The sequence below is a fragment of the Anser brachyrhynchus genome (genome assembly GCF_964034855.1).
Source record: "Anser brachyrhynchus genome assembly, chromosome: 1".
Classification (NCBI taxonomy): Eukaryota; Metazoa; Chordata; class Aves; order Anseriformes; family Anatidae; genus Anser; species Anser brachyrhynchus.
This window is the reverse complement of record NC_137694.1, coordinates 181,037,208-181,105,541: the sequence shown is the minus strand read 5'-3', so window position 1 is coordinate 181,105,541 and position 68,334 is coordinate 181,037,208. Positions and strand designations below refer to the sequence as shown.

The 68,334-nt window shown below is 45.9% G+C and overlaps 2 long non-coding RNA genes across 2 annotated transcripts; one reads left to right on the top strand and one right to left on the bottom strand.

The window, feature by feature from the left end:
- Window positions 1–16,499: 16,499 nt before the first annotated feature.
- Window positions 16,500–24,965, top strand: LOC308181752. Its single transcript, XR_013941564.1, has 3 exons — window positions 16,500–17,401; window positions 17,849–18,173; window positions 24,830–24,965. It is a non-coding gene; the product is annotated as an uncharacterized lncRNA (long non-coding RNA).
- Window positions 20,652–42,576, bottom strand: LOC308181745. The gene is made up of 2 exons (XR_013941563.1): window positions 28,874–42,576; window positions 20,652–25,810 (listed from the first exon to the last, which is right to left on the bottom strand). It is a non-coding gene; the product is annotated as an uncharacterized lncRNA (long non-coding RNA).
- Between the last annotated feature and the right edge of the window lie 25,758 nt (window positions 42,577–68,334).

Below are 68,334 nucleotides of genomic sequence, written 5' to 3'. Positions count from 1 at the left end.
TTTTCTGGAGCTTTTTGCTAAGCAACTAGCACAGGTTTCGGGGTCGCTATGTTAGGCTGGTGGTTGCTCTCCCCTCCCTGCCTACCCCTCAGAAGCACGTACCTGGTCTGCGGGCAGCAAAACCAGCAGCTGGGTCCTGCCGGGGACTTCTCCTCCTGTGGCCTTGAAAATATGGGTGGGGAGAGGGAAAAAAGAAGATTTTGGTTGTTAGCGCTCTTCTGCCCTGCTAGCTCATTTAAAAACAGAGGCAGAAAGACAAGATAAGGAACTCTGTGGTTTCAACTTCTAACCTCAAGCAGCAAACACTCCTCAAAAACAGTTTACTATGCGGTCACGTTGCTTCAAAGAAAGGATAAGGAGCCCAACTGAAAAAAAAAGCAAAAAACCAACAATATAGTAATTGGAAAATAGTGTTTAGTCACAGAGGAGCTGTAAATACAATAGGGGATGCTCCGAGATCTGAAAGCTTCGATGGTTCAATAGAGTTTCTCTCCCAGGAGGTTTCTATTTATTTTTTTTTCTTCTTGCTGAGCTGCCTCACTCACTATCGATACAGGCACCTCCTGCCGACTCCTACTTCCAGCAAACAGCGAAATTGTTAAACCCTCCTCCCTCCCTCACATCCCATTAATTTTATTCTTTCTTCAGCCTGCGCCAGGAATATATTTATGTGGAATTCGCTAAGATGTTGCAACCTCTATTCAGTTTATTTCAAGTCAGTACAACGAAGCAAGGCAAGGCAGGGTGCTGAAGCTGGGGAGGAACACGGAAAGGAGAAGTTCAGAAATTTATGGCCATTTCGGACTGCTGAGTTTCATTTTCACGTCTACCACCAGCACGGTACTCACGGAGCAGGTTGAAGATTGAAAACAATAAGGAAGAATTTACTACTAATACTTTCTGGTATTGTTAAGTAGATACTTGAAATTTGCAATCCTTTATTAAATATTAATTGATAATTAATATCAATTAATAATTAATATTAATAAAGGATTAGTATAATTGACATGAATTAATATAGTTAATAAAACGGTTAAAACTCCACAGAAATAAAAACGAAACACAAATGTTCTGTAAATGCAGATGCTGCCAGGACTGAGCTAGCAGCTTTCATAAACTGACACCCGTTGGACTTAAAGGCTATGTAACAGGCTGCCTCCTTTCCCCCTGTGTCTAAAGAGTGACGGAATTCCTAGTCTGGCTTCCCTTTTCCCCCCTTTCTTTCCATTTTTCCTTTGGGTGATGCTAGCCCCTTCCGACAGCCCCCTCTTCGTCTCCCCTCCTTCTCCCCCCAGGGACAGGGGTCCCGGGGCAGGTCCCCGCTGCACCCCTGGGCCACGGCACGGGGGTGGCATTCAGCAGCCCCCTTTGACCCCACGGGGCAGCAGGCAGAGGAGACACAAAGGTGACAAAAGGAAACCTTTGTGGCGCTGGGGATGACTCCCGCTATTAGTCCCAGATGCTCGGAGCAGAAACGCTGCTTTGCACATCGGCAAGAGGCAGGAGCAAAGGAGAAAACCAGATTCATTCCATTTAAAGTCAACACGAAAAGAAAAGGAAAAAAAAAAAAAAAGAACAAAAGCACCCTCAGTTTTTGTTATCAGGAAGGCGGTGGGATGCAGAAATGCTGCATTTTAAATTGGCGTACAGCATTTGGATTTTTGACTTGCATTTTGTGGAAGGAAAACAAACGCCACGGGCTGGAAAACATCAAGAGCCCCAGTGTATTTCCTTTTAGAGGAGCATTTCAGGTCATCCCCGGAGCCGTGAGGGCGATGCAACAGGGAAGCTAGATGGTGGCCAAAGGTTGCTGGGGAGAAACCCTGCTGCTGGGGGGCTTTGCTCGAGTAGCCCCCAGGGGACAGCACCCAGATGCTTGTCTTTGTGAGGCCCTCCGTCTTGCCCGTGGCCTCAATGAACAGCAGGACAAAAACAGACACAGGGGTGTGTGTATATGTAAATATACAGAAAGACATACAAACTCATATGCTTTTTTTTTTTTTTCCAGGGTGGGGTCTGACACTTCCTCTGCAGGTTTCGCTGGGGCAGATGCACACTTTGCAGAGAACGAACAGCCTTTTCCCTCCCTTTCAAAGCAGGTGCCAGGGAGAAGGTATCCAGCTGAGACAGCCTGCCTGCTCCGGCCGCAGGGGAGTATGCCTGGAGGTGTGCCCCAGGGGCTGGGGTATTTGTTTGTATTTTAATATCCCCGGCTATTTATGTTATGTTTGTTATGTTATGTTGTGTTATGTTATGTTATGTTATTTTGTTATTTATTATTTATTTTATTTTATTTTATTTTATTTTATTTTATTTTATTTTATTTTATTTTATTTTAATTTAATTTTATTATTTTATTTTATTTTATTTTAATTTCATCTCATCCATCTCGTGGCACACGTTACCACCCTCTGATGGGCACTGCTTATTCCAGGGCCCCACGAGTAGGCAATAAGCCTATTGCTAAGGGCTTTAAAAACCAATCTGCCAGCCTCTGGGCTCCTTTCCTGCAGGCTCCTAGCATCTGACTTTGCTTTTGTGGCTGCTGCTGAGTCCTGCGCTCATGCTTTGGTGGACACCAAACACAGGGCCTGGTTCTTGACTGGCATCGGCCTGCGCAGAGCCCACATGAACCAGGACTCCCCACCCACCCAAACCCCAATTTTGCAGTTATCTGTTGCATTTCAGCCCTTTCACTGACCACTTGCCCTTCTGCAGTTCCCACAGTGTGTTCTTGCCCTCAGATAACTTCTTATCAGCAGCAGGTTCTGCCTCCTCACCCCTCGCCCTTTCCCCAGGCCACTTAGGAAGATGCCGAGCAGCCGAGGGCGCTGCGCAGACCCCGTGGAAGGTCCCTGCCATCACGCCTCCCTGCTGAGAACTGGCTGTTTACTCCTGACCTCCATTTCCCGTTTTTCAGCCCGTTATCTGCACGTAGCAGGACCCACTTTCTTATTCACGCCTGGATGGCCGTGATCCTGAGGAGAGCAGCGTCACCTCGTCCTGAGCAGCTCAGGAGCTGCTGGGCCCACGGGCCAAGCCTCGATAAAGCTGTAGACGTGCCTGCAGGCCCAAAGCCACCCAACCTGGCTTTGAACACCTCCCTCACGTGTCTTTGGTGGGACAACATGAGCTGTAGGTCCCCTCTGGAGTCAAAGGGAGAGAGGGGCACCTCTGGGCCCTCCAAGGGGCTGATCTTTGCCCTTCATCTAATGAGGGGTCCTAAGGCCGCTGAGCTGCTGACAGGGCTAAGTAGTAAATGGCTGAAACCATGGCTTGGCGGGAGTCTACAGCCACACGTATGCACACGTGCTGCTGGGGCCTGCGTGGCTTCTGAAGAAGCCCAGGAGATGTTGTGGTTGGGATGGGGCTCAGACCTTTATGGACTCAGCACTAGAAGTCTGTGCAGCACCTATAATGGCGTCAGACTTCTCTCCACATAGCACATACCGGACAGGCACGGCTTGTTTCTCTTCGCTCAGCTCCAGACGACGAAAATAACATGAAACGGCAACAATTCTCTTATTGTTTCACTTAATGATCATTTTCTTCTCCCTCCTCTCCCTGCCCCTGTGAGGGACATTTTGGCAGTTTGCAAACATCCCCCTGTTCGCATTCAGTGAGTGTTACTGCAGGCATTTCTTTCATGTGACAGCTTACAAAAAGGGATGTGAAAGCTTTCCTTCTTGTCTTCCTGGCCTTTCCCTCCATCATCTGACCCTCGTGAATGCTATCCAGCAAACAGTTTGCCTTTCTTGCATGGTAAGATCTGGAAATAATTGCCTGCCACAGCACTTATTTCCATCAGTGAATAAGCTTGTGTAATCACACTGTGGTCTTTGCTCCACAGCTCATTTTCTTAACTCAGAAATGTGTTTTTATTCTTTTGCACCATTGCATATATTCTGTTTATCCCCACATTTCACCGTTGCCAATAAAGTAGGAAAATAAGGGATAATCACCACTTAAATGCTTTCAAACCAATGCCATGTGTGGGAAAAAAAAAAAATCCCAAACTAAGGAAAAAGTCCTAGCGTCCTCGAAAGAATGTGCATTGATTGTGCCCTAGCCGAAATACCCGGTTTGTCTGATGGATTGTATTAAACTCAGGGTCCTGACAACCTGACAAGCCACCTTTTGTTTCATCCCATCTCCAGCCACAGATCAAAGGTTGGCTCAGATCAGCGGCTCAGTAGTTACTGTTCTTCCTCATCACTTGTTTGTGTTTGATATAGCAAGCCCTGGGAGCAGGGAATGTCATAATTTTGTGCCATTGTAAAGATCCGAGGAGATTACTGATAACAGTAATATACACACAGATAATGAGCAGAGGCAGTACTCAAACAGGAGAACAACTGCCATCTTGATGGGGCTTGTTATCTTAAATTAAGCAAAAAACAGTTTTGGGGTGCGGATTCCACCTTTTTAATTTCCTGAAAATACTAGGGTCGAAGTACTTCTTTCAAAATACGTGCCCTGAGAAGTGTACCTCATGGCACAGGGAAGAAACTGTGGATCTGTGCGTGCTTTTTTCGGTTCATCTCAGGACTGGCCATGGAAAAATAAACCGGCCTTGTTTTATGTGGACATCCCTGTGACCTGGCCCCCACCTGAGCATCATTTTCCTCACCTGGTGGATGGTGAACATTGCTTCTGTGCACTCACCTCCATGCAGTGACCCCAGACCAGGTGATCTGAGCGTCCTACCTACATCAGTGATGTTCCTGTGTCCTGGGATGGCTCCAGGGAATGACATGGGGTCCCAGCACACATCATGGAGAGGTTCTTTCCCCCTCACTTCCAAATCCATGGGGTCTCAGGTGCAGCCGCCCCACTTTCACACCTCTAAGCAGTGCTACTGCAGGTTTTGTTAAAAACAAAGGAACCCCAAAACACAGCTAAGTGCCCAAGCCATTTCTTTAGAAAAATCTGGGCAAGCTTTTTCCATATTTAACAACATATCCTACCTGCTAGCTGCTTTTAGCCACTCCACTTATGCAAAGTAGAAGTAAACCCAGGTTGAGCAGCTACTTGTTTAACAGATTTAATTTTATTCACACCTTGGGAGTGATCAAAAGCAGGATAGCAAATCTGGCCTGAATGCATACAGGCGTTAGAGATAAAGGTGAAATCTTGATTACACAGAAATTGATGAGACTTTTCCTAGGAATTTCTCACCCACTGGCATCAGACCCACTGGCACCAGTCCTGGTATGAGACTCAGTGTCAAGCCAATGTCCTAAGGTTGATCTCCCCAGGTGCTGGAGTTCAGTTGAACAACTGAAGCTGACAACTTCCAAGGATGAGGCTCTGCAAGGCAGATTTTCTCTATTAGCTGGCATTAACGTGAAGCCAGAGGAGTTATTCCCAGTATATAGCGGTTTAATTAAAATTAGCCGGATCATCCATTAGTGGAAATTAGCAAAGGGGAACACATCAGGGAGCTCCTTGCAGAGAAATGTGGGCAGCAGTAGGATTCCCAGCTCCCTGGCTGGGCTAATAAGGTCTGCCACACGGGCTGGTTCCCGTGGCACAGACACGGGGCAATAAAGTGCGGTCTGGGGCTGTGCTCCCAGGGAAACCTGCCTGCCGTGCTCCCATGTCTGGGCTCGAGGCTTCTCCAGGTTAATAATAAACACAACCCACCGAGAGTGATATACAGGACACGTTTATTACCATGTCCTTTAGAAGCAATTTCCTTTCTGTTCTGTTTTCTCACAGGCAGTGTAATTACTGAGTTAAGGAGAACACGGGGAAAAAAAAAAAAAGTTTCCAGATTTGATCCTTCCCAGATGAAATGACAAAATTAATGAACCGGCGTAGTCTCTTCAGAGATGTAAGGATATACACCTTGGGGGTAACAGCTGCGTTTCAGCAAGTCTCCAGGTGAAGGGCCACGGTGAAAACAGCTCCATGTAGGTACAGCTTAGCAACAGGAGACTTTAAAACAATGATACCCAAGCCATTGCTTTGTGCCTACGTGGAAGGCAGGCATCGTGGCATACCCAGCTATGCTCTGCAAAACAAGCCCAGCCACCACTGTTCTTCACATCACAGAATGCTATTTATTTATAGAAAAATAAATATCAAGATAAAACCTTAACGCTGTTGAAGCAGGTTGGCCATTCACTTTGCTAGAAGTAGGATTTCCCAAGCACGCTGCCTTGTTGTGGGTTGTGCAGGGGGAAATGCTGTGCATTTTGTATCGCATGTCCTTCTGTCCTGCTCTGCAGCAACATCACCAGGGGTCTGTTTAACCTGGGGCCAGAAAAAAATCCCTCTACTGCAAATTGCTCACCAGCAGGTGCCTTAAGTCATCTTAATAGTCTCAAAAGCCATAAGGCTGAGAGAAGTGTAAGTGAAGGTGTCCAGGCTGAAAAGCACAGGGAAAAGGCCTTAGGATTTCTCTGCACCAATGTGCCCAGCGAGAAATAGTTTCCATGCATGCTTTCAGCCTCTTCTGCTTGGAAAGAAAGGACACAGCCTTGAGGCACGATCCCTACAATGGGCTCTATGTAAGATGCTGCTTATAAGCATTTGTCAAGCTGCAGTGAGTGCAGGACAGCGTGGCGACGTGTCCTCATTCAGCAGTGCTTCCCATGGGCAATGGATCATGCTGGGAACTGGGCAGGCCGCTGCTCAATGCTGGCAGATGAAAGCAATCCGAGGTGTCTGTGCTTTAACCTCTAAAGCCCCTAATGATTTGCTTTCTGACATCCTCAGAGGGCCTGCATCAAGTCTCTCTGACCATAGGGCAGAAATCTCCGGGCAGCAGGACCTGGGGGTTAAAGTGTCCCCTAGAAAGTGCTCCGTGCCTCCCTCTTGCTCATAGCTTTGGAAATTTTCAGGGAATGATGCATAAAACACGCTCATGGAGCTGCTAGGCAGGCAAGGGCCCTCCTCCAGCACAGCCAGCACAGGGGATGACCCCTCAAGCAGGAGGATCACAACCCCTCAGAGGGGTCAAACCCCTCTTCCCTACAGGGCACGTTCCCAGCTGGGTCTTTGGGGGCCACTGTCCGGTGGGGCTGGGCATGAAAGCTGCCCCCACCAGGGTGGGCACTGTGGAGCCCCAGGAGCACCTCGTGGCTCCAAAATCCCTGGCATATAACCTTATTTTGGTCCATCAGTCTGGTGCACGACTTGTGCTTTTCGCCAAGCTGCTGCGGTGGGGTTGGCATGGATGGGGATGTTTACTGCAGCCGAGAGATGGGTACCCTGGGGTTGGCGATGCTGGGATATCCCCGCGCCGTGGGTCAAACATAAAGAAGTAATTAAGGCTTAATCCTTCCGAGGCAGAAGTTAGGGGTTGGATTTCAGCTGGTGTAAATCAGCGTGGCTCTGCTGGGGTCAACGGAACAAGCCCAGCTTGTGCCAGCGCAGGCTCTGGCCTGGTGCCTCCCATTGTGTGCAGTCACAAACACTGCCGAGTGCCATGAAATTAGAAGGAAAGCTTAATAAAATCATATTTTGCATTGTCCTCAGCACAGGCAGGCTGGGAATGGCACAGCAGCCACGTATTGCCAGTGGCTCTGGCCCGTGTTGTTTTCGAGTCTCACCAGTGTGTGCGGAAATTAATATTAATACGGCTACATGGTGAAAAGTATTATTCTCTGCACTATTCATTAATTTAGCCTTATAGCTAAACAATTCACTTCATTTAGCCTTATAGTTTTTATTTTAATTCACACATGGCACTTTTGACTACTTCACAAGCTGAGCTGCTCTCTAGACACCCTTCCTGGGAGCGCAGGAGCTGGTGCCCAGCAGGGGCTTGCTCGTGTGCTGTCCCTCAAGATCATGTACTAGCCTACTCCTCTTGCCGTAAACAAGAAAATGTGATTTTCTAAAATCCAGTCATTTGCTGCCTGGGGTTTAGATGCCTCCCTAAAAATCGTAATTAAATTTTTGCATGTTCTATCTCAAACTCAGTTGGTGTGATGTTGCTTGGGATATTAAAAGGTGCGATTACCTTAAAAACAGTAACAGCTTATTTGGTATTTAATCATATTACACTTCTGATTTGCAACAGAAGCAACTCAGTGGTCCAACCGAACACTGGAGCTGAAAAAAGTAAATTACATTTTACTACTTGGGAGTGTAATAGCCTTTATTCTTGCAATTACTCACCTACGTCTTCTCAGATTAGAGTTAATTACTGAAAAAGATAAGCTGTCCTTGTTTTCACTGCTCCAGCTCGGGCAATGCTGGATCAGTATGACACGGTGCATGTTCACTGCCCTCCGAAAGACATATTCTCAAGTGAAAATTGACAGAACAATTTCAGCAGACATAAAACCATCACCTGAATTTGCACAAGGGCCTGCAGATGCTGCTGCCGCAGAGTAAGTTTTTGCTCTGTTGTCTTCAGAGATGAATTGAGAGTGTGATGTTGTCTTAGAGATTGTGAGTGCATCAGTCCTCACATGCACTAATGCTTCAGTTTTATGGCCATGGCAGACCCAAGGTGGCTCACTCTGCACTTCCTTGAGCAGAAAGAGCCTTGCCAGGCCAGGTGGATGACGACAGAAACCTTCATAGGCACCCTTGGGATCTGTTAAGGAGTTGTCAAGCATCTGTGGATCCCGGTTCAATTTTTCTTAAGCTGGTTATAGACTTCCCAAACGGAGGGGTTTCCAAACAGCTGTTGCAGCCTACGCTCAGACTTTGTCCCCTGCACCACAGAGAGCATCTTCATAGCTCAAACTGGAAGAACCTGGGATCTTCCTGCCGTGCTGGGTGAGAAGGGCATTCAGTGTCTGGGCCACCAGGTCTGAACGGCGTGAATTATCCCAGCAGGTGTGTGAAGCTGAAGCTTGAATTCCTTCAGCAGGATTAATATCTGGACTTCAAGGAGTTATTCTGGCTTCTTCTGCCTGGACTTCTGGGTCGTTCTGGTGCTGGCAGCTCCGATCTGTCCACCTCTGCTTTGGCCCACAAAAGGTGTAGAGCAGATCCCACCTTTGTAAAACACTTTGCAACTACAGGTGGGCCGTGCTCCCCAAGCATTTCTAAATATCCTCGCACCAATGTGCCTGGCTTCCCTCCTGTCCTCATTTAAATCCCCCTTGAACACTCGCTTCTTCCAAGAGGCCTATAAATGCTAACCTATGTCAAGATAATGTCATTATCGCTACCATCTATGGAGTAACTCATCAAGTGCTGAAATAAATCACTTTCCCTGGGGGTTACTGCCTAAAAGCCAAATGTAATCAGTAAAGCTCGGGTTTGACAAGGCTGTCACAGATAGAATTCATTTACTAATGAGTTGCAGCCTGAAGTCCACATCGGTAATGTGTCTGTGGTTTTAATGAAACATTACAGAGACCTTCTTCTTAGCATTTGTTGCTTGTTAGATATGCTCTTTGTCAGATATGCCTTCCCACTCGATGGGAAAGTTTTTTTCCTCCTCTCCCCCCGGCAGAACAATAGGGCTTCAAAGGCTGCCCTGCTAAATACTGTTTTCTAAAAAAATTTTTGTTCCTTTGGGATAACGTACCCCTCCTGCCTAACCCAACACGCCAGCTCAACCATCGCCTGGCCGTGGAGCGACGCTTCTTCCCTTTGCAGCGATTTTTATAAAATAGTTTCTCCTGACAACTGCTGAGAGAAAAATAAAGGTGCTCTCCACTTACCCTGCTATCAGGAGAAAACTTGAATCATCGATAAGGATGGTCTCCTGGCAACCAAATGCAGACTACAGCCATAATAACAGCACTTTGGGAGTAAATTACTTAGTCTGGTGCACGCCAAGCCCCGCTCTCCAATTAACGGCGAATTCATATCAGCTCCATTGTCTGGCAGACACACGGTAACAGCCCTGGAGTGATCCTGGAGCATCATTTTGGGCAGTACGACTAAACTCGGCTACATTCGGGTCTCCCAAAGACTAATTGTGTTCAAGAGGTTTGGCAGATGTCCTAAAGGATTCAATAGAAAAACAACGTCTTTTACCTTCATCTACCCTACAGAATGCTATAGTGAATTCTGCTCAAGGAAGACTCCTAGAGGCTACAAAAAAAGATATTCACTGTTGTAGGTTTTTGAATATTTTGCCTAACTTTCCCCATAGAAAAAGTAACTTAAATGCCATAAAGCGGAGAGTTTATTATGGCGCGGCTTTTTTATGAAGAAAACTCATTCTCTGCAGGAGAATCATCTACTACATCATTGTTCTGCTGAAATGTAAGCAAAGGTCAAAAAGGATGAAAAATGATGTTCTTCAGTAGGCAATAGGTTAACCTGTGAAAAATACCTTTCCCTGTCACAGCTCGTTGCCTAAATCCATCACTCAGCTCTGCTCCTTGCCATGAATCTCCTTTTCTCACCTGCTCCTCATTCGGAAATGGGAGATCAGCGTTTCCACATGGGAAGGAGGCATCCTCGGTGGCTTTATTTTTTTAACAAAAAAATATTCATGCTACAGTTTGTGTCCTTTTAAGTGGCGTGCTAAGGTCTCCCCGTAATTTCTCTGGGCTTAGCTGTAAAACGGGGGTGGAAATATTACAGATGCCCTTGCTTTGTCTGATTTTCCTAGTTAGGGTCCGGCACAGTGATAGTGCTGAACACCATTGAAACCAAATACTTTCAAGGCCATGCTAGAGGAGTTGTAAAGCTGGAGGGCACAGCAAACGAGTGGAAATCATTAGCTGCATGACCATTAGTGCAAAGTGAGTCAGGGCACTTTGCAGGGCACTTTTTGTATGGAGACTTGATGAGCAAACCCGAGGTTTCAAAAGGAGGATTTTGGATACCTGCAAGGATCTCACCAATCCCAAAGAGTTCTCCAGGATGACAAGAGAGCTAAAACAAAGAAATGCATGTATAAATGCATTCCACCCCCCCCCCCCCCCCCCGATCTATCTATCCTCGTACTTTCTACTTATCTTGGGTTACAAACCAAGGTGGTGAGGATATGAGGATATAGGGTGCTTTAGATCCTAAAAGAAAGGAGGCTGAGGAATGTTTGCACATGTGAAGAGATTATTTCATGGCAGCTTTCACATGGCCACATGAAGAAAAGCTATTTAGTATTGCCCACGAACAGCAGGGAGCAAAGGACACAGACATGCCCACCCAAATGCCACCCATGAACCCAAGGGCGATGAATTCTTCAGCTGAGACTCAAGAAGGAGCTCATGAGAGTGACTTCCCTGTCACTTCTGTGGCTGTACCTGGGTCGTAAAATCCAGCCTGGAGGTGGGTTTGGGCCCCTGGCCTCCTCCTGCCCTGCTCTCTTACCCTCTTGAGGGTAAGAGCAGGTGGTGTCCCGAGGCTTATGGAAGTGGATGGGCTGCATGAGGTGCTGGGATGGGAGACCCATTGGAGACCAGCTCTGCTGTCCCAAACCCACCATGGTGATGCAAACCCATGCAAAGAGTGGCTGGTATTTTTGGGCTCCACCTGCCCATGGGCTGTCTGCCATGGAGGCACAGGACCAAAACACCAAATAGCACGTTGGCAGTGGAGAGGGAGGCCACAAGGAGAGGAAGCTCTCACCCCTACACCCCCATCACAGTTGTCTGTTTTATTAATTATCTGCAAGGAGGGAATTCAAAAGTGCAGACATAGGAGATCTCTGGGGTCTCTGCAGCTCTTGCAAAAGCAGAGTTAAAAAGCCCAGAACATCCTTCTCAGGGCAGCTTCAGAGGTTTCTCTCTCTCTCCATTTTTTTTTTCCTTAAATTTCTGTGTCAGCTTCTCAGCTGTACTTGCATATGTGGTACACATGGAGGAGAAAAAAAAAAAAAAAAAGAAAAAAGAAATGTCTGGCGCCAAACAGGGCCTGCTGCAGCTTTTAACAGTCCTCTCCACTTACTATTAAAGTGCAGCTTTGCCCAGTGAAAATGCTGCTTTATTGCTGCAAAAATACTTACCAAAGACACGGCCCTTGGAGCGCAGCCCTGGTGTCAGCAGGGAAATGTGCCGCAAAGCAGATGGCCCTGGGGTGGTGTAAGCGGCAGCCAGGTCGGGCTGTCCATGCTGTACCAGGGTCACCGAGCCCTGCTGGTGCTGGTGGTGGGGTCCAGCATCCCCAGGGCACAGGGAGCTGGTGGATGGATGGGTTTGTGTTGTTGTAGGAGAAAGTTATGGGCTACATGCTGCGCACGCTGAGGTTTTCTACTAAACGCCCCAAGTCTCAGGGCTGGATGATCCTCCCCACGGCCCGTATTTTGCATGAATTACCTGATAAAAAAATGATCCTGGAGAAGGACGGGCAATGCTTGGCCTCGCCTGTTGCACAGGGAGGGGCGTTGCTTTTGGTGCCCAGGTGGGCACCACCACTGGGGAGCTGCCCCGTGTCTCCCCAGTCTTCCACCCACCGTGCTCCCCTTCTTACACAACCCCCCCCCCCGTGGCCCATGGAGCTGCCAGGAGGCCCCATCCCTTTCTGAGGCCTGTGTTGGGATTGGGAAGTGGCTGGCAGCTCCTTTGAAGCCACCTGCCCCCCATCTGCCTGCCAGCTGACCTCCCCGCCACAGCTGCCCGCAGAGGATCGGGGATGGGAGGCAGAGCAGGGGCGATGCTGCAGCCCGGAGGCTGGCAGGATGGAGAGAGGATTTCCCAAGCAGCCCCTTGGGTCTTCGTCCCCCTTCCCACTGTGGCTGGCAGTCGCCGAGCAGCGGGCTAAAATCTTTTTATGGTTATGGCAAATTGCATGCCAGCTGCTTGCACAGAGGATGTCTGGCTTGGAGATGCGTCAGGGCCGTGCTGGGTATGGTGTAAACCTGCACTGTGTTTTAGAGGTGCTCAAGAGCTGGGAACAAGACAGGGCTGGCAGTGGGCAGCAGGGTGTCTTACGCTGGTTGCTGGAGTTGGCCATACCCCTAGGGAAGAGGGTTTCCTTTTCAAGAGGAGTTTTCTCACATGTGCTACCCGTGGTTGTTCTCAGCAGCCATACACATCTCACCTACCTGATGGCATCCTCAGTCACCTGTGGCGGCTGTCTTCCCTCTTAAACACAACAGGAGGCTGTGAAATGCTTCGTTACCACAGCTCAGTCTTCTAGCTGCACAGCATCTGTGATCAATATCCATTTTAAGGCATCCCGCATGACCCTACAGAGGTTTCCTCACCAAACAGGATGCAGAATAGATGGGAAAAAAAAAAGATGGGTGCATTGTATTTCTTTTATCTTTTTCTTGTCTTCTGTGTAGTTTCAGCATGCATATTCTTGAATTTCCCATCTCAAATATGTACACCAGTGCTTATGCTCTAACCAGCTCTGTGACAGTTTCATATTAATCTTTTCCTGTAGTGATCCTTTGGTGAAGACCTGAACTTTTTAACAGCCACAGTCAACTAAGATACAAAAATGGAAAATTAAAATTAGAAGACACATTTCATTGGGGAACCATTAATTGCAGGGCATTAAGTGGTGGTAGGACTGGTAGAAATAGGGAAAGAAAATAATCAACTTCAGGAAGACTGTTTTTTTTTTTTTTTTTTTTTTTTTTTCTTGCCAGCATTGCCAAGCTTTCAGAACATTTTGCCCATGCTTAAAGTTACCTTTCTGGGGAAAAGAAAAGGACCCCCCTCTTTTCAGAACGGTCTCTGGGAAACTGAGAGAAATTGTACATTCAGTCACCCCGGCCATGCTGAAATTTCTGTGGCAACCCCAGGCAGAGGCAGAGGTGAAAAATATTGGGTTGGAGTGGAAAGGAATGAGCGGCTGTTCTCGGAGCATAAGAAAATAACACAGGTGTTAAAGTGCCCACCAGCGCCAACCCAAACAAAGGGTGGTCTGGTCTTAATTTTCCTCAGAGTTACAAGGGTGTAGTTTCTAGCTACAATACAATTTCTTTCCGTAAAAATGTAGCTTAGGAATCAAGATAATTTTTTTTTTCATCTGAAAAATTAACAAGTCCAGGGATTTCTGGCCTCACGTGCTTGGCAAATGAGGTTGAATTTAATGGCATTAGCACTGAGTGGACAAATGGGACTAATTTGCAGTATAGTGGATTCCAGATATGTAAAAAAATTGCTGGTGATAAAGATTTATGAATACTGTGTTCATGCTGATGAAGTGCCTGGTTGTTGCTACTTATAATTTAATACTAGTTCCCCTTGGATATAATTTTTTTTTCCATCCTGTGGCCTTTCTGGGAGCAGGAAAAGAAGGGGAAGAGAGCAAAGGGATTTGAAGAATGCGCGCGGGGTCAGGCTCCGCATGTGCTAAAGAAATAACGAATTGTTGGAGGCCACAGACGTTGTAAAATCGCACTCAAAATGTCCAGTACTTTTGTCCCAGCTGATACCATCAAGCAGCTGTTGGGATGTTTATTAAACACCAGGATAAAGCCGGGTGAGGATGACTGCCGGCTAGGGCACCACGTTGGTGGGAGATGCTTTCCTCCCCAGGGAGCTTGGTGATGCTCAGGAAGGGGTGGCTTCGCCCCCATCCTCCTGAGTCTCCAAAGAACAGAAGAAAGGAAGAGTGGGGGGATTCCTTGCCCCAGCTTCCCAAGGCAAGGAGTGATTTCTGGTGCCAGACCCTTGGCAGGGTTGGTACCCACTCCTGGAGGGGACATGGTGGGAAGAGATCAGTCAATCCCCTTGACAAATCCATGGCTCTATGGGGCATGGGGGCTTTCCCTTTCCCACTTGGCATACCCGTGCTGGAGCTGGACAGAGCAGCTCTCAGATAGCCCTGGCACTGCTGAGCTCCTCATAAAGTCCATATAGTCCACGATTTCAAGGGGAGGTTTGCATCAAAATGTTTTTAAGCATTTTCATCTTTTTTAAAAATGTATTTTATTTTACTTTTACTGTTATTTATCTGTTTATTTATTTATTTTAATGTGAACAGTCTATACTCTGGGTAAGTTTTGGCAGGCTCCTCTGAACACATTTCCATCAGCAGCCCATACCGGGGAGCGGCAATGATGGCTGGCTGTTGCTTCAAGCAGCATCTTGAGATCATGGCACCCCTATGGGCTGCTCTGCCTCCAGAAACCTCTCGCCACAGTGGGTGTGATGCCAAGCTGTTCATGGGGCATCTCTCTGGCTCCTGAAATACTCTCTCACCTTGAAGGAGGCCTTGTTCTTGTGCCAGTGACTGATATTCGGTTTTTCTTATCTGACTGGTCTTTGTGTTTTTGGTAGGAATTCTGGGGTCCAGCATGAGGTAGCTATTCCAAACTGACATTTCTTTAGGCTTATCAAAACTCGTGGGGTGAGATGGAAGGGGGGGAGAGGGCAAAGGGAAACAAGAAATGTCAGAAGAAAGATTGACTGGGCAAGTAGTTAATTTGCTCTATGTAATATTCCCTTTGAAATGTGGCTTTGCAGTTTCATATTATACTATAAACAGCAGATAGCTCATGTGGCCTTCTGAAGGCTACTTTACTCATGTAACTTTGTGTTATATACCTTGTGATCTGCCTTCATAAAAATCTAACGTGATTCTTAACCATTTCTCCTGCGTTTCTTGCTTTTCTCCTCACATATTTTTACACTTAGAGATCCTTGGCACTGTTCACTTGGGATTTTACATACAAATCTTCAAGGACTGTAGCAGTTGTTTAAACAGCAACCCCAAAACATCATCTTTCATGTCTGATAGGGAGGGATTTCCCATCTTCAGAGACTGGAAGATCCTATGTAACATCTGGTGAAATAAAGCCCAGGAGGGAAGAAGCTAGCAAAGCAGGCAGAGACAAAGGCGAAGACAGAAATTGCCAATGCCTTTTTCCATTTATCTGTAGGCAACTTCTACCACCACATCTGCTTCATGGCTCTGTCGTTTGATGAGTTGAGTTCAGGAATCCATACTGTTAGGCTTATTTAAATACTTTGGGGCTACATGTCAGTGTAGACAAGGTGTCCAACCCAATACAGGGTTGGATCCGTCCTGTACCTGCAGCACCAGAGGTAAACACGAGGTTGACTAATTTCCCTACTCTTTCAAAACTGGGCACATGCAGAGGTTAGTATGCATGTTAAGTGGGTTATACCTCCATCTTTTCCAAAGAGACAGAGGGCAGTTTCGCAAAATAGTTGTTGTTAGTACAACTGTCTTTATTGAAAATTCAGGAAATTCAGGAATCCTTGCCGTGCAAAATGACCTCCAACTCACCAACCCAAAAGGAACCAAGTGGAGAAAACACTCCTATATTTTACCCAGCGAGAAAGATATGAAGCCAGTTGAGAAAAGCATCCTTAAATCAGATTGCAAAGGTGTTTTATACCCCTAAAGGTGAAGATGGGTGCTTGGTGAGATTGTCAGATTTCAACAGGTGATGCATTTCCATCAAGGTCAATAGAAGCTGCCAATGCAATGCTGTTGAAAGGTCTGCTAAGTAGAAACTCATTTTTTTTTCCAAGCTGGCCTTTAAATGATCAAGAATCTAAATCTCCCTGAAAATCCCATTCCTAAGGAGCTAAGTTGCTTTTCAAAGTGGTACTTGGGAGCCTAAGTTATTTTTCAGAATGCCTTCTTGAAAAATGTTACTGTGGATCCTCTTAGATGCTGCTTGTGGCAATAATATGTTGGTGAGGGATCATGATATCAAAGGAAATTTGATTATCAATTAGTCGAGCATGTTCTTGGGCAGATCAAGTGCAAAGAATAATTTTATTTAGCTTGAAGTGTCTAGTAAACATAAAGAGAAAAAGGGCTGTGTAGTTGGACGGGTCTTATCTCAGTATCTTTATTTACATTTTCAAAGAACACTGACGCAATAGAGCTACCAAAAGAACTGCTTTCCATCAGCCTGGGAACAGAAACAAATTAGTCTTTAATAGCGTTGTGTGAAAACTATGGCAAATGTTATGTAAAACTGTGCAAACAGAATGTTTGTGTTCTAGTTCCAGGTCATTTAGTGGGCAAAAAAAAAGAGAGACATTTTGTGTGAAATAGTCAAGAAACGGCTTGTTATTATATAAGGATAGGAACTGCTATGTCAGGCTAATGGTGACATGCCCAGAACCAGATGCTTCAAAGGAAAACGCAAGACATCCCAGCGTGGATAATTATGAAATAGTCTGACCATGGGGGAAATTTCTGCATAAACGACTTCAGTCCTAAAAGGCTATGTGTTTATATTTCTTCCAACAAGGTTTCAATGCAATTTCCCATGGATACAAGGCTTATGCAACCAGTGTGCTGGCTGACTGTGCAAATCTCTGCCTCCCGCCCTCTCTGTCCACTCTCCTGCCTCCAGCACCTCCTGAACGCCTCTGATCTCTGCCACCTGAAGTGGAGGAGAGAAGGTCTCACAAATAGCCTACAGGTTTCATGAATGTAAGCTGTTCCTCAGTGAGGAAAGACAGGTAATAGTGCCAGCTCAGGGAGAGCTTACACCTCCTTAGAAACCACATGGGAGAGGATCTTACGAGTGCTCCAACTGTGGGAAAAGCTTCAACTGTGGCTCTCCATCAAAATGAGATGCAAATCCCAGGTAACCACTGGCACTAATGGCACTGCCTCTTTTTCCTATTGATTATAACTTTGGATATCCCCAGGATCTGATGTAAATGCTTAATTCTTTGTGACTGAGCGTGTTCTTAGCTTTAACAACATCCAGGGTCAATGAACACTGAGTCAGGAGTTGAATAACATCCTGAGAGGATGTTTCCTTTTGGTACCTGTAATCTACAGATTTCATTGTGACTTTTCCCATAAAACAGCTGGGCTCAATTAGTGCATGATGCTCTTTATGGGCCAGTGGGCTAATTTGTAAGTTAATTAGAAATAAGTTGAAGGCAGTCTCTTATCTCTTGGGAACACTAGAATTAATTGTTTCAAGGTGTTGAAATCCTGCCTGTTTGCCATGCTGGACTTTTTGACCCTTCTCTGGAGTAAAAAACCTTTTAGAAGATTTATGTTGTTCCTCTTTTCTGACCAGGACAGCCCATCCATTTCACATTGAACTGCTGCAGAGTCCTCAGGACAGAGATATTGAGTGTCTTCAAAGCTTGGCTGTCTTCTCAAGGACAACGGTCACCATGAGCTGCCCTGTACCAATCCATTCCTCTTGTATTCCCAGTGCCACATCTTCTACTATTGTTCATAGTCATCACAGCAGCATGACTTAAGCAAAGCCTCCTTGGAGGAAATCCATGGTAGAGTCCTTGTGACAGTAGCTGCACAGGACTGTGTTTGGATATTTTAACAGAAGTTACGCTAGGAAATACTGATGTGGAAAGGTGGATCTCCTAAAGCAGAAAGAGGTATGTATATGTTTCCCACAAAATTCAGCTGCCAGTATAACACTGCTAATGGGGAAATTTATTCATATATATTTTGGCAACTCCTCAAGGTAGCCTCATTTCAATTGCAAATCTCTCTCTTTACTTTTCATTAACACTTGTGCAAGGAAAGTATTGTTCCTAGGAGCACTATTGGGAAGGCACTATGACACACCCATCTGTGGGTTGCTTGCTCCTAAAATAAAGTAAGCAAAATGAAATCGGTGTATATTTCATCTGGAAGACCAAATGATTTATAAGATGAATCAACCCGTCAGGGACAGTCAGGGCTGGCAAACAGTATGTCATGTCTCAGACAGTGGATTACAGAGTTCAACTGCTTAACTTAACTCCAAACCTCAAAAATGTAATTTTTGGAGTCTGATTATGAAAGATATTAATTGAATGAGTTCAGAAATTTACACTGTGTACGTTTCTCCCCTCTATGATCTGAGCTGCGTGTTCATTCAGTTTGCTGGAGATGTGACTTTTAGTCACTGAAGAAGAAGCAATGAAAATGAGGCCTGGTGGCCTGGGAAGAGAAGCAGCGAGATCCTGTGAATCCAAAGGGACAGAGACTTTGCTAAGTCCAAGAGAACCAGTGGCCGTTCTTGCTGGTTTCTTGCTGAAATGAGGCTCTAGGGAATTTTGCTGGATTTTTGTTAAGCTGGAGAGCACTATGTGTTTTTGACGGGACCACATATTCTGATGTAACACCATGCTTCTCTGAGCAGCCATATCAGCACACTATTTTCTACAGCTTTTCTTTGGACTTTAGACATTTATGTCCACGCACGCATTTTACTTCACGTTCCAGTCTTCTCTGCCATGTCTACAACACATCCTTAACCCTCATTTCCACACTCCCGCATAATCTACTGGAGGGGTGATTTTTTTGGCATTTGGGAATGGTGTTAACAAGGATCAGATGCTGCCATTGTTTATGAAAGAGCTAGGTTTCCTTTACCAGCTGTGGCATGCGTGGGTAAAAAAATTCCGGCAGTGTGGGCATTACAGTGGAGTTCTTGTATTTAGCAGGTGAAAAGTCAATACTCTACCTGTAATGAGATTTGCTCATGGAAAACCCCTTGAAGTTGTTTTTAGCAGCAGGGCATTAGTCACCCTCGGACAGCTGCTGGCCGCTCGGTGCTTCTGGCTCGCGCCGTGCCGCGCGCGCGGGCTGTTTTGAAGGCTGCACAGTGTTAACGGTGACTCTTGCTTTGCCTCAGGTGTTAAGTTTAAGCACATGGTTGCTGGTTATTTTAGGAAAACATGAGCTCATGTTCCAGGCAGCCTTCCCTCCAGTGAGAAGTGGTGCGTTGCAGTCCTTTCCTGTGCACGGGGCCGAGGATGGTAATACCCTGCTTCTAAGAGGAACACGTGCACCTTGGGATTTCTACCAGTTGGGTAGATTGGGATTTCTGCTTGGGTTTTCTTTGGGGGCATGGGGTGGTGGGACCGCATGGATGGCATCTTGCACCATCATGGGGCTGTGCTGTGAAGTACCTCCTAAAGTAGCATGAGATGACACATGGCCACCCAAAATGTCTTGTTGCACCCGGTGCCCTTGAGGGTGGTGACCTGCCCACATGGGGGTATTGCTGGGGAACTGAGGGTGGGTTTGGAAAGTATGAAGAGGCTGGTCAGGGTATGTATGGAAAGGCAAGCGTGGCTGAGGGCTGGGAAAGAGATGCTTCCATGTCAGACAGAGATTAGGTGAAAAGGAGACAGTGGAGAGGTGAGATCATGGAGCAAGGTCCGAGGAGTGGAATCTATGAGAACATCAAAAGCACCAGATTAAGTCATGCTGCATGAAGGCTAAGGCAGCTCCTAAAAAACGGGAAAATACAGGTGGTGAAGGAAGAAATCAGTTTAATAGACCTGAAAGCTGGCTTGCCCACAAGGACTCTGGCTCAGAGCAATGATTTTTGCCTGATGGATGCTTGCCCATCCCCTCCACTCCGTGGCTTCCCCCCATCTCCAGCATTGGCCAAGCAGGGAGGGGACCCTCAGTCATTGCTCAAGGATTTTCCAGCTGGTGGACAAGGGCAAGGAAAGCCCAGCGAGGACAGGTCCCTCACCAGGTGTGCAGGGTTGGGGACCCATGTTGGTGTGTGGCAGGAACCAGAGGAGGGGAACCACCAAAGGATGCTCAGCTGGGTCCCTTCTCTGGGACCAGCCAACTCTTTCCTTCCTCTGCAGCTCAGAGTTCACAGAGAAGAAAGGCTGCTAATACAGACTGTCACCACTTTATAAGCAAATGTCTTGAAATAATACATACTTAAAGCTTTTACTAATGTCCTTATCATATGGCAGTCTAGGAGCATGCATAGATTGAATCGGATAAGCAGATCTAGGAAAACTTTTTCTGATGGAGAATTCGTTTAAAAGTAGCTCTGGGGTAAGAATTTGAAATTCAATTTCTTTTATAGTTTTGACAAAAAAGAGCAAATATGGAAGTGTTAGAAAAGATACAGCATTTTATTTAGACATCTTGTGTTGAAACACTGTGATGTTTTCCTTGGAGAATGTTCAGGGCCAGGGTACCCTTCATTCAAAATACCTAGAAAAAAATACAACATGGAAAAGCTGAAAGAAAACTGCAGAAACCAGGCTGAACAGGGAGTCTTGTCTGATACAAGGCTACCTGGGAGAGGAAAAGTGGTTGCTTCAGCTGTTGAATTATTCCTTCAGTTTTACTGCTAAGGCTCTCCTGAGTTGCTCCGATAGCACAGTGGGGTCTTAAATCTGGCCAGGGGATTCTCCTACTGCAGGGAAACCCCTGTGTGGCCTCAAGCCAAGGAAGTTGTTTAAGTGAGGTTACAGTTGTGTTTAGACCAGGAATGTCCCTCTGTGTAGGGCTGAAAGCATGTGGAAAGGCACAATGCCACTGAGAAGTTCCCTCCTCTGTTTCCATTTTGTGGCTTCTGCAATAATCTGTCAAAGGAACCCTATAAACCTCTAAGTAGTGGGTTTTTTAAAACATTGCTGTTATGGCAATAGTTTAATGCTGCCTCCTTTGTTATGTGTTAATGGTGCCTTCCTCTTAAGTCTACTAATAAAAGAAGCTTAAACCTCAACAAGAAAGTCCTTGTAAAGTTACAAATCAAACACATTTGTACTGCTTTTCCCGATACACAAGACACGGGTGTGGGTCTGCATGGGGTTTAACATCAGCTGCAGGCCCGCTGCTGTGCGTTTGGATCACCTGCTCCACGCATGGGGCAGAGCTGTAAAAGAGTATTTTACACAGTGAAAAGTCTCTTAAACTAAAGGAGAAGGCGAGAAAAAGGAAGGCATAAGGAAAGTTCAGATAAATGAGGAATAATAGAGAATATTACATCTGGAATCTGGATGGAATGATTCATCTTCTGTATCACACTTTGATCATCTCTTTAATATAACTTTTGAATCCACCCATGGAATATATTCACAGGGAGATTTTTATCTCTGCAAGTGAATTCTCCAGGCTTGTTCACAGGCCTATGGAAAACTCTCCTTTCAGTTACACTCTTTAGTGCAATATTTCTCCATTAAAAAAAATAGGAAAAGAGGGACGTGAATAATTTTCCCAAACTGGTGTGGGTGTCACCATGCATACTGCAGAGGCAGCCCTGCCCTCAAAGCACTAGACTGCTGCTATCTGCATGAGGGGGTGATGAGTGCGTGTGGATAACTGTAGAGTCTGGCCATTTTTGGAGGAAGCTGTGGTTTAGATGACATATTAAGAAGGCTCCCAGCTTTATTTCCTATGTTTTTTAGGAGCAGTTTCTTGTTGGGAAAGTAAATATAAGAAAAAATCTAAATGACTGGGAAGTGTAGGCTGATTTCTGGAGACAAGTGCAGTGGAAAGGACAGTAAGGCTTTGGACAGACCTAGAAAATACAAAAAATAAGCCAGCTACACCTTTCCTATTGCCTTTTCCTATTTCCTTTTATACAGAGAGAGTGTGAGGGTAACCTCATGGAGTCACGCAGAGGTGGTTTTTGGCTTACCCGGTCTTGTCTTTATGTGCTTTTGTGCAAAAGCAAGGGCCATCCCCTGTGAACACTGTGGAGGTCAACACCTACTTAGCCACCAAATGGCAGTTGGCCACTTGGAGTTGTCCCGAGGGCCAAACCCAGCCCACTGGTCCTCATTCGAGATATGCCGGTGAACCCTGTGTGTGGCCCTGGGCCTGTTTTGGTGTGAAAGTGAAATGCTCTGACAGCACTGCTACAATTACCTCATCCATCAAAAGCACAGGGGCTGTGAAAGGATGGGAGGGGGATAAAAGCACAGCCCCTACCTCTCCGAAGTGATACTGAATGTGGGCTGCCCTGTCTGCACCTCTGACTGTTCCTCCTCTCCCCCCCAAAAAAAAAAAAGCCTGGGGGCTGCTTGCAAGCAGCGTGATGCTGTGATGCTGGGCCTGCACGACCAGGGCTCGCTCCCCGTGGGCAAGCCAGCTGTGTTATGACTTTCAGCCGTATTTTAATCGGATTGATGGAGTGGCCGGAGATGCTGATGGGATTAGAGCTCAGCACGATGACGAAGCACTCGGGATTTGCCCTCTCGCTGATCCCTGCAGCACACCAGTGGGGAATGGATGCTCCTGATTTACAAGCTTTAGGAGCCCGGCTTTGAGGTGGAGCACTTCCTAAAAGACACGGGCCCAACCAAAAGACACATCACAGTCTGCAGCCAGAGCTTGGTCTGACTTTCTTTTGACCATGCACCATGCATCATGCATGGTCTTAAGCACTGAGATGTCACTGAGTGGGACCCAGAGGCACTACAGGGGCAGTGGGCATTTGGCCATGCTTCCTGTGAGGTGACCGTGCTATGAGCATATTATTTCTCCCCACCAATCAGAAGACAACCAAAATAATTGCTCTTGGGGCTGGCCGGTTCAGAGGGGATTACAGGCTGGGGACCGTGGTGAGTGTAGATCATCTGATGTTGAATGACAGCAGGGGAAAAAAGTGGATTTGCAACAGCTATGAGTTGCACTTAAAAATACTCATTTTTTATTTTTTTCCCTATGTGACATTAAGATAAAGCATTTCTACAGACCCCAATTGCTTTGTTTACAGGAGCAGTGTCTCTAATGCTCTCTCTAATGCTGCACCATTTACAAATTACAAGTACAACGTGAGAGTCATCCGAACTGTTATCACAAGGATGGAGAGCTCTCCAGCTTGAGTGAGCCTCGGATTTTAAGCCCTGAAAGAGCAGCTTGACACCCAGTGACCTGCCTTGTAATGTTCCTAATCCACCTCTTTATAAATACAGGCTGTGAGCGGGGCAGAGGGGGAGTGCAGCCGGGAGGATCTCGCAGCCTCGCGCACTGCTTGCGGGAAGCAGATGAAGGTGCTCACAGGCTAAGTGGATTAAGCCCGGGTAACGTCAGTTCAAAAATAGGAGCCACAGCCTGACATAAAGGGCTGGGGAAGCGAGGTTATCTGACAGCGACCAGGAGGATGCTGTGCTGGAGGGCTGGAGGTGCCCGGCGGACGCCTGCCTTCAGGACACAACTCTTCCTGGCTCTGAGAGGGATCATCCGCAGTGGCTGGGTGCTCCTCACTGCCCTTCTCCTTGCCCTTGTTTAAGCACAGCCAAGCACCCAGGCTTGTTTGGGAATGGGTTGGTGTGTGTGCCTGGCCATACAGGATGCTAGACCTTCCTCCAGAGCAAAGCAGAGCATGGAGTTGAAATTAAGATTTAGAAACAATAATTAAAAAAAATATAGTAATGAATAATAATAATAATTAAATCTTCATTAGAATAAAAGTTAAAAATAAGCCTTAAAAATATGAGTTAAATAATAAGAATTACCAAGCTTTCCTTGTGCCTCTCCAAACTTTTTATTTCTTCTTTTCTTGATGCACAGAGTGATGCCCTCCAGGACAGCGTCTGTTTGTATATCTTCTATTTCCTGCTTGAAAGAGCATCTCCAGGGCTTTGCTAACCACAGCAGTACCTAAATCTACAGCTCCTACTTCTCCACAAAATCTGACTTTATCAGACTGTTCCTTTTCCCTTTTGCCCCATTTGTTTTCTACACGCACTCTGGCGTTAAACCTATTTTAAACAAGTGGTTGCCCTTGTAATCTGAAGCATGTGTTGATTTCATATTTGCCAACTCAAAAGCAGCTGAGTGGGCTTTTGAGCAAATATTAAAGAAATGGAATCTCTTTCATCCAATAATGGTGTCAGTAATTTTAAGGTTGTAATAGTAAGCAAGGAGGATGCATAAATTTATGCACAATGTGCAGGGCAGTGACTCTTTCAGACTCTTTATCTTATTATGCTAATAAGTATATCTTGCTTTGCATTTTTTTTCTTCTAGATTTAAATACACAAAAGAGCCCTGTTTGTTTTCACATACATAGGGTTTGTGCTGTCAAATGACATTTACAACCTCGCATCTGCCTCTCGGCCCCCAGGAAAAGTTTGCTTTTTCTTTTTGTCCTAATGCTTCAGGAGTTAACAGCTTAGGGGATGGAAACAGGTTTGAAAGTCTCCAGGAAGATAATGCTTGGGAAGACAGGTTTAAGCTAAATAACAAAGCAGATTTCATCAGCCTTCTTGGAAACAAACTGACCAGAGACTTGTGATCTGTTTCTAAATTTGGCCTTTGCATTTTCCATGTACAGGAAGTGACGAAAACAGTGGCAGTGATCTCTGGTGAATTTGGACACGCACATCAGGGGCTGAAAGCCTTTGTGTGTTATAGGTCCGAGGTAAGCAAGCTGGGTGTTGTAAACATGACTCACAACAAGTTTAATTAAGACAACAAGCATGGGAAACACAGCAGAAGGTCACAGTTCTTTCCTCAAAGTTTTGGCAACCAAAGACTTTTCCGAAAGATTTGAATGTGCTGCACCGATGCAAATATAAATGGAGTTTTTATACTGATTTCTGTTTCCTAAAATGCACCATTTTTGGGTAATGCTAAAATAGCCCGCATAGAAAAAAACCCTGACCTAACGCATGAGCACATTAATTTGTGGCACGCCAAGCTGCAACTGATGAAAATAAAAGATGTTGTGAACATATGATAAAACTCCTATAGTCGATTTGGTCCTGCCCCAACAATGACAAATTTACTCCTGGATGAATCAGACTAAATGTGTCAGACACTTATGTACCCACCTGCCAATGCAGAACCTGCCTGTTTCTCACTTTCATATGCATGCCTTGTATTTGAGCGAGCACAGTTGTGGATGGAGCAATTTGTTCCAGAAGCTCATTATCGGAGCTTTGCCTCGCAGTGGATGCTACGCGGAGCCTCAGATTTTGACTCAAGCAAGTTTCTTCCTACGCCAGCTTATGTGGTGGACAAATGGTCCTTATGATTTGATAACTATGGGCACAGTGCTCTTGAAGAGAAGGTCATGAAACCACCTCTGCACAGAAGACCACAAAATCTGTGTGGGCACAGATTTAATGTTTTGTTTATGGGGTATGCTTTTGGGAACTTCCCACTCATTTGGGAAGCTCAGTGACACAAACTCCCAGCATCGTGCTTAATGCCTTCCACATCACACAGCTCAGGTATTCTCAGGATGAACTCCATCAGTGCCAACAGCAGCCACCTGAGAGCCAAGCATCCCATCAAATCAGCTGGGTTCCTCCTACAGTGAAGAGAGAAAAAGAGGTAGGTAAAGATAGATGAAAGGAATAGATCCCATCCTGAGCTACACATCTGCAGGAGATGGGGCAACACCATAGGTGCTTATTTCTCACTCCAGTGAAGCCAGACAAGGGAGCCCTGGTGATTAGTACACTAATCTTCAAGTTCAATTCAATTAGTACACAAACTTCTAGATGGCTAAAATTAAATTAAATGAATCCCAGTTTCAGAAACAGGACTACTTCTATCAAAACACTCTTTCATATGCAGGTCTTGTGAAAACACGTCTTCAAGACTTTAGAGAAGCTCATAAACATATTTGAAAAGTCTGTTATCAAATAAAATCCTCTGGAGGGTTTTGAAGCCCAAGAAGAGAAGATTTGTAGTGGTCCGGAAAAAGAAACCCTTAGTACGTAGAATTGTTTAGCTGTTAGGGAGCTTTTCAAAATGTAAGATTTTTAGGTTAACACAGTCTCCCAATTTTCCCTGGAACCTGTCCTCTTAAATCCTCCAGAAGCATTTGAAAACTCCCTATCTAAATTAAAAAGAAGTATTAAATTTATGAAACTTGGAAAGCGAAATTTGGTTTCTGAAGAGAATTTTAAGTCATAGGACTTGCAAACTCTATTCCAGGATTCAAAAGTATTTTAAAATGCATCTGGATGGAAATGCCCAAAATCATAAATAATGTCACAGAGCCATTCTGCAACATGCGCCTTTGAAAATCTGTCCCTTACTTTCTACGCTTTCTCATTTCCTTTAATTAGAAGCAGCAAAAACACCAAGCAGTTGTATTTTCTGATTGTCTGCTGGCCTCTGTGATTAAAACATGCCACTCACATAAAGCAAATGTGTGTGTTAGAGTGAAGGTTTTGCATGGCTTACTGTCTAAAATGAATGTTTTGGATCATTCTGTTTACATGTACAGATGGCTTTCGCAGAGGATTCTCTGTGAAATCACAACACTATTTTATTTTATTTAAGCATCTTACTAATAATTATGAAACTAGATCAGTCTGATTTTCTCTTGGAGAGATTTTGTCACGCAATCCCAGCATTCACATGTTGTGTATGGCCAGTGTGAACTTCTGGAGAAACTAATTTTGCAGCCAGGTTCCACAAAAGCTTCCATTCTCTGTTTTTCAGGGAAGAGTCTGGGAAGCCCAATTGTTTACAGGAACAGAAAAATATTGTAAATTTGGAAAACGAAGCCCACTCTGTCGTGCAAATAATAAATATTTTTTTTTTGTATTTAGTAAATTTAAAAAGAAATACAAAAAAGCATCCATGGAAAAAAGCCATTCCTCCAGGACAAGGAGGAGGGAATGCTCCCAGCCATTGCAAAACGTCGACATGTTGCAGTAATATCCTCCCGTCACCTCTGTTGCAAGCTGTCGCATTCAGAAACCCTATGGTGGGATTAAACAACAGTTTCAAACAGATTAACTAAGGAATAGCCACAGCCCTGTGCGGGTGCCTTGGCTGAACTGGTGAAAGCAGTGTTTTGCATTGCTTGCTTCTGCATGGGAAAAGCAGTGGCACCTGCTGCAGGAGAGGTCTCATGAGCTTTGCTTCCCAGGTGCTTGGCGTTCAGCATTGGGTATTTCTGCTTGAAAGAAGAGTTTTGGACCTGGAGCATTTTGTCAAAGCCCAGTCACCTCAATGGCTTTGGTTACATAGCAGTGAACTCAGCATCTGGCAGGATTGGACCCAAGCAGCCCGGCTGTCTCAAGCAAACAGATTGGCGTTGACTAATTAATGTAACGGCTATTGGCTTTAATGTCCTATGAACTCCTCTCTAAGCTCGTCTAAAACCCAAGAGCTAAAGAGCACATGAGCACTGAAGTGAAGGGGGGAGTATCGTATTTTACTACCAGCTTTTGAGAAAAATCCTATTCATAGCCCTTCTGGGACCACACTGGCTTCTGAAACATATTTTCTCTTGAGAGCTGGACCAAAGATGCAAGTCAGAATTACATGAATTTTGTGAAATCTGCATTTGCAAGGGGCAGAGGGGAGAAATCTGTATAACCACAAAAAATAGTTCGAATACCAAGGCAAGAATGCATATGCAGAATTTGGTTTCACTCAATTTTTCTTTTTTTTAATGTGACTATATTTTTTGTTGTTCTTGTTGTTGTTTCAAGGGGGAGAGGACTTTTAAGGATAAGAGGAATTCTGGATGATCGGAATAAGCAGGTCTAACATCAAAATAGGGACATCTGTAGCTATGATCTGGTTGGTTTGCTGTCCTACACATTTTATTCAACACAGAATTGCAATAACTCATGATGAAAGGACTCTGAGGCTCCTACTGTGTCAAATCAGGCAGGACACTCATTTAGATAAGGAAATTTTACCTGAGTAAGAGCTCAACGTGGACTGTAAAATCTGGTCATGAAATCCTCAAGCTAAGGCGATAAGAGACCAAAATCCTTCAGACAGACAAGTAAAATAGGATTTCCGACCTCCATGGTTATTCACCTCCTACTAATGAGCTCTGGCATCTGTGGCAGAATTGTTAAAAGAGTATTGATCTCCTGCAAAATTTGGTGTGTAATGGTGAATAGCAGACACACAGAGAATATCAAATTCTCCTCCCTTGCAATTTCCCAGTGGGCTGATCAGTTGGGGAATGCTGGAAATGCAGATGGCATTTCCATTTCTCCACTTCATCCATCAAATGTCTATTTGATGGTCCATCCAACCAGTGTGACTGGGTTTCTTCTTTTCTCTTTTTTTTTTCCCCCCTTCCCAAAGGAAGGTTATTGAATGTTGATGCAGTCATATGTTATAAAGCAAAGGGTTAATGAGGGCAACTACTTAAAACCAGGCTCTTGCTCCTGAGCAAAATGAAAGCAATTTATTTTCATGCAGTTTTAAAAACAGCCAGTGCTGTTAAATATATTTGTGTTTCAGTGCACATTTTTCCTGCTCTTTCAAACCTTGCTGCCTACCCTAATGTGAGTGTTAGTCTGCATGTGCAGGCAGTACTGAGAGGCAATTTTCCAAGAACAGCCACGAGCACACCACTTCATCAAAACAGAATTTTAGATGGGCTTACCTGCTGACTGCACAGTTGGCCATGGTGGGTAAGAAGGCACCGGCTACACTCTCAGATCCGGATCTACCTGACCCACTGGGGTTGAACCTTCCCAGGACCCTCCGCTGGGCTTATCTTGCGCTTGTCTCAGAAGAAAAATGAGTTTCGTTATCCTCAGGGAAAGCGGCTGCTGCCTTTCCTTGAGGACTCCTTTGCACTCTGGAGCAGGGAACTAGGGTCAGCGAACTTGTGTCACACACCCGACCTCTTCGCCTGCTTTGGAAAACCTACCCAAATTTGGCCAAGCAACTAACATCTATAAAAAAATCCATCCCTACATGATCCATGGAGACTTCTGACTCCAGGTCAGGGTTTGAGCAGCAAGCAGTAAAAATGAAGCATGAGACCATGTCCTGGAGAAAAAAAACAAGATATTGAATAGCTGTTCATTACTCAAGGATTGAGAGAGGTATTGAGAGATTGAGAGAGAGAGGTGTGGTGGTAAAAAATAGCATGCAATTCTTATAATTAAAAGCTGTTTCAGGATGCATACGTACAGAGGAAGGTGAAGTGATATTCTACAAACAACCTCAATTTACACATTCCTTAGTTTCGAAGTGCTTGGCTGCTGCTGCACTATGGGTACAAGTGTGCTTTTTTCTTTTTTTTTCCTGTTGCATAGCGTGGTCTGCTGCCTTTCAGTTCCCTGTACTTCTCTGGCTTTATATGATGTGGAATATTTGTGACTGCGGTGATGTGATCTCAGAGCTCTTTTCAGGGCTGTGGAAGAAATGAAATGTTGAGCTTATTGCGAGCAGTTGCTAAGAAAGAAAAAAAAAAAAGCTATTTTAAGCTGTTCCACAGAAGCACACACTGGCTTGATTGGTTATTGATTCCAGTTTCATTTCAGAGAAAGCACATTTTTAGCCACAAACATGTGCAGCCACATGTTGAGCTCTAAGTGTGAAAAGTGCATCAGCTGTAAGGCTCTGCTCTGAGCCCGAGCATCCAAAGTTGCCGAGGACCCCCATTTCCAGCTGAAGAGCATGACCACAGTCCCTTGAGGAAAATCTTCCTGGCTCCTTCAGCTGTATGGAGCCTTGGATTCACTTCACTTAGGAGCAGGTTGTGCCTTGGATCTTGCAAGCTGGGACAGGATGGGAAATTAAACAAAGCCATGGACTGCTCCGGACATTGGAGTGTGACTGTCTATGCTGTTGGACTGGTCCAGTGAATGGGGCATGAATTCTGCAGGCTTCCCAGACAATGCCTAGACAGGGCAGCACGAAAATTTTAGAGGATGCCACGGGCTCTTCTGTGCAGGATGGCTTTGGTGTCAGGCAACACAAATGGTCTTGTTCAATGTGTGAGGAAAAGATGTGGCCAGAGACATACAGGTAGGTAATGCCTTCAGAGTGGACAAAAAGAAGAGACGTGTGAGTTGCACTTTTTTTTTTTTTTCTGCTTTTACTCCAGCTAAACCAAAATGGAGGTTTTGTGGCAATTCGCTGTTAGCCTAGGACAGGAGAAATATGAGCAGGGAGCAGCAATGCCTGTGGCCACCAGGCTTCTGGGATACTCCTTCTTCAGTCGTTAGTTGAGAATAAATAACAACAAAGCACCTCCCTGAATAAATGTTTGTAGGAAGGGAGCCCAAGTTCAGGCACATTTAAAAAGGACATTATTTTCCCCAGAAGAAAGCCAGAGTCTGTAAAAATGAACACGGCAAAGACTTGGAAACTGTTTGCTATTTCCTGGAGGCTTTTCCCTTTCCTTCTCTTGCAAGTCAATGTGTGCTTTGCCTGGATGAGGGAGGGTGTGTATATATATATATATATTTTTTTTTTTTTCAGAAGTGCTGAAGATATCTTATTTTCCTTTTGTGAGGAGGCTTTAGACACCTTGAACTTTCTCCATTTCTTGGTCTGGAAGAACTGAAATGTGGTCATTTGTGTGGGCTGCGAAAGACGTGTATGTGCCCATTTTCAGAGGAGACTGGAGGCACATATCCCATGAAAATGAGAATAGAAAGGGATCCTGTCAGTGCCTACTGAAACAGTTTTTTCTGAAATATTCACTCTTGAACCTCACTTGTGTTGCTGATTGTATATTAGGAACAATGGGTGCAGGTCCTCATCATCCATGCATGTCAATGCATTATTATATCCATTTGTATGTCCAGACCAGTCGGATACCTCAGCAGTTCTGTTGGTATTGGCTGACCCATGCTGAGGTCTCCTTCCTGTGTGATTTCAAACAGGAATTACAGACCTCAGCATAGTACTGACCTGTGGATCTAGACAACTGTACATCCAAAGTCTGGTTACCCATTTGTTATCAGCAGGATTCTGGCTGAAGTCTGTGAGGAGGACCTGCAGACCTGGTTTTTCCTTCTCTGGTTGGCAGGGAAAAATGTGGGTTACTGCTAGAAATTTGCCCTTTATAGAAATGAGTTATGGCCAAGTGCACAGCTGGATCCATGTTCCCCCAGTGTCTCATCCCAGACCAGCCCCCTGTTTCTCATCCCAGTTTTCCTAAATATAAGATTAGCCAATTGGTCTTCCAATTAGTGTTTAATCATATATATGAAGTCAAATGGCTCCAACAAGAGAGGTGTGAAGCAACTTGCCCCAACAACAGCACAAAGCTGCGCAATAACTGCTGGGTACCTCAAAGCCACATCAAGCCTCTTCCCTAACAGCACGAACAATTGAGCTTGGGCCTCCTCACATTGGTGCTGTAGGATTCCAAGCAAAGGGAGATCTAAAGCAAAGGTGGCAAAACGGGGACAAATGGAACAAACACAGTGTTTCACGTTTCTCACCACTTCTCTAACAGAAAATATGTTTCCTAAAGTAAGCCAAGACAACATCAAAACTGTATCGTCCCATGTCCATTCCTGCTTAATGAGGCATCTTCATGTAGATCAGTTAGCACAAACACTTATTCTTTCATCCTTTCAGCAACCAGTCAACCACAAAAATATAACTGACATTTAAACTGTGCAGGAGGAGAGGCAGACGGGTTAGTGAGGCTGAAGCCAGGGCCAGTAATTCCACAGTGTAACACGAAGGCCCTCAAACAAACGAAGGCCCTCAAACAAATGCTATATGAATTAATTGAGGTTGAACTGGAAGATATGTTTTTTTGCTAGAATTAATAACAGCTGACAGCTTGACCTATTCTTGCAGTTTACCACACCAGCATCAGTCCCAGGCACTGCTTATCTCTTCTCCTTTGCTCTCTCTGAATGCCATAGTGCTGGATTAACTTCTGAACGGTGCTGGGAAGACCCAGAAGGTCTCCCCCATCCCTGGTCCACACCACTGGGCGTACCCAGACACATAGCAGGGTCTTTTTCTCATGATGTTGGCTCCCCAGGATACTTCTCCCCTGCTGTCAGAAGCTTGGAGAGAGCCTGGCGGTGTTGCTAATGGGGCGTGAGCATGTATTGAGGCTTGTCATGTGGATATTATAGCTTGTGAGTGTTTACCAGCTGCTTCCACATCCTGGAGAGAATTTCTGTCTACGGGGGTCCATTAGGAGAATTTTCATACCATATTTATTCTGAGGGAAAAGACACTGAAATAACACGACCCCAAACCGAGTAACAAACCTGAAAACTGCAGAGCAAATTATCACAGGGAAAAGGCACTCTCTGCTCAGCACCTGCCTGGTAACGATGCTTTCTTCCTCTTCTGTTTATTTTAACGTAATGTTTCTACGCAGGTAACATAAGGCCACAGGCAACAGCATCTCTCAAGTACCCACTGACTCCAGCTGTGTCAGGTCGCTGTGGATTTCACAGTCGTTATCACCTCGTAGCTTAATGAGACACAAACCAGAGCAGCTTGAAGTCTCGGGTGATGCGTGTGTGTTTGCAATACATATTTAAGACCCCCTTCTGAGCTGTGGATAAGAGTTGAAGGCATGCATTTACCCTGCCAGTGAAACCTGAAAATCAATCCTTACTGCCACTGTCTTGAGGAGAGGCAGGCGCAAGCTGAGGGCAGCATCTCATGTGGACACCTTTCTTCTTTAATGCCAAGACTGGGCCTCCTTGTCTAGGAAAGCACATGCACCAGGTTAACCATGAAAAGAGGTGCCAGGCTGCCAGAGGTGAAGCAGAAACTTAAGGTTTTGGTCCTGGGATGGATCTGAGCATAGCTGCAGGTGTCTGGTTCTGCAGGGAAGCTGCTGATGTTGGGAATCTCGTCTGTTTGGGCTGTAGTTTCAAAAACACAGTAATAACAACAACTACTATTAATAGGTTCAGCAGTGGTGGTGAGAAGGTGTTGAAAGTTTCTGCACTATAAATGAGATTCATCACACCACTCTTCAGGTGGCAAAGTCTGAGATTCCCCTTGTGGGGAACCATGGAGAACCATGGAGAGCAAGGTTCATTTGGCTGAGCTTACAGATATATCTTAGGATGTGATGGCTTTCCCCCGGAGACATCTTCCTCCCTTCCTCAGTTAGAATAATATCCTGGAAACAACTTACTTTGACCTGGATGCATGTCCTACGGATGTAGCAAATGTGAGTCCAGATGGTTTTTACCGTCCATGTGGCAGGGAGATCTACAAATGGATGTTGATCCTTGGCTTGTACAGATTATTCCTCCCATGGAGCTGGCCTTAGCTTTCCAATTTACAGCAGAAGTGCAACTGGCAGCAAGAGCAAACCTTCTTTTTAGTGCTTTGATCCAGGCTCTGCTGAGCAAAAACTGCTGACATTCATGGGTATTCTGGGGAACTTCCTCAGACATCTTTTACTCTTGAAGACTGATAGACAGTTTCAGCTCTCTCCTGTACTTACTTGATTCCTTCTCTGACATACTAAATGGAGTTGGCTTCCTTCTCTTTGAACATGTTCTCTCCTCATCCTGAGCAAAGTCAGTGCCAGAATACGAGGATAGTGGTGCAGCTCTTCATGCTCTGGTTGTCTTGCCTATCTTCTTAATGCTTTCGGCTGTATTTCAGCTTCACACTTGTCCCTGGAAGCTCATTTTTATGTGGGAGTCCTACCAGCTGCTACAGCCATGCCCCGAAGCCAGCCAGGATGCCTTGGTGCTGCAGCAATATGATGATATTCATAATACTGGAGCTCTTTTTTTAAAAAATTCTTTTATATAGTCACTTCTCTGTAAGTTCTCAGCCTCTTGCAGGAGCATGTTTCTTCCTCCGAGAGGCAAAGATCTTTCCCAGCTCCCATTGATTTCCAAGAGATCTGTGGGCACTCAGCATTTCAGATTAACAAGCCCTAATTGTTTCACGTCCTCCTGCCAAAGCAGGTATTTGCGTCCCCACACTGTGCCCTCATGGGAAGAGCTGCTTCCAAAAATCATCCCCTTAAAAGCCTCAACTTTGTGCTGGGGACTTCTGCAACTTGATCAGGTTTTGCATTTATTTATGGGCTAACAGAATAGTTGTATTTTAGTCAGACCCTCTATGGAGCTGAAGGAAAACAAAGCCGAACATCTCCTTCCAATGTTGCCAACTGGTCCTATTGTACAGTGGTTTTGTCAGCAAGTCATTTAAGATCCTAATCCCTTTCAGCTATTAGGGGGACTCCAGGGCAGGGTGAGACTGGAAACAGGAGTGATTTTCACTTGGATTTTCATCTTTTCTTTTCTCTAGTGCTGTAACCTGATAAAGAGGCAATGGTGTTTCACAATGTGCTTTTCCATTCACTGCTGCCTGCTTAAAATGAGGAAGGTGGAGGAGTAAGAAGAAAAGACTCTTTTAAATCCGTAGGGGAGCATTGGTGCCTGTAAGAGCTGTTCAAAGAAGTAAAGCCACTTTAGCTTGTTGATCTATTTCTGCACTGTAATTTATGCTGCCATTCACGAAGTGTCAGAAAGCTATTGTAAACCATTCTGTTAACCCACGCTGCAGTCTTGAGGGGCTCCAGTCCATGGTTCTGTCAGCACTGGTATACTGGTGGTAGGATAATAGCAGGTTTCACTCCTAGAATTTTTATTTTTGTTTTTTAAGGCGGGGTAGTTAATGCAGAAGAGCAAGAATTTTAATGATTCCCAACAGACCACCCACTTAGCTATTAGCAGTAGGAAAGCTACAGTGCATGCATCCTGGTAGAGGTGAGTTTTGAGGAGAGATGTGAAATATAAGCCAGAGCTTTCACAAATGATTTCTGGAAGGTGCTTCACGAAATACCACATCGGTAAGATATCTCAGAAGAAGGTTCAGGCTGGGAAATTGCTTCTGATTAGTTGCTGGGAGAAAGATACTGTTTCTCTGGACATTGCCACTTGTATGAGAAGGGAAGTGAGATAAAGGATCATTCAGGAGGATAATGTGCTGTGAGCAACAGGGGAATAGGCAGGGCAATGGTATAACAGAAAGATGCTGAGGACAGGATCCATCTCAGCTAACATTAAACATTTAGTCATCCAGGCTCTCTTTGTGGTCAGAAGCACATGGCACTTTGAAGGCAAGATTCGTCTGACCTATTTTGGGCACAGACCTACCTAGGATGAGATGAATTACTTTCACATGTGCCAGTTTCCTCCTTCTGATTCTGAGGGGAGCTGACATAGAACACAGATACAGACGTCTGTATTTTAGATGCATGAAGGGAAGAGAGACAAATCCTCCTTTGCACGTGGAGTGGGACTGTGAGAGAAGGAAAGCATGGCATCCTCTGAACCTGAGACAGCATCCAGTCTCCATCCACCCTTGGTCTGTGAGAGACAAGGAAGCAGAATGACAGGGGATGGCTCCATTGCTGGAGGAGAAGCTGAGAAACCAATGGAGAAACTACACAGGGCCAGGTAACATCAAAATGATGTATTAGGATGATAGTAGTGAAGTTTATAGAGTTTCTGAATGGGAGGACATGGGAACGAGTCAAGACAGAACATTTTGTAGAGGCATCGAAAAGGTCTGAAACATCACAGATGCAGATTATATGGAAGTATTTGTCTGTGGCCAAAATATGAAAGATGAGCTAGTACGTGGAAGAAAATACGTTTTTGGGGTTAGGTTCTGAAAAGCAGCAGGAGGACAGTATTGATGGAAACCAAGAAAAGAAGATAGGCATCAGAGGCCAAGGAGCTTAGGTTCAGACATGTTATGTTTCAATTCTCACCAAGAGATTCTAGGTAATATGGGAGATGTAGGCTGAAAAGAATAACACAAGAAAATAGAAATGAATAAATTAGTTGTAAAGTTTCATTAGTTATTACAGAATCATAGAATAACTTGGGTTGGAAGGGACCTTAAAGATCATGAAGTTCCACCCCCCTGCCATGGGCAGGGACATCTCCCACCAGACCAGGTTGCCCAAAGCCCCATCCAGCCTGGCCTTGAACACCTCCAGGGATGGGGCATCCACAGCTTCTCTGGGCAACCTGTGCCAGTGCCTCACCACCCTCACAGTGAAGAATTTCTTCCTTATATCTAATCTAAATCTCCCCTCTTTAGTTTAAAGCCATTACCCCTTGTCCAGGAGTACACTCCCTGACAAAGCGTCCCTCCCCAGTTCTCCTGTAGGCCCCCTTTAGGCACTGAAAGGCTTCTATAAGGTCTCCCTGGAGCCTTCTGTAGTGGGTTTATGTGGCAAGGTTTTGGTAGCAGGGGGCCATAGAGGTGGCTTCTGTGAGAAGAATCCAGAAGGTGCCCCATGTTGGATAAGGGCCCCACTGCTGACCAGAGCCGAGCCAATAAGTGATATTGTTTGTGCCTCTGTGAGAGCATATTTAAGAAAGGGAAAAAAAATGCTGCTACACAGCAGCTGGGAGAGAGAGGAGTGAAAAACAGCCTTGCAGGCACCAAGGTCAGTGCAGCAGGAGGGCAGGAAGTGCTCCAGGCGCCAGAGCAGAAGTCCCCTGCAGCCTGTGGAGAGGCCCCTGGTGGAGCAGGCTGTCCCCCTGCAGCCCATGGGTCCCACACGGAGCAGATCTCCACGCTGCAGCCCGTGGAGGAGCCCCCGGTGGAGCAGGTGGATGTGGCCTGGAGGAGGCTGCGGCCCATGGAGAGCCCCCGCAGGAGCAGGCCCCGGGCCGGAGCTGCAGCCCGTGGAGAGGAGCCCACGCAGGAGCAGGGGTCTGGGGGTGCCAGAATCCCGTGGGAGGGACCCCGCGTGGAGCAGGGGCAGGGAGGGACCGTGAAGGAGCGGCGGAGACGAAGCGTCAGGGACTGACCGCAGCCCCCATTTCCCATTCTCCTGCGCTGCTTAGGGGGAGGAGGTGGAAGAGGGTGGATGGGGGGGAAAGTGTTTTTGGCTTCTTTCCTTTGTTTCTCACTTCTCTAGTTTGTTAGTAATAGGCAAAAAATCTTACTATCTCCCTACTCTGAGTCTGTTTTGCCCATTACGATAATTGTTGAGCAATCTTCCCGTCCTTATCTCAACCCTTGAGCCCTTTGTGTCGTCCCCCTCCTCAGAGAGGAAGGGGGAGTGAGAGAGCAGCCGTGGTGGGACTCTGCTGTCCACCTGAGTAAAACCACCACTCCTTCTCTTCTCCAGGCTGAACAACTCCAAACTCTCTCAGCCCATCTTCATAGGAGAGGTTCAGAGAGGCTCCAGCCCTCTGATAATCTTCATGGTCCTCCTCTGGACTTGCTCTAATAGGTCCATGTCCTTCTTGTGCCGGGGGCCCCAGAGCTGAATGCAGCACTCCAAGTGGTGTCTCATGAGAGCAGAGCAGAGGGGGACAATCACCTCCCTCACCCTGCTGGCTATGCTTCCTTTGATGCAGCCCAGGATATGTCTGGCTTCTGGGCTGCAAGCGCACATTGCTGGCTCATGGTGAGCTTCTCACCAGCCAACACCCTCAGGTCCTTCTCAGGGCTGCTCTTAATCCATTCTGTGCCCAGCCTGTGTTTGTGCTTGGGATTGTCCCAAGTCCAGGTGCAGCACCTTGCACTTGGCCTTGTTGAACTCATGAGGTTCACATAGGCCCACATCTCAGGCCTGTCAAGGTCCCTCTGGATGGCATCCCTTTCCTCCAGTGTGTCAGCCGCACCACTCAGCTTGGTGCCATCAGCAAACTCGCTGAGGGTGCACTTGATCCCACTGTCCAAGTCATCAACAAAAATGTTAAACAGCGCTGGTCCCAATACTGGCCCCTGAGGAACGCCATTCATCACTGATCTCCACCTGGTTATTGAGACATTGACCATAACTCTTTGAGTGCGACCATCCAGACAATTCCTTACCCACCAGGTGGTCCATCAAATCCATGTCTCTCCAATTTAGAGACAAGGATGTTGTGTGGGAAGAAGTGGGTTGCTTCAAGAAGAACCAACATTATAACTATCAACTTAAAAAGGTTATGTTTCTTCATTACTATTTCTCCTGAATTTGCATTCAAAAATCTTGTATCAACAATCTTAATCTTGCTGAAATGTATATTTTGCACTGGAAAACTGGTTTTGCATGGACAAAAGGGAAAGCTTTTGGGATGACTGCAGCACAAATTTCTGTGAATGGTTGTTTAAGCTCTTTTGCCAGAAATGTCATGGATATGCTTAGAACTCCAAGGAAGGGAAGTGGTTTTGAAACTCCTAACTCTGTGTTTTCAGCCAGAATAGCCATTTGGGGTATATTTCACATGAAGAATGGCTTCAGGGCTTGATATATCTTCATTCTGGGTCCTGTTTTGTGCCAATGAAGTTCTCAATGTTTAGCAAATAATAGTAGAAATAAGCTGTGTAAGCATAAGACAATCTTCACTTTAAAATTTTATGTGTAGAAAAATGATCTCATAGGCACATGCGGTGGATGGTTAAATGTGTCTTGGACTAAACTCAGTCTGGAGACTAAGACTCCTAGACAATAAAAACACAAATGCTGGGCATTCCCCTCCAGCCATGCACATGCACATGAAGCACACCTTCTGGACTGAGGTAGGGGAGCACGTATCAAAAGAGATTACGGAGGACACCTTTGATCTGTTGTTTTCTTCTTTTACTGTAAGTTGCAGAACTGTGATCTGCCATTTCCAGTTCAAATTTTGAACATGTGCAATTCCACCCATTTCAGACGTTTCACAGAATCAAAGAAGGGTCCATGTTGACAGGGACCTCTAGAAGTCATCTGGGCCAGAATACTATCAGCCTTCTTAGCTGCAAGAGCCTGTTGCTGGCTCACGTTGAGCTTGGTGTCCACCAGGACCCCCAGGTCCTTTGCTGCAGAGCTGCTTCCCAGCTGGGTGCCCCCAGCATGTCCTGGTGCCTGGGGTCACTCCTCCCCAGGCACAGGACTTTGCACTTCTCCATGTAGACGTTCAGGATGTTCTTGACAGCCCACCTTTCCCACTTATCAAAGTCCCTCTGGATGTCAGCACAGCCCCCTTGGTGAGTCAGCCACTCCCCCCATTTCACGTTGTCTGTGTCCAGATTGCTAATGAAGATGTTAAACATGTCTGGAACTAGTATTACTATTTCCACACTCTTGTTTCAAAGCATGTGTTTCCCTCAGTGACTAGGGTCAAGCTGTGGCCCTGTGCAAGATGATAAAATCAGGAATAACCATGGATGTCTTGAGTTCAAAGCTGCTAATGGAAGAGAAAAATTGAGAAACAGTCACGCCAGAGAGCAACGTGTTTTTCTCTGTATATTAGAGTGAAGCAGGGACCAATGGAGCATTGTAAAAGCAAAACAGAAGAGCAAAACCTCTTTCTGACATTTTCCTCACCAGATGTTTTGTAGGTAGAACAAAATCTGCACCTCACAGGACTGTTAAAAGACTTAAGCCAAGCTGAAAGATTTCTTCATTTATATCAATGTAAATATTATGAGTGTGGATCTGACCAGTTAGTAGCCCCTGATTGATGTGCGATATTAGATTCATGCCTGCCTCAGGAAAAATGATCTCCTGTCATGTTAGTTTTTATTCTCCTTCCTCTTTGCCACAGGATGCCTGATCGGATAGTCTTGAGTGCTCTCTGTTAGATATGCCTCTCTACACTGGGCAGACCAAGTGCTTCACAGACCAAGCAAGTCTGTCTGCTGGGAACTTCCACTTGTGTCAACAGCAATGGCTTTGGCACAGATATCTGGGATTTAATAAATTTAATTAAATTTAATAAAGAAAATGCTAAAAAAGTCATTTCAGTTTTAAAAGTCTTTTCCACTTTTTTATTTAGGTAAAACATTTTCTTCTGGAATAACAGTAATGTAAAGTAATTACAGTGCAGGGAAGACTGAAAATGGAAGAATAAGCAAAGAACATTTTGTATTTGAATGTTGAGATCTCAGTGCTGAAATGCCTTGAAATAATAGGATCTAGGTGATTCTATCTATCTATCTATCTATCTATCTATCTATCTATCTATCTATCTATCATTTTTAAGACCAATTTTTTTCCATCAGTAGGCTAATATGTTAGTTAAAGCACAGGACCCTGGAAAGCAGGTGATCTCTCTGCACCTCTGTTTTCTCGGGGTAAGTTAGAGACAGGTATATCTGCTTGTATGATAGAGTTGTTCAGGCCACATTATTTAGAACTTGTGCCCTGAGTCCACGGAGGAGCATATCTAACCTCCCTTACTTAAATTATACCAGTATTGTAAACGGTAACCTGCTTAGGAGTAAGCTACACAAACTCACAGTATTTTTTGCTGGTGGGGCTGGTGGGGGGCAGAGGCAGAGGGAGGAGCTGGGAAGTGCTGGCTGGAGAAGAAACCGCCTCTGTGATCTCTGCGACCTGCTTTGCTGATAACTGGAAGGGGATTTTCTTAAGAGAAAACCTGCGAGCTATATGAGGAGAATAATCCATTTGACCCTTGCTCTCTCTTAAGCCTTCAAGCCATCATGACATCTCATTTGTCACCGACTGCAGGACCACTTCTGGGGACTAGTGATGATTGCAAGGCAGCCTCGATGCTGCTCCGGCCAGGAGGAGGGTGACAACTGGCGCGGGGACATCAGAGCAGGGCATGCGAGTGAGGACATAGCGATCATATTTGGGGAGGGTGAGAGCTGGTTGCAGCGAGAAAGATAAACAGGGCGTGCTTGTGCAAGTGACCTTATTTACATTAGCACGCCAAGGAGGGACCAGATGTCCTGCAGCAAAGGAAATGAGTCCGCACACATGCGGGAGCGGGTCCAGCACGGCTTGGCTGGCACAGGCCCAGAAGCTGCTTCTCAGGGTGACGGCTCGGGGTTTTAAGGGCAGCTGCCATCCTGAGCACTGGGTTTTTGAAGTGCCCTGAATTGCAGGCTGTGCTGAATGGGGCACGGCACTCACCAAGTGCCGGTGGAAAGGGTGTTCTGCCCTGGCACCCATCACCCCTCCGTGTGCGTGGCTCATTCAAAATCATAATTTGTTATTTCCAGATTTGGCCGCTGGATTGCTCATGGACCAATCCCTGATTTTTTTTATTTTTTTTTAATACTGTACTTGTTATTCTCTGAATATTTTGGGTGGGTAATTACCCAGTGTGTACTGTGTGCTGCAGAACCCAGGAATATTTGCTTTGGCTTTTCTTCCTGGTTAGTTAGGGTGTGCGGTTGCTGGCCGAGATCTCATGGCATTGTTTCTGACTACGTAAATGAAAATTTTAAACAAGGGAATAATGAATACAGACCAGAGAATAAGGCACATCCTGTGGCAGTTTCACACAGGCAATTTTTCTCGCTAGAATCCATGAGGGGCTCAGTGGCTGTGATTATTTACACATGCACTTAATGGCTGTCCACATACCGTTGATACAGGATAGCACCTAGTAATCAGAGCCAACTGAGGTTGATGGGTGCTTTGAAACATCCCTTTTCCTGTCCAAGTGTCCTTTCCCTGTCCTCCTTTCTGTTTGACGATGGATGAGGAAGAAATCCTTCATTTCAAACTGCCTGAAATCAATGGCTGGGTGTAACCAGCTTCAAACACCGCCAAGAGTCAGTGTGTAGCTCCATGTGTTGCTGTTTCCGTAGCTCAGCATGTCATTGATGGGTGGCACTTTGGAAGACCCAGAGGATCACCATCATACGTGCAGGTTTTTTTCACCCTGTGCTGATGCCAGGGCTAAAATGGCACCTAAGCTGCCAGTTTTCAAGAGCTTATCTACATTACGTGGCAGTCAGAGAAATGACTGTGCTGCTCACAAAAGCTAAACACTTCTTTTTCCAACTCCTTCAGCAAGATCTTGTAACTATGCCAACACAGACATGACTTCAAGAGACTGAAACTTTCACATCAAGTGATGCGATCATGATGCTCAAGCAGCAGCTGCTACCAAAGAGTTAACAATCTATCACTTCTCATCCTGCAAACAAATTGCTGGCAAATCTTCCTGATGCTCTTTTAAAAGTGAGGTGGGTTGAAAATGCAGCCCCTTCCTCAATCTAGCCTCTCACTGTGATTAAAATGCTTCCAGGGCTGGGCAGCCCAGGCTGCATCCTTCGGACAATTATTGCAGTGGCTCTTGCATTCCCTAATCCCTGTTAATATCACTGCTTGTCAAAGAAGATTTGTGCCTTTCCTGGAAGACAGCCGCCCATTTTTTACTGACTAGAGGAGAAAGAGACGCCTCATCAGCTCGTGCCGGGAACAGCGACTGGCAGACAAGAAAGGCATCCTGTTTTCTGGGGAGAAAGCACAGGAGGTGGGCGAGAGGCTGGCTCTGACTATTAACTCTGACTGTTTGCACTGCTCCTGCCCTTTTTGGATGGAATATAATCCTCGGTTTTAACCACGCACAATCCCTGCACCTCATGTGGCAGTGTTTGCTGGAGGTATGAACTTCTGTGTGCTGGCCAAACTGCGAGACAGATTATGTTCTGTTGACCTATATTCCCCAAGAGACATTTTCAATTAGTAGAGCAATTTGCACCATTACATTTCTCCATGCCACAGCACTGAGCCGAGACTCCAGAGTCTGCGTTTTCTGGGGGGATTTTGCAGGCACTTCCGAGCAGATAGGCATATAGAAAAATACTCACCCAAAACAAGCCTCTCCTCATGTTCTCCTATTTCCTTCAAAGGCCTATCCCAGGGCTTCAGAGAAGCCCAAGACCTGCTCAGGGTGGTAGAGGGAGAAGCCTGGGCCCCAGCCTTCCCTGCTCTTGGTTGGTTCACAGCTTCTGGGGGGTATATTGGTGTGAGCCCAGCCATAGAGATGATGGACTGAAGCATCTGATGTGAGGAGAGGCTGAGAGCTGGGGCTGCTGGGCTGAAGAGACTCAGAGGAGACCTTATCCATTTGTGTAAGTACCTGAGAGGAGCTAATAAGCAAACTTTCCTTTCTCTTCTTCCAGACTAGCCTTCCCCTGATTTGTATGCTTTTGCATTCCACTCCCCCCCCCCCCCCCCTTTTTTGCCTATAGACAGTTCTACATTATTTTCCCCACACATTTAGGACACCTGCAATACGAACCTATACAGAATCCGTCTTCCACTTCAGCTGCCTACTGTTTTATTCCCGTTGTGATGCAAATTGTAGAAAGTTGATTTGACCATTATTCCTTCAGCAAGTCAATTAACATTTTAAGTAAAAGGAATATATTGAGGCTAACTTCCCTTGCTTATATCAGAACTGATCTATATTACCAGTTTATGACCACCAGTGAAACAGACCTGCATAACTGCACAGCTGATATTCTGATAAAGTTTTCCGTATTATCTTCTTCCTGTGGGCCTATAAACTCTGACACCCGACAGAACCTCTTTTATTTTGCGTAGTTCTTCTGGCTATAGTAAGATGGAACATTTCTTACACGTATCTTTTGCTACGAAAGTCTCCTGGGTTTAAAAACTAAATGGTTGGTTTTGATTGTAGTGTAAATTGTGTGTTTGAAAACACAAACCATTTCTTACCTCTGTTTTTTTCTTCATCCTTTCTTTTCCCGCTTTTGTCACTTGGCTCTCAAGAATGTCACTTGGCTCTAAAGAAGGAATATCTGGAAATCTATTTAGAGTTCAAAATTTCCCACTCAAAACAGGAACTTTTCCAACACATCAGTAAACATTTGGTAATCCCCTCATTTTGTGGACATGGGGTTCACTTCGCTTGAACATTTTTAACAGTTCTAATTATATGTATTCCTTTTTTTCATTTCCATAAACCCAGTTTTGTTGTTCAGAGGCTGTTATTATTGTTTCTGTCCTTTTTCAACTCTCTAAGAATCTGCAGGAAATTTGGAGAACCTTTGCTCGTGAAATAATAGCATTCTGGCCTTCACCCAAACAGCCCCGTGGCCAAGGATCCTCAGGTCTGTGCCTTGCCTGGGATAAACATGCCCTGGTGATGACTCAGAGCACAAACCAGTTATTGTGTCCCTGAGAGGATGGTTTACACACTGGATTGATAAGGTGTGGCTTCTCTGGAAAAGCAATAATCAACCACTGGGTGACGGAGGTATTGTCCTGATTCCTCTGCCTTTATCTTTTCATTTTAAACAGAAAAATGTGTGGAGGCCAGATGCGATGGAGCTGCGAGTTTGGGCAGGTGTTTCTGGCTTTGCTGCTGTGTTGTAGGCTCATGGAGACTGGACCATACGTTATGTTTATGGGCAGCTTTCTGACCAGCAACACTTCTCAAGCCTTTGTCAATGTGCTGCAAGCACAGCATGTGGCTCCTGGGCCCTCAGCCCTGCCATGTAACCGGTAGAAGAGGGCTTTCCATTTGTAACGCAGTTGTGCTGTAGGATATTCTCTCACACAAAACACAGCTGGGAGAGGTTTCTCGTGAAGACTGGTGTCTTGGTCCTGCTGGCCAGAGCACTGGCACAGACCTGGACCTGCTTGCAGAGTGCATTGGGACATTCACTTAGGGTGTCCACATGCCAGCCAGGTATCTGAGCTCCTGTTGTAGCTAATGGGGACCTGCGGTATCATTCAGTTGCACAGATATGAGCATTTAGTGCCATCTGAGATGTTTCTGAGTTTCCAGGAGGGCTGGTCGATGTGATGACCAGAGCCAAAGGGCACATGGGCCTACAGCTGAATTGAGCCAAAGATATCTTCATTTATGCCTGCAAGTCCTCTCCTTTTACAGGTCTGGGATATGGAAGACAAAATCCACTGGATAGCTCAGCACACTTCAGGAGCCAGGCTTTTTGACCCACGTTCTCATTCTTCACCACCCTGCCGTGTCACCTAAGGGCACCCCGAACCCAGCTCAGGTGTGGCTGGGCAGAGAGGTGTGCAGAGCTCGTTAGCTCTAGCAGATGTTACTCACCCAGGCACGGTGCCAGCATGCTAATGAGGTGATAAGACTGCTGGACTGGATGTGGCTTGTGCTCAGGGTGGTGGCAGAAGGAGCATGTGTCTGTCGGTGAGTTCCCTGTGCAGAGCCTGGCGAGGAGCCATGGGCCTGGGCTGCTGAAAGAGCCCAGGATGAGCTGTGGGTGGGACATGCATGGTTCAGGTGTTCTTCACCTGAGAAGACAAGGACACCTGCAACAAGGTAAGGACATTACAACAAGAACTGGTCAGATCTTGTGCTGTGGATCTGACTGGTAGCATTTCTACCCTGTAGCCTTACTGTAAGGTTGTGCTGGCAGGGCAGCCAAAGCCTTCTGGCTTCAACCAGGGCTCCTCAGGGCTGCATAAGGTAGGTAGCAGCAAGTGTGAGTTCAAAGCATGTCAGGGAAACTGAGCTGGCTCACATGGGTGTTGTGAAGGGCTGGGCTTCCTGTCGGTCCAGAAGAAGTACTGCTCAGCTGGACCCTAAGGGTGCATACTGCATCCTGTGTCAACAGGCAGGCTTTGAAATAACAGCACTGGCATCTCTTTGCAATTCTGTTCCTGGTAACAAAGTCACTGGAAAATTTCAGGCAGGTCAGGTGGAAAGAGAGCTAGAAAAAGTGGACTTGTGAACCTAATGAGGTTCAACAAGGCCAAGTGCAAGGTGCTGCACCTGGGCCGGGGCAATCCGAGCCATGAGCACAGACTGGGAGAAGAGCTCACTGAGAGCAGCCCTGCATAGAGGGACTTGGGGTTCTGGTGGACAAAAAGCTGGACAGCAGCCATCAGTGTGTGCCTGCAGCCCAGCAGGCCAACTGCGTCCTGGGCTGCACCACCAGAGGGGTGGGCAGCAGGGGAGGGAGGGCATTGTGCCCCTCTGCTCTGCCCTCGTGAGGCCCCACCTGGAGTGCTGCGTCCAGGGCTGGGCCCAGCACAAGGAGGGTGTGGGGCTGTGAGAGCGGGGCCAGAGGAGGGCCGTGAGGGTGGTCAGGGGGCTGGAGCACCTCTCCTGTGAAGAAAGGCTGAGAGAGCTGGGGACATTCAGCCTGGAGAAGAGAAGGCTCCAGGGAGACCTCACGTTGGCCTTGCAATACTTCAAGGGGGCTTGTAAAAAAAAATGGAGAGCATCTTCTTACTCAGGCAGATAATGATAGGACAAGGGGGAATGGTTTTAAACTACAAGAACAGAGGTTTGGATTAGGTATGAGGAGGAAATTCTTCACTGTGATGGTGGTGAGGCCCTGGCGCAGGTTGCCCAGAGAAGCTGTGGATGCCTCATCCCTGGAGGTGTTCAAGGCCAGGCTGGATGGGGCTTTGGGCAACCTGGTCTGGTGGGAGGTGTCCCTGCCCATGGCAGGGGGTTGGAATTAGATGATCTTTAAGGTCCCTTCCAACTCAAACCATTCTGTGATTCATGGGATTCTATGAGAGCTGTGGCTGCAGTGGCGCAAAGGAGAAGGATGCTCTGGGCACCCCATGAGATGCATGTGCTGAGCTGTGCACCTCCCCTCCTGCCCAGCACATGCAGGTCCTGCCTCTGGCATGCAGACAGCTCAGTGAGGAGGCATTTGTTTGAGCTTATGTCCTGAATTTGTAGCAGCTCCCGCTGTAATTTCTGTTAGCTGGCTGACAGGGTATGCCCAGGGTTACAAAGGGGAAGAAAAGGACCCCAAAGGCTGCTTAGTCTGTTCCCATTGGCGTGGCAGGATTATGTATGACAGTGTGTTTAGAGAGTCTTGCTTCTTGGTAATCACTTCTGTCACTATCCCTTTCCTGGCTGCTGCCCACGTAACAGCTGAGAAACAGCTAATGTAATTAGCAAGTTTTAAAGAGGGACAGTACCGTTGGGCAGAAACAACAATGGTTGAAAGCCAGCTTAGCGTTTTCCATGTAAGGTCAAAACCCAGAGAATTAACAAACAGATGTCTTGAAAACTTACTGAGGCTTTAGCCGTTGGCTTCAGATAACGTGAAAAGCAGTGATAGGGATTACAGCAAAAAGGCTCAAGGTGAGGGTTGAGCAAGAGAGATCTCCTATAGGTGCGGTTGGAGTGGGGCTGGAGTTGGGTGTGCAGTGGAAAGTTAGGGAAGCCAAGAGACCTGTGCTGAGAGGAAGTTTGTGGTGTGGGCCAGGGGCGTGCATCTTAGTCCCAGCCTGAACCAGGGAGTAGTGTTAGGGTTAGGGCTAGCATTGAGCAAGAGATTGAGAACTGGCTTAACAAACTGTCTGTTAAATTCCTCCTCTCTTTATTTATTTAGTTATTTTTAGGTTGGATTACTTAAATCTGACAGAGAACAAAAATACCTGGAAATGAAGGGTTAAAATGTAAGAGTGTAAGAAAAATCCTCCTTTCACCCTGCTGCCATTGACTCTATCTTGTGAGAAGGCACAGCCTGAGCTGCATAACATTGGGCACCACGCTGGGAACAGTCACCCAAATCCTTATGGCCTCATTGAGTTTCCCCCTGCCAGAAATGAGCTCAGTTGGGATCCCCGTCAGGCAATGGCTCTAGGTTGGACATCAGGCAATGTCAGGGAGGATGGAGCTGGTGCCAGTGAAAGAATGATGGAGTTGTTGGAAGCATATAAACTTTCCATTTGAGAAAATAAAAATAAAAATGATGTGAACAGCCTAAATGGTTGCCTTTTTAGTACATGTGCCTGTGTGTATGCCATCTAGGAAAGGGTGATCAATGCAAATTCTGTTGTAGTGCCAGGCACAGTGTTACAGGTGTAAAGGGTTGCTTTTTTATTTTATTTTTCATTTTTTTTACACTTCAACATACTTGAATTTCATGGACATGCATATGTATTAATAAGAATCAGCCCAGATGTGACCACAACTAACCTGTTCATGTGCTCTATGCTAAGAAATCTACCTCAAGTCTACATGAAGCCTGGCCTCTAGGAATCTTCTCTGTTCAGACAAGAAATGTGCAGCCCGTGATCTCAAACCATCAGCAGATGCCATTGTTAGCCCCCCAGATGTTTGCCTGCATCCCAAGGGTATACAAACTCCACTCATTTGCTCTTTCTTTTCTGCTTTAAATAGTAATAGGTCATCCTAGACACATGTTTACTTCCTTGTCCCTTCTGGACCCAAATATAGAACAGCCCAAACTGTTTCAAGTTTAAAATTGTATAATGAACTAGTGGGACACACTTGAAGAGCTTTGCAAAGTACAACACACAGCTAAAACCAAATGATCATCCTTGAGTTTAAGCACATGAGTGTAGAGGCCCAACACAACCATTCTCAAGAAGTTTTTTTTTTCTTTTTTTTTCTTTTTTTTTTTTCTGGAGTCTCAATGAGTAAGGTACAAGCTCAGAAGTTTCTCCCTGTGTGAGTATAACTGGTGCACAATGCACACTGGCATGGTAGTTATTGGAACAAACTTCTAGAAGGGGAGTAGGGAGGAGAGGGAGAGACTGTGCTTTTTCTTAGCAAAGACAGCATCATTAGAGTCAGAAAGAGAAATAAAAGGTCCTCAATTAATAGGAGGAATTTCTTCTACTTAGAGAAACTCAAAAATACCACTCAGGGCTTTATCTTAGCCTTGGTGAGTTGGACTCTTTTCTGCATTTTGTCTGAGTGATTTATTCATTCATTGCACTCTGGTGATTTCAAACTCTAAAAAAATGCCTAGTTTAAATAACTTAGTCTGCTCTGAGTATCCTGGACATCATTCCTCTTTGTAGATATCCCCACAGCGGTTCTGGTCAGGGGAGACACCTGAGCTAAGACACCAGCAGTTAGAAAGGGAGCAATATCCTTGGCAAGAGACTTCAGTTATTCTCCTTTGAGCTGGCATTTTAGTGGAAAGGCAAACTGGAGATATGTCAAGGACTCATGCAGTGGAGAAACCTCAAGCCAGTGGAATTTCTCCAGCTCACCAGTTGCTGAATGGGTGCAGAGAGAAAGCGCATTACTGCAGGCAAGAGCGATGAGATGGCCCCAAAACCCTACCTGTATGGGACACAGCTTCAGAGGTGAGCTTGACAGAGCCTGCAGAGTCTGTTCCCACTGCGTGGCTGAGGCTTTGTAGGTGTTACCATACCACACATAGAAACAGTCTGTTGACATATTTTAAGTAGGAGCACCTGGGGAATGTGACACACATCAGACCAGTCATATTATGAGTTTCTTATATTACCTTGGCTGTTGTATTATGTAAGAGAGGCAGAGTGTCCCCACATTATTATTGTAATTAAATAGTATTGTGCTTTTAATTTGTACGGTTCCTTCCTTAGCATTGTTTTATACAAGCAATGATAACAGACTGGTTATTGTGAGCTATTAATAACATATTATTTACTCACCATATGCCTTGGAGCCAAAGCAGTAAGCAATGTTGCTTCATGCTAGGTGTCCCTCCCTGAACACATAACTAAATACTTCACCTTTGATCTCTTCTTGCCTCCTGAGGCCTCACTTTGGTTTGGGCTTGCTGCTTACTGTCCCCTTCATCCCCAGTTCCAGTTCCCTCTGTGTTTAAGGTGTTTGGGGTTCTGGAAAACAAACAAACAACAACAGCAGTTTGATCTGCCATCTGCATTACCCCTTGCATTTGTATGGAGTGGATGCTCTGGTCTGTTTTTAATTTCCACAATCTATGGTGCTTTTGAATCCAAGGTGCTAAATATAGACCTAACCCGTAATAGCCAGCTTCTTTTTCATTTCTGTCTCGCAAAGTTATTTTCTGCTTTTATCATTTAAGCCTAATGGATTTACATTATTAGGAGCTCTCCAGTATGTACAACTCGGTTATGGACAAGATGAGTGCCTCAAAAGTTTCCAGGAACATTTGTCTGAATTAAAAGGGGAAAAAAAGAAAAAAAAAAGGAAAAAAGAGAAACTTTTGCTGGCTCTGCAAGAAGAGGACTGGTGCAGTGCAGGATGGCACCTTCCCTCTCACCTCCCTACCATTAACCTGTGTATGCTCTCAGGGCAGGGTGAACACATCCAGCACTCTGCCTAGAAAAATGAAACCCTGGAGAAAAATCAGCAGACAGCATGAAAAGCACTGGCCCGGACATCTCGTGTTGGCAGACTCCTACCAAAATTAGTTCTGGATAAGCTAGTACATCTGTAGTCAGAGCAAAGTATTCCTCTTTCTTCCTATTCCTAACACAGTTGTGCCCAAAAAATACAAGTCAGGAAAACGTTTGGGGAAACTATTAAGGAGCATGGAGGGAAAAGAATATTTATGTATCCAGACAAATATGGAGCCATTTGAGACAAATATGAAGTCATGTGTAATAAACAGCCTGGATTTATAAGGACTAAAGCAAGCCAAGCAAAAATGATGGCTTTTAGAGAAAGAACAGCCCAAACCGGCCAAGGAGGGGAATGTGGTGGATATAAGGGGCCAGGCCTGCAGGAGACATGAGGACCACTCAGCACAACTCTAGAGGCATAGCTCTGCTTTTCTCAAGCCTAATTTGATACCACTGGTCCAATATGGTAGCTGGGGAGGAGTGGGGTGTCAGTCATGTCATTTAATCTCTGGCCAGCATCTTTGTCCTTGACTATGCACAAGGGATATGGGGGAGGACTTCTTCATGATCCAGAGATTCTTCCTTGTTGACCTTGGCTGTGTTTAGGGTCTCTTTGTGCAAGAGACTAAGCAGCATGTCTGAAGGCTCACCACAAGCTATGGACAACTGATGGCTGAACTCTCCAGAAGAAATACAAGTTGGGCCCTACATCAACAGCTGCCCTTGGCACAGTGAAGTTTTATTTGGAGAAGGTCATCATGCTTAGCTTGAATACTGAAGTACTATCTGAAAAGGGGCTGAGAAACACAGTCACTTGCCACAGAAGTCAGCATTAGTTTGAATACCTTCTTGTTCTTGGGTGCCTCTCAGAGGCAACAGTGAAAAGGTTGAGGTACCGAATGACTTACTTGCCTCAGTCCTTAGCTGTGTATTGGGTTTACGTGGCAAGGTTTTGGTGGCAGGGGGCTGCAGGGGTGGCCTTTGTGAGCAGAGCCCAGCAGCTGCCCCATGTTAGATAAGGGCCAGCTCTAGCCAGCTCCAAAGGGACCCGCTGCTGGCCAGAGCCAAGCCAGGGAGCGACGCTGGTTGGGCCTCTGGGGGAGCAGATCGAAGAAAGGGAAAATAAATAAATAAATAAATAACCTGCTGTGCAACAGCAGCTGGGAAAGAGGAGTGAGAAGCAGCCCTGCAGCCCCCAGGTCAGTGCAGCAGGAGGGCAGGAGGTGCCCCAGGCAGGCAGCAGCAGTTCCCCTGCGGCCTGTGGAGAGGCCCCTGGTGGAGCAGGCTGTCCCCCTGCAGCCCATGGGTCCCACACGGAGCAGATCTCCACGCTGCAGCCCGTGGAGGAGCCCCCGGTGGAGCACGTGGAGGTGGCCTGGAGGAGGCTGCGGCCCATGGAGAGCCCCCGCAGGAGCAGGCCCCGGGCCGGAGCTGCAGCCCGTGGAGAGGAGCCCACGCAGGAGCAGGGGCCTGGGGGTGCCAGAATCCCGTGGGAGGGACCCCGCGTGGAGCAGGGGCAGAGAGTGACCGTGAAGGAGCGGTGGAGACGAAGCGTCAGGGACTGACCGCAGCCCCCATTTCCCATTCCCCTGCACTGCTTAGGGGGAGGAGGTGGAAGAGGGTGGATGGGGAAAGGTATTTTTAGTTTGGTTTTAGTTTCTCAGTGTTCTTGTCTGTTGGTAATAGGTAATAAATTACCTTAATCTCCCTATACTGAGTCTGTTTTGCCCGTGATGATAACTGTTGAGTGATCTCCCTGTTCTTATCTCAGCCCTTGAGCCCTTTCCATCGTATTTTCTCCCCCTTTCCCTTTGAGGAGGGGGAGTGAGAGAGCAGTTGTGTTGGAGCTCAGCTGAGTAAAACTACCACAACCTGCAAGACAGACCTTCAGCAATCCCAGGTCCTAGAGGTCTTGGACAAGGAATTGTCTTCCTGGTCTTCCGTAATGGTTTTGACACTGAATCCCATAAAATCCTCATAGAGAAGCTGTTGAAATATGGGTGGGATGAGCAGACAATGAGGTGGATCAAATGCTGGCTGAATGACTGGGCCCAGAGGGTAGTGGTCAGTGGTGCAACGTGTAGTTGGAGGCCAGTAATGAGCAGAGTACCCCAGGGATCAGTACTGAGTCCACTCCTGTTCAATGTCTTCATTAGCAATCTGCACACAGACAATGTGAAATGGGGGGAGTGGCTGACTTACCAAGGGGGCTGTGCTGACATCCAGAGGGACTTTGATATGTTGGAAAGGTGGGCTGTCAAGAACATCCTGAAGGCCAACATGGAGAAGTGCAGAGCCCTGCACCTGGGGAGGAGTGACCCCAGGCACCAGGACATGCTGGGGGCACCCAGCTGGGAAGCAGCTCTGCAGCAAAGGACCTGGGGGTTCTGGTGGACACCAAGCTCAACAGGAGCCAGCAACAAGTACTTGCTGCTAAAGAGGCTGATGGTATTCTGGGTTACATTAGGCAATAGCAACAACAACATCAACAGCAGGTTGAGAGAGGTGATCCTTCCCCTCTGCTGAGTAACTGGTGAGGCAACACCTGAGTGGTGTGTCCAATTCTGGCCACCCCAGTACAGGAGAGACATGAACGTGCTAGAAGGAGTCCAACAGAAGGCCACTCAGATAACGAAGATACTGGAACACCTCTCCTGTGAGCAGAGGCTGGGAGAGCTGGGACTGCTCAGCCTGGAGAAGAGGAGGCTCAGGGGGATCTCACCCAGGGCTGTGAATCCCCGCAGGCAGGGGGCAAAGAAGCCGCAGCCAGGCTCTTTTCAGGGGTGCCCAGCGCCAGGCCAGGGGCAGTGGGCACCAAGGGGCAGGCAGGAGGCTCCCTCTGAGCACCAGGCAGCACTTGTGTGCTGGGCGGGCGGCTGAGCACTGGCCCAGGCTGCCCAGAGAGGCTGTGGGGTCTCCTCCTGGGAGATTATCACAGGGTGCCTGGGCATGGTCCTGGGCACCCTGTTCTGGGAGTCCTGGTTTGAGGAATGGGGTCAGAACAGATGACCCCAACCCCAACCATTCTGTGAAAGCTGTGATTCTGTCAACATGTAGTGGTTTGGTAAAGGCCTGTCTTTAACATTGCCTTTGGTCAGCATCCCTCTGATCATTCAAGCTGCATTACTGAGAGCTCACATGTGGTCTTCTTTGGAAAGAACAAGCTAGTTTCCTCTGAAACAAACTTCAGGTATAGCTAGAGAATAGTTCACCCCAGGCACTGTTTTCAGTACACACTATGGATAAGACACCAAGCCTGGCTGCTGTACAAAACCCTCTAGTAACACACTAGCACTCTGGGCATTTTGAAATATGTCCACAAGCTATGCTCAGCTGTGGCAAAGAGGCTGCAAGGAAGCTATTTGGCTTATTCATGCTCTTCTGGTTTGCTGCTGCAAGCATCAATTTTCATGGTGGTGTCCAGAAGACCAGAGGAGAAATCTGCTGCTACTGGAAATCACTCTATAGGTGTAGGCTGCTGCCAGCAGAACAGATGGCCAGTGAAGGGTACAGGGCTAACTGCTGTACCCACTCAGAAATTGTGTTGTGCAATAAGCTGGTCCCAGCTGTATCTTGGCAAAGGAAAAAAGCTGTGGTATGTGGGAAAGGGGCATGAATTTACTTTGAGTGCTCCAATGAACATGTACCTCAGTGGGTGGGGATGCTCAGATATGACAACTCCAGTTAGGTTTACTCCTTCCTAGAAAGAAGTGCCAGATCACTGATGCACATAGCGAGACGCTTTGCTGCAATCTGTTGAAAAGGGGTTCTGCTATAATGCTCCAGACAGTCCTGGAACCAGTTAGACTGGTGCCTCCTGTCCACTCCTGAAGTTTTGTGCTACTCCCACTCTGGAGAAATTGAGTCCTGAATATTCAGAGACTGATCATTTGAAATACTTTAGGATACCTCCATGGATTTGTGAAAGAAGCCAAACAAAGAAAAAAAGGAAAAAAAAAAACAAGAAAGAAAAAAAACAAGAAGGAAAAAGAAAGGGAAAGAAGGAGAAAAGAAAATAATTTAAAAAAAAAAGAAAAAAGAGAGAAAGAGAGAAAGAGAAAGAGAGAGAGAGAGAGAGAGAAAGAAAGAAAGAAAAAGAAAGAAAGAAAGAAAGAAAGAAAAAAAGAAAAAAGAAAAAGAAAAAGAAAGAAAGGTGTAATGATAACATGTCAAGAAACTAAGCTGATATGATGCTCTGTGGATACATTAATTCAGTGACAGGAGACAGACTATGTTCTCTAGACCATGTGCTCCAAATTCCAGTCCCCTGTGTCTGTGGGGGTGAGCATGCCCAAAGGATACACAGGGCAGGGACTGGTGGCTATGTCCATCACAGGTCTCCTGCGAGCCTTCTTGTTCAAGGCTGCCCTAAACCAAGCAGTCTCCTCTAGCTGTGTGTACTGGAAAACTGAAAGCGGTCAGGGTATGAGTTTGAGCAGCGTCCCATGCTCACTTGTACTACAAATTATGGTCACAGTCCTTGGTATGGTTTTGGCCTGGTCCAGCTTGTGCTCTTCCAGGCAATGCCTCACCATGGTTAGCAGATGGTTAACCCACTCCCAGAAGTGGTTTGGGCCTGAGAGTTATCAGCTTGGGGAATACTTGAATCTGTCCTGTATCAACCCAGCCACTAAGACCTGACTGACAAAGCACTAAATCAGATCATCTCTTAGCTCCTCCTGCTTTGCCCTCCTGCTGGCTACTAATGCCTCTTTTGAGGCCAGCTATGACTTATCTGCCAGAGGGAAGTTCTTAAAAAGCTTTATGCTGAGCTAGGCTGCCTTATGCTCTCCATTAGGCAGGCTTTATTCCTCCCATGTCCAGCGTTACACCAGCAGAAGTTGGATTAGACGTGTATTTCTTGGCTAAACAATGACTAAAGGAAACACGATAACTATCTACAAGTATTTGATGGGTGTAAACTTAGTGAGGAAGAGGGATTGTTTAGTGTGGTTAAAGGACTTTTATGGCCAACAGCGATTAGATTAAACTGAACAAAGCAAAGCATAAACTGAATACCCTCCATAATACCTAGTAGGCTACAAGCACAGCTCCCGAGGGATACGGCAGAAGGAATGCCTGGGTCATTCAAAGCGTTGCAGGGCGCACAGCAGCATTTACTCTCTTTACCTGGGAATGCCGTCCCATGAACAGCGTGCCTGTTCTCCCTCCCGTGCCCACACCCACGCTGCCCTCTGTCTACGTGAGTGCACACCCAAGCGAACAAGGAGGGAAGAAAGTGTCAGAGAAAGGAAGGTTGGTTCAGCCCCTCCCCGTCAGCACCCTGCACCCGATTTGTCCTCTTATTCTAGTGGTGTAATACAATAACCTCAGCAAGAAGTTTTTTCACTGCTGACTGACTCTGATCTTGGGACCATTAAGGAAGGAGCTGCACTTACACTTTCTGTACTGATCTATGAATAAGCTTTCCCCAACACTTCAGCAGGTTGGGGCTTGAGCTCCGGTTAAACTCTCTCCTAACCCTGGGTTATCATATATCTAAAGGGATGCTAACATCATTCCTCTCGGATTACACCTTTGTCAACTGGCAGGATATTATATGGGATGATTAAACTTTGTACAGGGAGGGCGCAAACAGGAGCATAAGGCTCTTCTGAGAACACACGGGTGGTCCCTTATGCAGCACAGGGAAAAATAAACTCTCTTTCACACAGATGAAGAAGCAAGTCATAAACCCAGCTCCACCTGTGTAAATCTGTTTGCCTTTTTCCTCTGAGAACCAAAAATAGGCTGTGCAATCACATCTGACAGGAGTTTCTGATGGAGAATGCGAGCTGGCTTTGGCACTGAGAGCAAATGTCAATGACTCAATCACTATTGTGTCTTTCAAAGCCCTGCAGCCTGTCAGGGAAAAAGGAGGAAGCGTATATGTGATGTTGAGTGAGTCAGGATGCTTTCCCTTGGCATGTCTGTTTCTCTGACTAATTGCAGAGACACAATAGCAACGAAATTAGATAAGCCAGGTAGGGTTTGTTGTGGATGTCCTGGTTGTCTAGGAGACAAGAGCTTTATTTACCTGACTTGACTTGTAGGCAAGCGTAGGGCAAGCGTACCCTGTTCTTAAAACAGCGGATTGCTTCCAAATTGCAGGTTATCTGCTCTGAAACAACACCACTTAATGGGCTATCTTCTCCTTTAATTGGTGCAGTTGTCATATCATTAAATCCCTCTTAGCACAAGTGTGAGAAGCATCCTGCTACAGGCTGCCAGCAGAAAGGAAAGGAGGACTTATGCATCCTCCCATGGTGTTTTCAAAGAAGGCCCTGATCTGTTCTTAAAAGGTCAGGAAGGGAGGGAGGAATTCAAAAGCCTTAAAAAAAAAAAAAGCAAAAAAAACCACCACCAAAAACAGACCAGACTGGAGACTTCACTAGTGCGTCATCTCAAGTTTTCTTCTCCCGAGGGAGTAATTCTTCAGATGTTTTCTGTGCCCCTTGCTGGTGTCTCTCTGTTCTGTTTTTCTACAGGAGCACTGTGTCTATTTTTGCATTTACTGAGCCTCCTCGCATCACACAGAAGAAGAGCTACTAGACTTCTGAGTATATAGCAGAGTCTAATGGGGTTATCACCACCTCCCCTGAGTGTCCACCACCCAGATGCTAACACCACCTCATTAGGTGTATATATTACGGATTACCCAACAGAATGGTCATAGCACTATAGCAGAGTCCCTGCAGCACTGTTTCATGCTTCTTCCTAAATCTGGCTGGCTGAAAATGGCTCAGATAGTAATTTGTTATCTCTGTTTTCTCATGGGCACAGAGTACCATCTTGGTGGCTTCATTAAAAACGGCATGCTTAGGGGTAGTTAGGACGGTTTCCCATCTGGGACAAGAATTTTCTTCACATAAAAGACTGGCAGTGGGTCATGCTTTTGATAATGTTTAGAAAAGATTAATTCTCTCTCCCAGACACCTGCTGTCTTTTCAGATCCAAATAAAACCATGTACAGGCTACATGGGTAGTGGAGAGAAAGAAATAACCTCATTTTTCTGCCACCTCACATGACTACATGTGGTTTCTTGAAAGATACTACCAGTGCCTGCTCCCAAAGGTCCTGATGAATGCATTTGACCTGAGTCACAAGAACCTGTAACTCCTGTGCAATCTAGGCTGACCTAAAAACTAGGGGCACTGCAGGGAAGCCCGTTCTCCTGGGATTATCAGCCTTGCCTGTGTAAACTCAGGAGCTTCAGAGCACACAAACTGTCTTCGAAGAAGAGCTGAGGGCCAATCTGAGCAACTCTGAGCACTGGCTCCCTTGGAGGAGGCTCAACTCTAGTTTAAAACCAGATAAAGCTTTTATAAGACTCTTTAAAAGTAGCACTTAATATAAAGTGTATGTTACCATGCCTTCTTTCCTCTGTGTTGAGGACACAACCCTAGAAATGCAGCATGTACTGACACCTGAATTCTGAAGTCAGATATCGGGAACAGTCAACTGTACTGCAGTCTTCAGAGTCTTGCTGTGTGTGGCATGGTTGGTGGATATTATGGATACCATGAACAGTATTGTCAACTTCAGTTTCGATGATACTTCCAGTGCAAATCATGGTGTTCTCTGAAAGGCATTTGTAGCAGGTTGCCTCATGCTCCTGCCCAGGCACATTCTCATGGGAGTGCTCTGTATTTCCCTTGTGTTGCCCTCTAATAGAAGAACAATATGCAGCCAAAGAGATAAACTTGCTGAGCCAAAAGACCCAATACGTGCTTTTAGCATTTAATTAGATACTCATTTCAAGAGCACATCACCTGTAAGGTGTCTGAGGACATACATCCACAAAACCTTAGGCAACATGTAAGTGCTGAAGCCAACTCTTCTATTTGCGTTAAACATCATTTATTTGGTTTACCTAAAATGATGCAAACTGTATGAGTTGTCCATGGCACTCCTGTTTCCCTAGGGCAGGAACTCCCGTGTTACTGAACAACCACACCCCTGCCTGGTTGTTGTTTCTTTGAGGCTCTGCGAGTCTTGCCTTCTCATCCAGAAGGGAGTTAGCATGTTAAGAGGGCTTCAGCCCAAAGTCACAGAACCACAGAATGGTTGAGGTTGGCAGGGACCTCTGGAGGTTTTCTGGGCTGACCCCCTGCTCCAGCAGGGCCCCCCAGCACAGGGTGCCCAAGACCCCGTCCAGGCGCCTTGTGCCGCTCTTCCAGGAGGAGACCCCACAGCCTCTCTGGGCAGCCTGGGCCAGTGCTCAGCCGCCTGCCCAGCACACAAGTGCTGCCTGGTGCTCAGAGGGAGCCTCCTGCCTGAGGGTGACACTATGTTCCTTTCCCTTTCCCTTTCCCTTTCCCTTTCCCTTTCCCTTTCCCTTTCCCTTTCCCTTTCCCTTTCCCTTTCCCTTTCCCTTTCCCTTTCCCTTTCCCTTTCCCTTTCCCTTTCCCTTTCCCTGCATCAGGAAATGAAAGCACACATGCTGCAAGGTGACTATCTCATTACTTGTTTTCCTTACGCAGCAATTTGACAAAAGGGGTACCTCTTGTCAGGTACATGTACAGGAGAGACATCTGTAAACTGGAGGAGATTCAGAGAGCAACAATAATATAAAACCCAATGGTCTTGGAAACATCTGTAAGGCAGCAACTTAGAAGACAGCTATTAGCATGCCAGGACAGACCTCAGGTTAAACAGAAAAACTGAGCTTGTTAAGTATCTCTAAAACAGGCATGTAAAAAGCAGTGTTGTCTGTATGTAGATAGCTTGTGTAAACAGCCCTTTCCACTTGGGGCTATGTCTCTGTAATTATGCATTATTTGCAGGAAGAATGTACAGCAGAGTGTGAGGAGTGAATGAATATGTTCCAAATGTGTCCGAACTCTGACCAGAAGGCTGTGATTTTAGCTCGCTTCGGGGAGAGGAGAACAAGCCCAGGCCTTTTGTTTACTCTCCTTGAGCACTTTGCAACAATTGTAGTTTTAACTGGAAGTGACTCACCTGGCAAAGAAGATAAGGAACCCAGAAGAACCACTAAAAAATATATAGTGCTGGAAACAATCCTCCAAATTTAAGGACTGCAGTCTTTTTGAAACTGTAATCATATTCAGACCCTTCAGGCTTCCCTAATTACCGGGAGGAAGAACTATCATTCTTCTCTAAATGTGGTGTCAGCATTTGTTACAAGCAACCAGCATAAATTATCCACAAACCTTTTGGTGACCTATAAACCTGCAATTTGATATGACTCACCCAATTTTTATTCTGGAACAAGTGAATTTTTTTTTCACAGATTTTTATAGTAGAGACTCTTTAATCTACCAGGCAACGTGTAACAAGATCCCATGGCTGGAGGCTGAAGCTAGCTACACTTCAGCTAGAAATAAGGTGTTCATCTTAACAGTCATTAATTAAGCACTGAAATAACTCCTCAGGGAATGTGATGAATTCACCACCTCTTGAAGTCGCAGGACTTTGGCTTTTCAAACTTCATGAAATATAAAGTGTGGTCTCGGTGTGGGAATTACAGGGAGGGGCACTGTTACGGTATTTCTTAATGTCATCGAGAAGGCACATCAAAACTCCAATATTCTCTCTCTTTATTAATGCAGAAAATGAAAATCATCCCTTCTTCCCATGAAAACCAGTCTGCTTCAGCTGAAATCAAGAGGCCACCACCAAATTATATCAGTAAATAGAGCCAAATTTCTAAAAATGAGCTAAATTTGCAGTTGTCTGCTGGGTTGCAGAGTAGTATTTTCAGTCACGCTGCTGCCTGTTCCCAATTTTTAGCAGTGGCTCTCTTTCACTGTCACTCCTTCCATCTCAGGAACAATGCATTGCTATTGTAATACTTAATGAGTCACTTGTAAACCCACAGGGGCAGCAGGACATTTATCTCATGCTGCAGGGCTGTATTTTAAAAATAACCATATTATAAAATATATATATTTAAAAAACCCCTAAGTTTTCCCCTTCCTGCTTCGCAGAAGAGTTTTTCTCTTTCTGCCTTTCCCTTTCCATTTCCCATTCACTCTTCACCCGTGGGGTTATGCCGAGGTGGCTGTGAGGACGCCCAAGCTGACACACTGTGTTTGCATTCTTCAGCCAATTTGGGTTGGCTTCTCTTTCGTGTGTGGGCTTGGCAGCGTGAACAAGCGACCTTGTGGCAAACTTGGGTGTGACTTTCTGAAACAGCCACGGCTCCTGGCGTGACGGCCGGGGTTCCTACTCTTACTCCATGGAAAATGTGAGGCTGCTTATCCTATTTCCACCAACAAATAAACTATTTTACGTTTATCTTAGGGTAGGAGTATGTGTCTACGGAGTTATCGCAGTGTGACTAGCGCATGGTATTGCCACATCTTGGCTGCCCTCCGGGTAGGTTGCCCCAGAAGCTGCATTACGTGCCTCCTGGCTTTGCTGGCGGTGTTATTTCTGCACAGAGACAGATCCTGGCCATGCACCTTGGTGCTTCTTCAAGGCTGCAGCAGTGACATGCATTTCTGCCACTGCCACTGCTTCCTGACTCTTTTGTTCATTGCTCTGAAGGGTTTAAAGGAGCTTGAAGACGTTCCTCAGATTTTCAGCATGACCTGACGCCGTGGTGCTACTCAAAATATGTGAGCAGTGGTGAGAAGTTAACCCTCCATTTATGTCACCAGCTGCCAGCACATCCTTGGCTGAGCTCCACAGCTCTGTGGTGGTGGCACTGGGCATTTCGAGACACTCTGCATGGCTCAGGTAAGACTGTCCACGGAGGGGATGGAGAGACCTTCAAATCTGAGAAAAATATTTTGGGGAAGAGAGAGGAAGACATGTATATTTCTGAAAAAAACAGGATAATGGAGGACCTTCCATGTTGTGACATGTTTTGGATGAGTTCCCAAAATGATATAGTTTTGTGTGTAATCAAAGAGAAACTTCATTTTTCCTCTGCTATTTGAGGTGTCAATCAGTATACATACATACACATATACATATATATATATATATACAGAAACAGCTACTTCTTTTTTTTCATTTTTCCCCCCTAAGGTTCTGGTGCTTCTGACAGCCTGAGGTCAGCACACAGGAGCTGGAGCAGGCTGGTGCACATTGGCACAGTTGCTTTGACCTGCTCCTTCCCACTCTCCAACCCACCCACATATACTGCTTCACTCCCGATCTGAGCAGAACAAGTGAGACGAAGCAGCTGGAAAACACACCTGTCCTTCATACTCAGCCCCACTCAATTACATGCCTTTAACTTTGCAATATGGAGAAGCTATGGTGTAATCTAAATACATTTATTTCCTCTACCCACTGGATTAGGGATCAATCAGCAGCTTGAAACAGCAGGAGGGAAATGAAGTGGTAACGTAGGGGAAAAAAAATGTTGAGGGTGTAATCAGCCAACTAAATATCATTGGACATACTGTCCCACTCAGCTGCATTGGGCCATGACCAAATCTATTAATAGGCCATGCAGAGCTGTTTCTAGTCCTAGAGAAATTCTCCTCGAGCCTTGGAGCCCTTATTCCTCCTCTGTAACTTCAGTAAGTCCCTTGTGGTGCTTAGTTACAGTAGCTGACTCCCCTGAAAGAAGATGAAAAGTCTGACTGATCCCTTCAGAGGAAATCCCACTTCGTTTCGTGGTCTCAGCTCAGCTCAGACTAGAAGAGAGAAATAGTGCTGAGACAAGAAACTCAGCCCCAGCCCAGGCAAGGAGGTTGCTTGTAGAGCATCTGGTTTGCTCCGGGCTCGATGGTGGACCTGAGGGACAAAATGTGGGGCTGAAGGAGCACAGCTTGGTTTGTTGCTGTGAACTACATTTTTATTTTTTCATTTTAAAAACATTTACAGTTAAGGATGATGATTTCTTCCTCTCTCTCCCTCAAGACACACAGTATGGGGGGCAGATCAGATGTTTAGCAGGCTTAGAGAAGATAACTCCATATACCAGGGCACCGGGGAGCCATTACTCCATGAAGATATCTGCAACACCCTTGGATGGCTCCATTCCCTTTCCCCTACCAAAGACTGGTCTTTGGCTGGAGTCAAAAGTGAGTGCAGTGACTCTGTAATTAATTCTCATCTTCCCTGGGACCGAGGAAGGGATTTACGGTCCCTGAGGGCAGGGGATGTTTTCTGAAGGATGCGGCCCTGGAGAACTGGAGGCTGGTGAATGCCTGAAATGTCGCTTGAAACTCAGGGGTGAAGCCACGATTGGTGGGAAAAAAACAGCAGCTCTGCAGGAGAGAAATGCTCATGGGAGAGGGTGTACCCGGAGAGCAGTGGAGGAAGCATGTGTGAGGGAGCAGCTGCAGAAACAGGCTGTGGGGAGGTGGCAAACGCTTTGGGAATGAACCCTGGAAAAGAGAAACTCAGAAAAGGGAAAAATGCAGTGACAGGAGGGGAGATGAAACGAGGGCTGCCAGTGGAAACAGCCTGGGGATGAGGCTGTGTGGGGACAGGAGCACTTGGATCTGGTGATATCAGGGTGTTTCAGTCGCTGTGGGATATCATCGGGCTTACACCGTGTGAGGAGAACCTAAGCAAAACCACTGGGAAAGAGCCTAAAGCCAAGGCAGCTTTAATTTAGGGATCTCAGCCAAAAGTTAGACAGGATGATTCTGGATATCTGTACAGATAGAGAATACATACGGCAGAGTGCTGCACAGCAGAGCCTAGCATTACCATGGTGAGAGTTGGTAGGTGAGTCATCTCAGAAGGCACCAGAGATGGCTGTGCACTCCGATGTACAACGAACACCATTTATTGCATAATTAGAAGTGCACACAATGTGCTAACTGGTGTGTTGGCCGTGGTTCCTGCTATTGCACATTTTAATTCATCTGTCTGGAAACAACTATCTTATGCTATTAGCTCTAAGATAATGCTGGTGTGAAATAGTGAATGACAAAATACTGCTGGAAAACTATAAGCTGTTAAATGCACATGTTAAAACTTCCTTCAGTGCATTACTTTTATTTTACAATTTAGAAAAAAAAAAAAACATGCAGATTTTGCAGGAACCCAAATTAACCAATGTTCAGAGTCTTATTCATGAGATGTATCTGAAAAAAGTCAGTATGAAATATTTAGTTAAGTACGTAATACATGCATACTTTTCACCAGCTTTTTAATTGTTGAAAGCTTGATCATTTCTTGTTTCCATGGCTGGACATACTATTTTGGCAAAGTCTGTTAAGTCTTATGGTATGCTCTAGTCATTTTGGACTGTAAAAATATTTCTGAAGGCAGCAGCAAGGCTCAATGAAAAAGCAATTGCAGTCAATTCAAGATGGGATTTCAAATGAAGTTTTCATCCTCTCCTCTCCTCTCCTCTCCTCTCCTCTCCTCTCCTCTCCTCTCCTCTCCTCTCCTCTCCTCTCCTCTCCTCTCCTCTCCTCTCCTCTCCTCTCCTCTCCTCTCCTCTCCTCTCCTCTCCTCTCCTCTCCTCTCCTCTCCTCTCCTCTCCTCTCCTCTCCTCTCCTCTCCTCTCCTCTCCTCTCCTCTCCTCTCCTCTCCTCTCCTCTCCTCTCCTCTCCTCTCCTCTCCTCTCCTCTCCTCTCCTCTCCTCTCCTCTCCTCTCCTCTCCTCTCCTCTCCTCTCCTCTCCTCTCCTCTCCTCTCCTCTCCTCTCCTCTCCTCTCCTCTCCTCTCCTCTCCTCTCCTCTCCTCTCCTCTCCTCTCCTCTCCTCTCCTCTCCTCTCCTCTCTCCTCTCTCCTCTCTCCTCTCTCCTCTCTCCTCTCTCCTCTCTCCTCTCCTCAATGGAAAAATGTGGGCAGGTGAGTGAGGGAGCACAAAGAAGTGCCAGGTGTGAAGTGTCCACTGGACTCTGCATACCATGGAAAAAGTACTAGGACTGGAGCAGGGTGGAGGATTTCAGTTTGCTCTACATTTCTCCTCTGTCCGACCTCCTCCTCACTCCTTTACTTCATTTTTCAATTGCTGGGATAATGTACATTAAAGAACATCCAGCTCCATCCAGTCTGGCTTTCAAGACACATAGGCACTTTATTTTTTAAATAAAACACTAACAACCTTTACATGGAGAGCATCATGGGTAAGTGTCTTATGTCATGGATTTAGATTTCTATCAGGACCTCTATTAATGACACTGATGTCCAGCTGTTAGTGGACTCCTCTTCCAATGAATGCTTTGTTTAAATGTATATTGCAAACTTATTTTTACAATGGCTTTCTTCTCTTTAACAGGATTTGACGTGTTGGCTCTGGTGCAGCACCAAGTTGTTTGTATAAAGCTTTGAAATATTTTTCTGAATGGTGCTGTATAAATACTGCAAGCATTGGATTGTACTATTTTATTGTGCAACTAAAAGGTTTCCTGTTCTATACCATAATAAGATTTGTTATTTTTCCAGCGCACACATTAGCCTGCATTCAACTTCTGCACAAGGTAGAAGAACTCAAATTAAATTTACAAGCACACCTGAGCAAAGCTAGTTAGCTCTGGCCAGATCATGTTTCCGTGATTAAATAATGCTGGCTATTATAACACATTGCAAGAAAATGCAGCTATAAATCTCTGTCTCGGTTTCCAATGCTTCATTGTACCATAGAAACTCTACTATACTTTCTACTGAGCAACAGGCTAGATGTGGGAGTGAGCCACCCTGAGCAGATGTGTTAGCTGCTAACTCTGAGGAGATAAGAGTAACAATGCTGGTCTCCCATGAGTTTTCACCTCAAGGACCTTCCCATGCTACACGAACAACAAATTGATCTTTACTGCACCCCACTGCAGAGTTTATTAACTTAAGAAATTGGCTCCCTGAAAGATTTAGCAACTTGCTCAAGGCCAGAGGGTAGATGCACAGCAAAGAGAAAGTGCTGAGGGACTGTGCTGGAGACCTTTGGTTGTTGCCATTTAATGTTTAACATTAACATTTAACATAGCGTGCTGAAGGCACAACAGTGCTAGATGTTCGCCTTGTCAGGAGCAGATGGGCACTGATTTTGGAGAATAGAGCACAACGTGCTGATGGCGAAGCAAGCCCATGCTGAGCACAAATATCATCCCTACATACTCTTGGGACCATCTCCTGCTTGCTTGAGCAGTTGTTTCAGGACAGGGTTGAGACAACCATGTCTCCACTGCCATCCTTGCTGGGATGCATCAGTAGGTCTCCCAGCGTCCCAGGCGATGTTCCTGGGGGTAATGACTACTCATCACTTAGGGATCAGAGCTGGGGAAGCCCTGGTCCCACAGGTCACACCGCAGCTTGCAGATTGCTTTCATTTTGGTGGCAACAAGTGTGCTAACAGTGTATGGGTTGTTGGTGTATACCCAGCTCTGAGCTGAAGATACTCAAGGCATGGCCAGGACATCTGTCTGAGACCAGGGAAGCCATGGCAGCTAAACCCCATCTAGAGTTCAAGGCTTTTACAGGTGGCTCTGACAGTTTTGCATTTCGTTATGATTTCTCATTTCCAGCCACTTATGATGTTGCCAAAATTTGACCATTTGGAGTGAAGTTATCCAATCCAGGTGTTTGCCTCAGGCTGAATTATTTCAGATAGGGTGGGAAGGAGAATTTCATTTAGAACTGTTCATTGTGGCCAAGGCTCAGGCTGAGGGAAAAGTTTTATATTAAAGAAATAGTTCTGACTTACCCATTGAAACTCTCCAGTGCACTGTGAATGAAAAGATCATTTGTGAGTGAAAGGAAAACAGCAGACAATGAATTGTGTTCTGTGGGGACAACTCAGATAGTTGGCTACTGTGGGATGGAGGACCTGGATGGGGTGAACAAGCACAGGCAGAGACCATGACTGAAATTGGGAAGATAAGCCCCAAACCCACAGGCTTTACTGAATGGGACAGGACTTCTGAGACTGGGGGGCATTTACAGTGAGTAAAAGTAGTGAGGCAGAAGAGGGTGATGACAAGGGAAACCATTTAAAGGATTTGCACCCAAAAGGAGGCACTTGTCCGTAGCCTGGACTGGGTCTGTTCCTAAATTGCACTAGTCCACTGCTGTCAGTGTGTATGTGTGAAACCACTGGTGACAGCACGTTTCATCTCCCATGTGTTTTTAGAGCAGGCTCTCACCCTGCTGGTGTGGTTCTTCAGCTCCCTTGGCAAACCTCAACATCCTGGTGTTCACCCTGCTGATAAGCCATGTGGGTGTCGTGCAACCTGGGTTAATTTTCTTTAATTCTGTCTCATATTGCACACCCATACTGGGGGTTTGTTTGTTCATGTATCCCAAAGTCCTTCATCCTCATACCGTGCACTAACAGGACACTGGTAAGCTGATGAGCACCTACTTAGCCTGTTATTTTCTGCCGTATTCCTGATGTACACCATGCTCTTTGAATCACAAACTATTTTCTTCATGGGGTTTTCCACAGTGCATGCCACTTCAGTGCATGAGCTCCACAGCTATTAGCTGGTTCATATCAGCAGAACTTCTTCATGATGAGATGTCACGATATGGTCCTCATTTGGCAAATGGGCAGCTATGTCAGCATTGCAGCCACCCGCTTTGAACCCGCGGGGACTTGATTTTTCAGAGTACTTACTATATGATATGGTGCTGTGAATCATCGGAGCATGTCTCTCCCTGACTCAGCTGAGACTGAGAGCTCAGCACTTCTGCAAACCACACCACTGGTCTTGGAAGTCAGGCACCTAGAATATAAAAAGACACAATTAGAGACCATCTGTGAAAAGCTCGGCTGAAAAATCTTTCACAGCACTCAGGAACAAAGGAGAAGATAGCATCCAAGGATGTAATTTTCTGCTCTCTCTACCCCACAGTCCCATTCCTCACTCACTTCTAGCTTTTTTAATAGCATGAAGTAGAGATGCCACCCCAGACTGGGTCTAATTTGTGTACTGAAAGAAGGAGCTGTGTGGCTCTACACACAACCCACGTAGGCATGGGTGTTGAATTCAGGTAGGAAAGGTAATTTTAAATTAGCATTTTCTGATGTTTGCGTACTTGCTCTGCTAAGCTTGTTAGTATTCATTCAAGGCAAAGTTTTGATTTGTTTTTGAATAAAATGTATTTATTCTAATTCCATGCAGTAAATAGCCGGTTCTATCTTTCTTACAAAGTACTTTTGCAAGTGGTAGGGTGCCCTTCCAGTGACTTTCCTCACTAACTTGGGCTCAACGTTGGAAGATGATAAATGCACATCAAGCTCAGCATTTCTTCCACCACCTACCTGCTCTGGCTCTTGTTTCATTAGAATTTCAGCAATGTGCTGGTTCATGGCAGATAACCTCCTCTCCCTTTCTGGGCTGCGAGCGTGCGTATGTGTGTGTGTAGGGGGTGAGGGAACGGGTGCATTTCTCATCTCCTCAGTGCTTATTGCATTCCTCTTTCTCTACCTCCTCTGCAGCAATAAATCAATGCTACTTGTTATTGTCTACTCCTTGGGCAACGTCTCGGGGGGAGAGGCAGTCTCTCCTGGCTGTAATGTCGTATGTTTTATCTAAAGCTAAAATAAAGCAAATAAAGCAAACCAAAGCCCTGTTTTCACAGACTTTGGGAGGAAGGACCCTATCCTGGTTGTGCCAGATACGTCACCCATCACAGCTGATGCTTTGCTCCATGCGGACTCCAGTTACTGACCCTTACGCTGCATTTATAGGCAGGGGAAGACAGCACAGCAGCTTTTTTCTGCTCCCATCATAGACACAAAAATTTAGGATTTGTGGTGCCATTACCTATTTCCTGCAGCTCCAGGGCTGGCTTGCATGCATCCCGTGCATTTGCTGAGATGCGTGTGCACTCCTTGAACTTCTGCAGCGGGTTAATTGCAAGCAAAGACCTAAAAATAGTTTGTGGATGGAGCAAAATATAGCCTGATTATTATTTACTCTGACAAGAGCAGAGGCACACACTCTGGTGCCTGGAGAAACTGTAAATCAAGAGCAACATCACAGTGGGTCTGTGGCTTGTAGCGACTCCCTGGAGAAACTCTGCCCAGAAAACTCTGCCTTCTGTTCTGCTGCCTGCTCTCTAATCACAGCAAACTGCTTTGCTTCACATAGACTTCCTGATTTTCTATAGGGAAAAAAAAAAAAAGCTTCCCACAGACATGGCCCAACGTGCAGGGATTAGATGTTACCTCTCTCTCCATGGGGAACACCCTGAAGAGATGGGCTGAAGAAACGCTCAGATGAGAAACTGGTGTGGTGGAGGAGCAAGCGAGGCAGACGGGAGCCTTCTGAAGTAGAGGCATTTATCTGGTCTGAGCCCAGAAACATAAAACAAATATCTGGCCCACCTGCTCAGGCAGCCGGGCAGGTTAAAGCCAAGGCTGCATCTGGGATTTTTTCAGCCTTAACCCCTTCTGATGTTAACTGGGGTAACTCATCTGGAAACCTTCATACAGAAGTTACTGAAGATTT